Raw genomic sequence first — 70,241 nt, forward strand, 5'->3', positions numbered from 1 at the left:
CACCTGCACCACCCACTACTCTCTCCCCTTTCATTCTATTCCAGGCACACTCCTTCCTCAGGGCCTTTGCACTGGCTGTTCCCTCTGCCCGGAGTTCTCTTCCTGTTATCTGCATGAGTTGCTCTTTATTCAAAAGGTAACTTTTCTTCCAGTGAGGCCTTCCCTGACCACTCTACTCCATAATGCAAACCAGCAGCCTCCCACCCACACTGCCAACCATGGCATTCCCTATTTCTTGTCTCACCTTTATTTTCTTCCTCGGCACTTATCACCAGATGGTCTATGACACTTTTTAAATTTATTTGTTTTCTTTAAATGTCTGTCTCTCTTCACTTTCCAGAACATAAGTTTCTTGAGAATAGCAATTTTTGCCTGCTTTTGTTCACTGCTGTTTCCTCAGAATTAGAAAGAACCTGGCACATAATAAACATTCACCAAATGTTTGTTGAATGAATAAATGAATGCAATCCAGAGATGGCTCAAGCCAGAACCAAGTGGGTCCTCTTTGGGTGAGTGATTACTAGGTCCCTGAGGCCCACCCAGCTAAAAACGTGGGCCTTTTTTAGGTCACTAAAAAGTGGGGTGCTCACGTACCCCCTCCCCAACCAGAAGATGGGTCTCAGGCAAATGCTTGTTCTCTGGACAAACCACACATTCTTAACCACAAGCACTGCCCTTGGGGAGCCGACTGGTAGTAACTTACAGTAGATGGGAGCTGGACTCCCCTCACCAAATGAGAAATAGAAAGTTCTCCAGCAATACTGCCCTCTCTGCATTCCAGCCTAGCCCAGGTTGGACCCAAGCATCAAGTACGGGCTTTGATGGTTGATTTTATGTGATAACTTGCCTGGGCCACAGGGCTCGGACAGGTGGTCAAACATTATTCTAGATATTTCCGTGAGGGTATTTTGGATGTGATTAACATTTAAATTGGTGGACTTTGAATAAAGCAGGTTACTCTCCCTGTGGTAATGTAGGTGGACATCATCCAATCAGTTGAAGACCTGACTAGAACAGAAGACTGACTTACCCTGAGCGAGAGGGAATTTTGCACAGATGGCATTCAGATTTGAACTACTATTCGGCTCATGCCCGGGTCTCCAGCCAACCAGCCCACTCTGCATATTAAAAAACAAAACAACCCTCTCTCCCTTTCTCTCAGTCTCTCTCTCCATGTATATATATGGAGAGAACCCTGACTCATATACTGCCTGAGCTGTTCAGAGGCAGTTCTCCTGGGGATCAACCCTCCTGCAGGAAACCACACTCTTCCAGGTGCCAGCTGCTCTGGAAGTATGAACTGCTGTCCCTGACAGGAATCCTTCCCTCCATCCATGCACAAAAGCTAACACAGCCCCAAGGCATTCCAAACAACACTAGCTGGTCACATCCCTAGCCCAGAGGGCAGCAGAGAATCCCATATAACAAAGATTGCTGCTCCGCTGCTCTGCTAAGAACTGCAAAGACTATTTCTTTATTTATGGTATCATTGTTGTGAACAATCTTAATGCAATAATATTCACATTTCATGCAAACATTATGCTGAACTTTGAGAAAACACATAGCTGTAACCTAAGAAGCTGAACAGAGAGTAAAGCGGTTAAGAAAAGTGGGCCCTGGAGTCTGACTGCAAGACTCTAGTCCCTACTCTGCCAAGAGCTGGCTGAGTAAAATGTGTCTACTCCCTAGGCCTCAGTGCTCCCATCTTCAAAATGGGATGATAATAGCAATACCTATCTCACAAGGTTGTCATAAGACCATTGAAATAAGTGGGAAAAAATGCAAATAGCACACGCATTTCCATGCCTGGCCCGTGACCCATGCTTTGTGAATGTTACTGTTATTATTGCTCCGGCATGATCCCAACCCTCAGAGTCTTCTAGAAGCCCAGTGTGGCACTTTGTTGAATGGGATTAAATCAGTTATGACCTGTGAGTTGCAAGTGAAGAACAGAAAATACTTGGGGAAGACCTGGAGCCTCAAAGAGCTGCTCCTGGAAATGTAATGAGTGAAAAGATGTTGCACAAAAGTGTAGGAGCTGTGAACTAGAAGACCTCTTAGAGGTCATCCTGCCCCAGGAGGACTCTCTTCTGCGAGAGTCCCAGGGGTGATCACACCACCACATTGATTCGCTCCCACAACAAGACGCTGAGCTCACTGCATCACTAGGCTGACTGAATAGGAAAAAAAAACTCTACTCATATTCATGGAGCATGAGAATATATGATAAACAAGGAAACAAATGCATGTGTGCCACATATATACAATGCAATATTACTCAGCCATAAAAAGGAATGAAATTGAGTTATTTGCAGTGAGGTGGATGGACCTAGAGTCTGTCATAGAGAGTGAAGTAAGTCAGAAAGAGAAAAACAAATACCATATGCTAACACATATATATGGAATTTTAAAAAGCAGTACTGATGAACCTAGTGGCAGGGCAGGAATAAAGGGGAAGACATAGAGAACAGACTTGAGGTCCCTGGGGGGAAGGGGAAGATGGGATGAAGTGAGAGAGTAGCATCGACATATATATATATACTATCAAATGTAAAATGGATGGCTAGTGGGAAGCTGCTGCATAGCGCAAGATCCACTCAATGCTTTGTGACGACTTAGAGGGGTGGGATAGGGAGGGTGGGAGGGAGGCTCAAGAGGGAGGGGATATGGGGATAGCGTATACATATAGCTTTGTTGTACAGCAGAAACTAACACAACACTGTGAAGCATTTATACTCCAATAAAGATGTGAAAAAAAAATATGCATGTGCGCCAGAAAGGACACAAACAGGGTGCTTTAACAGTTCAAACGAAGTGGGTGTGAAGTGTCCAGAGTAGGCAAATCCATAGGGACAGTAGGTAGATTAGTGAATATGAGGGGCTGGGAGGAATGGGGGGTGAGGAGAGACTTCCTAATGGTGTGCGATTTCTTCTTCGGGTAATGGAAACGCTCTGAAGCTAGGTAGTTATGACAATTGTACAATCTTCTGAATAGACTAAAACCTGCTGGATTGTACACTTTAAATGGTGAATTCTACACTATGTAAACTGTTATGTGAATCATAATGCAATTCAAATTTTTCTAATAAAAAAAAAGCTGGGTGCGGAAGGACCTATTTTAGGGAGGGCAGACAAAGAAGAAAACCTCTCTGAGGAATTTATATGAAGCAAGGGACTGAGAAGTGGAAAGAAGCCAGCCATGGGAAGACGGGTGGATGGGCTCAATGAGCAGATAGAGCAGCAATTGAGGAGGACATTGAGTGTGGACCACTGAGCATGGTACATAAACTGTCCCAGATTCGGCCTGGACGTCAGGGAAGGAAGAGAGAGAGAAGGTTGACAAGTCGAAAGAGGCTATATCCTACAAGGCCTTGGTCAGCACAGTAAGAAGGGGGTCGGGGGTTCATTCCAAATGAGATCAAAAACCACTAAAGGGGGGCTTCCCTGGTGGCGCAGTGGTTGAGAGTCCGCCTGCCGATGCAGGGGACACGGGTTCGTGCCCCGGTCCGGGAAGATCCCACATGCCGCGGAGCAGCTGGGCCCGTGAGCCATGGCCGCGGAGCCTGCGCGTCCGGAGCCTGTGCTCCGCAACGGGAGAGGCCACAACAGTGAGAGGCCCGCGTACAGCAAAAAAAAAAAAAAAAAAAAAAAAAAAACCACTAAAGGTTTTTATGCAAAGAGTGTCCTGCTCCAGTTGCCATTTTTGGAAGATCACCTATAGTTCCCTGCACACACAGTATCAGTTATCCAGAGGTAGAACCAACACAAGGTATAATATATTAAATAGGAGAATTCTCACTGGGCAGGGCTGGTGCACTTTTAACAAAACTGTAACCAAAGGATACAAATTAGATGAGTTTATTCGCAAGAAGAAAGAAGTTAGAGAGGTAATATGAAAATTAAATGCACCTTATATCCTTTCCCATAAAATAATCTAGTAATAAAAGGTTACTCTCTTGCTGCTTCTAGCAGCAATGGCAGTGCTATTATTAAGACATGAGCGCCCTCTACAGTTATGAGCCTAGATTGCTTTTTACTATTGAACGGACTAAGCTTGGAAAAATGTCTACTTTTATTAATAGTGTGACTGAAAGATTACCATCTCCAACGCCCATACCACCCATGATAAGCTAGCTCATCCAACACTTTCCTGAAAGTGAAAAATATAAAAAGGAAGTGAAATTGGTAGCTTTCTTGGACAGTCATAGTGTAAACAGAGATTCGACTGCCCTTTGGGGTAATAAGCTCCCTCCACAGACCAAAAGGAAGGTTTGTGTGTGTGTGTGTGTGTGTGTGTGTGTGTGTGTGTGTACACATATACACATATATTCTCACTGCCAACATTCCATCTCATGTAATTGCAAGGACAGAACATGTGTTTGAATGATCGTCTCGTGTTCATCAAAATACTTGCTAGTGAGTCAATGAAAAGTACTTGCTATAAAACAACAGATCAAGGAGGTAAGGGACTGACTTCCCCTGGCCAGTGACAGTGGCAGGAGGCCAAGGGGAGAGCTGGCAACCACCAGCTGAACATGGTATGGACATGTTTGAAAATGCAATGGAAGTCTGAGAGGGTGGCCTTGAGTGGGAAATGGAGAGATGAGTGGAGAACGAAGATCTGTGTAAAGTGGTAAAAAATAATACCCAGGGAATTCCCTGGTGGTCCAGTGGTTAGGACTCGGCGCTTTCACTGCCGGGTTCGATCCCTGGTCGGGGAATTAAGATCCCACAAGCCGTGCGGCCATAAAAAATACATATAAATTTTTTTTTGAATTTTTTTACAAATAAGAATATCCAAGGAAGGGATTTAAAAAAAAAAAACACCCAGAGAGAGGCACCATGCAACAGCTGGAGAGAGCGTGAGGAGAGGCTCTCTGTCCAGATTAATGCTGTTCAACCGGGGCTGAGCAACATGGAAAGTGGGAAACCAGAATTTGTGAAATGCTTTGATTGCTCCCTCCACGGTCTACTCCTCACCCCCAATATTCTTAGGCAAAGTTTATTCGGGAAGGAGAAAGAACGGGGTGATGTACTGGGCATCTAAACAGGGCATGCGAGCTCAGAACCCAACTCAGTTTATAAAGCTTCCAGGACACGGTAAGTACCAATAAAGAAAGGGGGAGATGTCCCTAGGAGCAGGTAGAGACGTGGGCAAGGAGGCAGAAAAACAGACCCCTTCCCAGCGCTGCTTTCCGCTGACCAGCAGGGCCTTTAAAAAATGAAATCTGTTCCCTAGACAAAATAGAGTCAAACATTCCTGCGCGCTCCATCCTTTAAGCAGATTTAAATATTGGCCTGTCTTCTCCGTGTTTGTTTTGGTTCCCTCAGCCCACACTGGAGTCCACGGGCTCTTTCCCTCACTCATCATCTTGCCTCCCGCTGCTTTGGCAGAGAATGGAGTAATAATTCAGCAAGCTGTTCGGGGCTTCCCATCCCGGGTTTTCACAGCCCCACATTCCAGTGGCGCTCGGCTTCCCGGCCAGCAAGCCGCGGGAGGGACCTTGCTGCAGTGCGCTCTCCTGACGAAGTGAAAGCAACTTGGGAAGCAGAGTGAGGAAAGAGCTTAAAAAGGACATCCATTTCTCCTTATCGCCTCTCACCATGTCTTAGGAAGCTGGTCTGTCTGTAGCTTACAATTCCATTGCCCCAGTGGGTAGGGGGTCACAAGCAGCTTTTAAAAAAATATACAATCATATCTCAATTAAGCTGGGGGAAAAAAGAAAAAGCGAAGATCATGTAGAGGCTGGTTGATAGATGGTTTAAAAATAAATGACTGATTCTCTTTTCCTGAGAGCAACGTGCCATGGCCCTTGGAGTGCTTCTTTCCTGTCCTTGCGTTTGCTTCTGTTTGAGCTAAAAGAGCCTGCTGGAGTGCCACCTTTTGGTTTATCACCCAGCACATCCTTCTCCCTTGGAGGATGCAGGAATCTGATATTCATCGCCATTGGGGATGTGTTTGTACCCAGAACTCTCCAGAATAAAAAGGTTTCCAAGTGCTTCACTATAGTGATTTAGTCACAAATGAATTGTGACATGTGAGAAAAACATGAGGTTTTTTTTTGTTGTTGTTGTTTTGTTTTTTTTGCAGTACGCAGGCCTCTCACTGTTGTGGCCTCTCCCGTTGCGGAGCACAGGCTCCGGACACGCAGGCCCAGCGGCCATGGCTCACGGGCCCAGCCGCTCCGCGGCATGTGGGATCTTCCCGGACTGGGACACGAACCCATGTCCCCTGCATCGGCAGGCGGACTCTCAACCACTGCGCCACCAGGGAAGCCCAAACACGAGCATTTTGGAAGAAAAGGCGATCCTCCCCCCACCCTCCATTAAAACAGAAACAAGCAGCATCTGAGCTCTGTAATACACTATCCAAAATCAACGTAATACCATATTAACAAATAAGGGCCTAAATCAAGTTCAGCAGGGGCCTCAGGTCTGGTGATTTCCTAGAGAAGACTTAGTATCATTAAAAAAAGCTTTTTCCCAATGTAATGTGGATTTTTAAAAAATGGACTTTTTGTTTATGGTTTATTTGGTTTTGGTGATGGAAAACAGACCAGGGACTCAGCTCTTTTCACAGGGCTAAGTTTTGAACTTTTGCATAATGAATGCAATAAGAGAACCATGACTGCCTGAAAATCCTGAAGAACAGGAAGGTAGGATGATCAAGAGAAGGGCTGCACCAATGTTCATTGCAGCACTATTTACAATAGCCATGTCATGGAAGCAACCTAAACGCCCATCGACAGACGAATGGATAAAGAAGTTGTGGTACATATATACAATGGAATATTACTCAGTCATAAAAAGGAACGAAATTGAGTCATTTGTTGAGACGTGGATGGAGCTAGAGACTGTCACACAGAGTGAAGTAAGTCAGAAAGAGAAAAACAAATATCGTATATTAACACATGTATGTGGAACCTAGAAAAATGGTACAGATGAACCGGTTTTCAGGGCAGAAGTTGAGACACAGATGTAGAGAACAAACGTATGGACACCAAGGGGGGAAAGCAGCAGGGGGATGGGGGTGGGGGGGTGATGAATTGGGCGATTGGGATTGATATGTATACACTGATGTGTATGCAATGGATGACTAATAAGAACCTGCTGTATAAAAAAGTAAATAAAATAAAATTTAAAAAAAACTAATACTAAACTTTCTTTGGGTTATTTATATGGAAATATGTTAATATAAATGTTTCAGACATTACATGAAATTCCTAAAAATCTTATATGTTCTGATATAATGTTATAAGTCATAATTCTAGTTATTACTTTAAAATGTGTATCTCAGAAATAACTAAATTTCCTTGTCAATTGCATTATTATGAACTTTCATCAAATCTTTAACCGTGGTCATTTTCAAGTCTTTTGTCATTTACAGACAGTTCTGGGTGTACTCTGATGCCTTTGCAAAAATGTTCCTATAAAAGGGTCTCATCCTCAAGGAATTCATGGAAAAGACTCTGACAAGTACAGGTTTCTGGTAACTGACTATACTGCTGAACTGAATGAATAAGCATTTTCAGAACTCTAATGGAACACTGATGAGTTCATAAAAATGCTAACAAAAGATCAAGATAAAAAGAATTAATTACATGGGACTGAGTGAACTGATGAGGATGATTATAATTTTTGTGACTTTCTGTTTGAATAAGAAAAAAAGAGAGAAGGGCTGCAGCCAGTACTCAGGAAGGCGGCCAATTCTCTAAAAATCACTCCAACAATAATTAACTGGCTGAAAGCCAATAGTACAGGGTTACAGTAAACACTGATAGACACTAACCGTAACTACAGAATTGTGAAGGGTAAAAAAAATAATATGGTTAACAATCCTAAAAATGTTAGAATGGGCAAGATAAGAATGAATAAGGAAGCCACAGGGAAAACTATATCATATAATATTTTGGCTACTAATTCCTAGCAATAACACTTACAATGATACAGTATTATCAAATGGACCAATAAATCTTTGAAACTACTTAAAAAGGTTTACTGAACAGGAAAGGTGACTGAATAGGAAATATTTTTATGTGTAATATATATAGAGAGAGAAACAGAGAAAAAGTGAGGGGGGGGTTACAGGAAGACTACCCACTGTGGGTAAGTTGATAAAGTTAAGCCCACAAAGGCACAAAGTTGAAGGGGAGATCCAAGCAACCCTCCAAGTGCAAAGACCCATAAGCCGCGCCTGAAATACCAGCCAGCCTTGTGGTTGCCAGTTGTCTTAATTCACTTAGCAGGCAGTCAATATTTACTGATAATTCAGCTTTAGCAACAACAGTAGGAACTGTCAGAAGTTACATTGTTTCTTAAATTGAAAGCTCCAAACGGCAGGAACTCTGATTTCCTGGTTCACTTGTATGGTAGCACAGAACTGCAGCAGATGAGGTTTTCAAGCATTGTCTTTATTTTCCCATCACTTTCTGTTTTCAGCTTGTTTGCTTGAGGTATGTATTCATATGTACATATGTATGCATTTTGCAGATAATGAGAGCTAACATTTATTGTTCGCTGTGCGCCAGGCACCATCCTAAATGCTGTGCACACATCAATTCATTTAACACTCACGATAACCGTATAAAGGAGGGACTCTGAATGACCCCTCTCTTTGCCCGATGAAAAGACTGAGCTCCAGAGAGACTAATAAGTCTACTCCTCATATTCTCTATCTCAAGTTCCAATTCCACCTGCTGGCAGAAATTACACTCCTGGCTCCCAAGGACATTTAGCTATTTCAAGTTTAAAATCAGTCTGGAATTTCTCCGCCCCCTCCTTTTCCCTGGGTGGTTTTCAAGCTCCTGGGGCTCGTGCAGCATCATGACACCTGGAGAAGGCATCCGGTCCCTTGTTGCCATTATCTGCCGTACAACGGCTTCTGCTGAGATGTTCAGCCCCGTCTGGTCCTCGGCTCAGATGGATGACCCTGCAGGCCAGCGTTTGCTGAGGGGGCTGAAATCCCATCTGGTCCCCAGCCACACAGCACATACTCTCACCACGGTTGGTCTCCTGACCAAGAGACCCCTTCAGGCCCACCTGCTCTCGCTCTGCTTCTTGGCGATCTCCCAAGCCCTTCTAGAGAGATGTGAAACCGTGTCTGCTCTCCTAAGGCATGCTCGGCCAGGAAGCGAGGCAGGCAGGCTGTGGAGGCGCTCTCTGTGTTGACACATTCTGTTGCCTTATCTACATATCCTCAGGGACATCTCACCGGTGCAGTAGGAAAGCCTTGCTTTCTCAGACCCAACCCTGTACATGGTCACAAGTTCCCTCCTTCCTCATATCCCCTTACACATCTGAATGTCCTAGTATTGCTGACCCTCCCCCAGCACATAAAGCGAGTGGGAGGCAGCCGCTGCTCCTTTCTCTGGGAACCCAGTGGCATCTGATCCTCTCATTTCTGCCCCTAACTATCAGCTCATAGGGGAAAAAACCTGACTCCTTATATATGCTTCGCAAATCTTACTTATATCCATAAAATGGCTTTTGAAAATAAAGTGAAGGATCAGACACTTGTGTCCTCTGATTTCACACCAACAACCTAATATGTTGTGTGCCCAGGCTCTGGGCAGGGCCTCAGTGTAAAACTGAGGAAGTTCAATGAAGCAGAGGGAGACGGGTACACACAAGTTAGGACCCCAAAATATCATACCCCCAAAGAACCATTAGGAAAACAGTTTCATAAGTGATAGGGACTATTGAAGGTACCCCTACACTCTAAAAGCAAAGATCAAAACATCTCATTGAAATCAAAAGGCTACAGACTATATGATTTCATTTACATGACATTCTTGTAAAGGCAAAACTATAAGGACAAAGAAATGGATCATATCCATACAATGGAACATTATTCAGCCATAAAAAGGAATGGAGTATTGGTGCATGCTACAAAGGGCATCAACCTCCAAAACATTAGGTTAAGTGAAAGAAGCCAGACACAAAAGGTCACATACTGTATGATTCCATTTATATGAAATACCCAGAAGAGATAAATCCATAGAAACAGAATGCAGACTGGTAGTTGCCAGGGGATGGGGGAAGGAGCGAATGGGAGAGAACACTGCAAAGAGTTTTGCTTTGGAATAATGGAAATATTTTTGGAACTAAACAGAGATGGTGGTTGTACAGTATTATGAATATACTGTCACTACATTGTTCACTTTAAAATAGTTAATTTTATATATTTATATATAATATATAAAATAATAGTTATTTTATATATTATACGTATATCACAATAAATTGTTTTAAAAAAGCTCAGTGGTCAAGGGGGAGGCTTGACTACCAAGGAGCCCGGGGAAATTTGGGGGGGCGGGGGGGCTATGGAACTGTTCTGTATTGAGTGTTATGGTGGTTGCACAGCTGCCTACGTTTGTCAAAACTTGCAGAATTGTATACTAAAAATGGTGCATTTTACTGTCTATAAATTACAGCTTAATTTTTTTAATGGGGCAAGAGAACTATCTAACATATAAAAGCTAAATAAATATTGTTTACTGAAATCTGCCCTATATTATTTTGCTAAAGAATGACTCCTCTATAGAAAGGACCATAGAAAATCTTTTCTACAATTTCATTCTAATGAAATGAAAAATGCACTGGCTACTACAGGATGGAATTTATACTGGCAATTTTTCACCAGCACGTTATTCGCTGTGTAAGAATTTGATGTGTATGAGCCTGTCAGAAAACTTTACTAAGATTTTTTTATAAGTATGTAAATGTATCAGGAGTATGTAACTCTCCAAATGAAGGACACTGCACATTTAAAAACTCTCATTGAAGCACGAGGTCTAATAGGTTCTCTGTGAAATAATGTAGCACAGAACTCCAAGGTCAGTTGTAGCAAGTTGGGTTAAACTATCCTTAACATAATTATTTCAAGCAGAAGATTTTATTCACTTCTAAGAGGCTCTGGCTTTTCATCGTTGTACAACCACGGCAAAACTTAATTGGCTTATAACCTAATTGTATCTCACACAGATTGTGTGTTGAATGGGCTCAGCTGGGCAGTTCTCACTTGGGATGTCACACAGTTGCACTGCAAAGTTGGCTATGGCTTCCACCTGCAGGCTCTATTGGGCTAGGTGTCCAATATGCCCCACTCCCATGCTGGTGGTTGATGCTACCTGTTGGCTGGGAGCCCAGCAGGGGTCTATACATGGCCTCTTCATGTGACTTGAGGTCCACACAGCGCAGCAGCTGGGTCCCCAGAGAGAGTAAAAAAGAGCAAGAATTCCAAGAAACTCAGGCAGAAGCTGTAAGACCTCTTCTGACCCAGGCTTGGAAGTCATACAGTGTCCTTCCCACCTCATTCTACTGATCAGAAAGCAAGTCAAAGGGCCAACCCAGGCTCAAGCGGCGGGGTGGGGGGGAACCACACAAGGGCATGAATACTGGGAGGCATGTTCATTGGTGGCCATCTTTGGAGACTGACTTGCAGAAGAGGCATCAGTATTTATGAGGATTTTGGAATGATATTAAATTTTCCACTATAAAATAACTTTTTGGCACTTTTTGATAAGAATTAAAGTGAGTATCAATTTTAGAAAGTATACATCTTGGCAACTAACTACTGTCTAGTTTATTCACTCAACAAATTTTTATTAAGTGGCTACTCTGTGCCAATCACTGCAAGTCTTGAGGGTATATGGATAAATTAGACATGGAACCTATCCCTTTGGAGCTTAAAGTCTAGAGATTGTATCATGAAAACAAATTAAAAAATAAAAACAAAATTCCATAAATATTTTGTTTTAAAAATAAAACAAAATTCCAATAGGTTGGAGTGCAAAGGAAAGAGAGTTGGTTCTCCCTAAAACGGGGTGAAGGAATGTCAGGAAATGCTTCAAAGAGAAAGGACCTATAGGGGAGTCTTGACAAATAAGGAAGAATCCCAAATTCCTTAGCATTTCTTTGGGAGAAGAGTGTGGGTGGGATGGGAGGAGTGTGTGGAAGAAAGAGGGCATTCCAAACGGAGCAAGCCAGCAGAAACAAAGGCGAGGAGGTATAAGACACTTTTAGGGCACTGGAAGCAATTGCATGCAGCTGAGATACAGGATGCAGGGAGAGCTTACAGACACAGGCATCAATCATGCACCATCTTATACAGGTGTGTTTACTTTGGTCCACAGTTTGTTTTTCTTTTTCACTTTCATAGTGAACTACCACACGTTTTTTTAATTTTTAAAATTAGTTTCTAACATTTAATAAACAGAAAGCTGAACACACACACACACAAAAAGTTGATTTGATTTGGCTGTACTGTGCCCAAATTCCCACCTGGCAACAACTGGCTGGAGCCAGAGTGTCCCCTCAAAATGGGATTTGAACACTCTAATTCACAACACCCCCACCTGGTCCCCACTGTCCCCTCCACTGTAGGCCTCTGGGTCTGAGATTCCCCCAAGAAAGTTAAGATGCATAGTTTAGGCAAGGGAGCCAATTAACAATCTTTTACGCTGTGCTCAAGGGTGGAAAAACGCACAATGTAGGAGCTGTGAGTTCCATTTTATTGGGGGCTCACTGAGGACTATAGCATGGGAGACAGCCTCTCAGATGGGTCTGAGGAACTGCTCTGAAAAGGTTTGGGGGAGGTCAGTATATATATGATTTTGGTGAAGGGGGGATACGTGCCATCAAGCACACATTTCAGCAGAAGTTTGCTGCTAGTCATGAGGGAGCAGATGTCCCTGTTAATGATCTTAGTGCTTTTCTAGATATGAGAAGATGCAAGAAGTTGGTTCATAAAATTTTCTCCTGAAAACATCTAACTATCTGAAGGCCTGTTCTGCCAGTTTCTCCCAAAGCACATAGTGCCTCATTCCTGGTCTCCACCCTGAATTCCATTCAGGGTGTGTTGGAGGTCAGCAGCTGCAGTGGCTAATGACCTAATCTTTCTTGAGCTGGATGGCAAGTGACTTTCCTTAGTTGACAATCTCATGAGTGGGGAATAGTAAAGGGTATTCGGTAGGGAAGTGACATGATGAAGTTTGCATCTTAAAATGATCCCTCTGGTATCACCAAAAGATCCAGGTGGAGAATGCACTGGTGAAGTGTATGAGCAAGAGGAGGAAGGGAGGTGGGAAACTGTCCATGTTACAGGTGAGAAGTGATAAGGTCGGATCCGGGGCAGTGGCAGTGGGGATGGAGAGAAGGGGGCCAAAACGAAAGGTAGTAAGGAGTTGAAAAGGCAACACTTGGCCGCCAATTAAATATGGGGTGAGATGGGGAGAGATAGAATGACCCTCAGGTGTGTGGCTACAGTGAGATGGAGGAAAAGCAAGTTTGAGGAAGAGATCATAATTCCAGCCCTTGCATGCTGCGTTCCCACCAGGAAGGCGGGGTGCTCTAGCAGGAAGGGAGAGGGCCTTGAAGTAAAAGACCTGGCTTCAAGTCCTAGTTCTGCAGTGAGCTGTGTGACAGCTTTACTGCCTGAGGGCCATCAAGGTGGAAGGCAACTGTGCACATGAGTCTGAACCAGAAGAGGTAAGGGCCAGAGGTGGACATTAGGAATTCATGGGCTTATTGGCAGTGGAAGGACCACTAAGGCAGCCAGCGGTGAGTATGGGGAGTTAGAAGAAAGCCAAGGAAAGGACCCTGAGGAAGGCCGAGTTTCCAGGACAGAGGAGGAGGAATTGGAAAAGAGGAGCTAGGAGAACTGACAGTTGCAGAACTGAGGAAAGAGGGACTTTCACAAAGGGATGGGTCATCATAATCAAAGACCACAGACAAGTCACCTGCAATGTCCACTGCATGTGACCGGAGGATGTCATCAGGAGGGAACCTGCACAGAGCACATCAGAAGAACTCCAGAGGTACAGGCTGGCATTGAGTGTGGCTGACGGGAAGGTAATTCTCGAACGAGATACTGTGTTGTGTTTAGGATTCAGGGGAAAAAAACAGAAATTCCTTTATAAGGACTCTGTCGTGGGAGGAAGACAGCATTTAAAATTGTTCCCTTTAACCAGGAGGCGTTTACATGGCCTTTCTATACCCTTTTCAATAATGCTCGTTAAGAAAGATCAGCAAACATCCTGCTGGTTCACTCTATTCTTCATCAACTGGTTCAACTGAAGAACCATCATTTCTTTTCACCTAGTCAGTCCCTCAACCTGAAAACAAACTCCAGTACAAGGGCTCCAGATGTGTATTTCCTCTTGGGTTATAAACAAGTTTTACAATAAAACATCGTTCTTGTATTTTTCTCTTTTGTCGTCAAGGGATTTTGCCAATGGAAAGTTCTGTGATGACAAAATGCAAGGTGACTTGGGATTCATGCGCTTATCCTAAGAAATCTACCTAGCAAGGAAGAAAAATGTCTGGTTCCATTCTTTTTTTTTTGGTACCCGGGTCTCTCACTGTTGTGGCCTCTCCCTTTGCAGGGCACAGGCTCCGGACGCGCAGGCTTTACGGCCATGGCTCACGGGCCCAGCCGCTCCGTGGCATGTGGGATCTTCCCGGACCGGGGCACGAACCCATGTCCCCTGCATCGGCAGGCGGACTCTCACCCACTGCGCCACCAGGGAAGCCCGCCCTCTGGTTCCATTCTTAAAGGAGAGACATATTTTCTGATTTTGTATTTTCCTTCTGAAAGAACATTTTTTTCTTACTGAATTTTGCAAAGGATAATAGATTTAAAAGAAGTGAGAAGGTAGAATCTCTGAATACGGACCTTTCTATTGAAAAACTAGGCTCTAAGGGTAAAAGTGATATGGAGCAAATTTGGAGGGGTTGGGGAGGGGTATTTGTTTTGGGGTATGGGTGTGTGTGTGTGTGTTTGTGTGCTTGTGTGTGTGTGTGTGTGTTGTGTGTGTTTTAACACTGGAAAGACTTGAGCTCTCCTATGGGCTCTGCAGAAGTCAATAGTGAGGAGCTGGCAGAAGAGAGGAAATAACTGGTGCTACAAGATTCCACAGAAGGGAAGGAGTCTGTCTTACATAGAAGGGATTCAAACTAGGGGAAAAGAGGCGAGCATTGCTGTGGCCACATAATGTTACAGGTGCAGACAAAGGAAGGCCAGGCCATGTGCCGAGCCGGGAAGCAGGGCTACTTCTAGAGGAGAGGGGTGAAGGCTGGGCAAGGAAGGGAGGCAAGAGGGATGAGTGAAAAGATTGACAAGTGCCCACAAGGCCCCCTTCAAGGTGGCCATATTTGCTTTCAACTTGCCCCATTTGGTAGAGAAATGCCTTTAAATGCCTTCTGCGTAAACTAAATAAAAACAGAGTGAGAAAACAAAAGAGAGTAAGGAATGGACAAGATGATATTTACTGTGCAATTAAGAAGAGGGTGGGTGGACATCCCTGGTGGCACAGTGGTTAAGAATCCGCCTGCCAATGCAAGGGACACGGGTTCGAGCCCTGGTCCGGGAAGATCCCACATGCCGTGGAGGAGCTAAGCCCGTGCACCACAACTACTAAGCCTGCACTCTAGAGCCCATGAGCCACAACTACTGAGCCCGCACACCTAGACCCCGTGCTCCACAACAAGAGAAGCCACCGCAGTGAGAATCCCGTGCACCGCAACTAAGAGTAGCCCCCGCTCGCCACAACTAGAGAAAGCCTGCACACAGCAACGAAGACCCAACGCAGACAAAAATAAATTAATTAATTAAAAAAAGAAGAGGGTGGGCTTATAATTATTTATTCACTTATTTATTCATTCAACAAATATTTACTGGGTGGCTCTTTCGAGCCAGATGTTGGTCTAGATGCTGTTCAGTCATTGAGAGACAAAAATTCCTGCCTCAGAGAGCACACATTCTTGTCCTCTCCATATATGCCAAGGTAGTCCTAGATCAAATTCCTAAAAAGTGTTAAGTTTTTGCACCGGCTTCCACTGCTATACAGAACATGCCACGTGACAGCCTCTCTTCCTAATAAAGGGCTGCAGCACAAAGAACAAGTGTGAATCAGCTACAGTGGAGGACAGGTTGGTTAATACTCATACAAATTAAAGTGGAAGGAAATTTCAGAAAAAGAATGCCATGACTCAGTTCAGGATTTGGCCAGGACTCCAGATTTAACAGTCTCTGAACAAATTAGCGTTTTCTAATAATCCATCTGACACGTTATGTTCAGAATGTGATTTTCCGATTAAGGCGCTAGGCACGGAACTACTTCTTGATAAATCTGCAGACAGACGCTGTAAAGCACATGCAAGGTCCCCCAGGTGTTTGCTGCAGAAGCTGAAAGGGGCAAGGGATGTGGCCATATCCTTTCGAAAGGTCAGGTTTCAGGATAAATAGATTTAAAGGATAAAACTGTAACCAGGATTTGACCATCTTGGGAAGAAGCATGGTGTTTGAACAACATGCTTCCCAGACTGAAAGTTGTTCAGACATGGATCGTCATTCCAGGCGCTTGGCACACTGGTTTACACTAGCATCCAAGTGCATAATTGCCAGGAACTGGCCAAATCCACAGAGACACCAGTCACTTCTGAATGCTGAGAAATGTTTGTAATATACCGTAATGAATGTAAGCCTGACTCATTTAATCAGATCTGAGTCCCACACTGAGGATTTCTGCATGGGAGGAAGATGTTTTCTGAAATCCTACTTTTCTCGCCTGCTATCTCCTATTCCAGGAAGAACAGAACTATAACGAGGTTGGTCTTGCCAATTTCTGTTTTATATTTTAGATCATTAATATGGATGCTTATAACATACCTGTTTCCAACTCATTTTGAATTCACTTCGATGTGATGAAAATAAGGCTCTTTCTCCTTATTTTAGATTCTATTTTATTTTTGGACCCTTTTTTCTTTTTATTTTTAAATTTATTTATTTTTGGCTGTGTTGGGTCTTTGTTGCTGCACGCGGGCTTTCTCTGGTTGAGGCAAGCAGCGGTGTGTGGGCTTCTCATTGCAGTGGCTTCTCTTGTTGCACAGCACGGGCTCTAGGTGTGCAGGCTTCAGTAGTTGCAGCGCACGGGCTCTAGAGCGCAGGCTCAGTAGTTGTGGCACACAGACTTAGTAGCTCCGTGGCATGTGGGACCTTCCCAGACCAGGGATCGAACCCGTGTCCCCTGCATTGGCAGGCGGATTCCTAACCGCTGGGCCACCAGGGAGGTCCCTATTTTAGATTCTATTGAAAATGAACTAAGTATAACTGAAAGACAGAAATTTAAGACTCTCCTCCATTCCTGGCAAATTTCTCAAACTGGTTTCCAAATACCAATGAGAGAAGATGGGGGAAAGGTGCTAGTGACACTCCCATGTGAGAAGCTGTCTGATTCAAGCCCTCTCTGGGCTGAAAGCAATTGGGACAGGTGAATAGCCCAGCTTCAGGAGCTGGCCAAACTTTCTCCTAAGACCACAATGGAAAATCCAGCCAACTGTTCCAGGCTCTCTTCCCCAGCTTCTTTTTTTGCAGAGGCTTGATTCCTCAAGTTCAGAAATCTGACTTCCCAAGGATTATTCCAGCCCCAGATAACTGATTCATAACCAAACAAACTCACTAGGAAACTCTCTGAGCTCAGAAGTCAATTCATTCATTTTCAAGCATCGATTCCATTCCACATGCTACAGATGAGGTGATTGCAGTTCAGGTCAGCTGATTAGGTGATTAGTCCAAGGTCACACAGCTCATTGCAGAACTAGGACTTGAAGCCAGGTCTTTTGACTTCAAGGCCCTCTCCCTTCCTGCTAGAGCACCCTGCCTTCCTGGTGGGAACCCAGCATGCAAGGGCAACCAGAGGTTACAAAACGTCTTCCAAAGAGCAGAGGACACAGATGGGGTGCAAGCAGGCAACAGGGTAGGACAGGCCGTGTTGAGAAAGCTGGCCGTGGACAGCAGAACCCATGTGACTGAGGGTCAGGAGCCAGAATTCAGGTCCAGGGCAGGCCAGGGACAGGGGAAATGGCAAGAGATCATCAGGGCTCCATTCAGAACTAAGATATGATTGAAAATAGAAACTGTCCCAGGAAGACAGCAAAAGCCAGATTAGCAAAATTGGGCCCAGGCCACGCCAGGTAGGCCCCCCACCGCAAGTATTAACCTCCAACTGAGTTTCAGAGCATTTTACTCCTTCTCCTTCTATCTCCCTGTGTAAAACCAGAGCAGAAACCAGGCTGTAGGTGGAGCCAAGTGGCTGCCAGCCCTGGGGCTGGGAGGAAAAGCAGGGGCAGCAAATGAGGCCGTAGCTGCAATGCCACACCCAGCCTTCGGGGTTCAAAACCCTTTCCTATATATTCTATTTCTTGACTGTTCTGAAATGTGCTGTTGATTCTGTTTTACCTCTGGAAAACTTTCCTAAAGATGGCTGAAGAGAGAATGTCCATATAATTTACTACCCCACCCTGGACACTTTGGAAAGTAAAAGAGAGAGCTGTTAATAATTACGCTAGGGCAACCAACAGTCATAAACCAGGACTAAGATTTAAACCGGACATGAGGTCACCCCAGCTTGAGACTAAGCACTCGGGACTCAGACATACTTGAGCACAGCTAGCAGAGGGTGAGATAATCTTGTCAGGATTGTTTCCCAGAAGAGGCCAGAGTTCTCCTGGGAAGAAACTCACCCTAAAGGAAGAGAAAGTCAAAGTACACAAATTGGGTTCCATGACATCAAGACAGAGCCAGAAGGGAGGAAGAATTCTCAGTACTGCCCAGTGTTGGCCACCCTCAACATCCTGCGACCCAAGTTCCATGGCTGTAAACAGCCAGTGAAACTAAAAAGAGCTATTTCATTAAAATCTCCAGGGGACATCGAAGATGCAAGTGTTAGCAAAATCCTGTGCCAGCAATTTCAGCAGCGACAGAGAAGGTACAGTTGGCACCGCAGATGGGGGGACGTCAGTGGTCAGCGGTGGTCCCAGCACCTTCGGCGGGTGTCAGCATGGTTGCTGCTCCAGGTTTGGGCAGTGACCCGACAAGCAAGGGAGAGCAGGAGAGCCAAAGACAGCAGGTGCCTTGCTCTTGCCTTTCTGAGCATATGGGATGTCATCCATGAGTATGCACTGAACTAGCATGAGGAATAAACAGGGGCTGCAATTTCATAGAGTAGACAGACTAGGAACCAAAGAAATATTATTTCATAAAGGATGGTTATTGTGACTTTAATTTTAGCCCCAAGCTGGGGATGCCTGGGAAACTTAAATAATATTTCTCCCATCACAGTGCGAGGTGCTCACTGATGAGGCCTAAATTTGGGACGCTTCCTAAATTGAGGACCACTCTGTTCATATCAGTAGTTTTACGGTCTAAAGTAGGCATGTACCCTCAAAATATAGACACTGCAATGACACGGACATTTATAAAATAATGCATAAAATATTTACACATGATAACATAGTACAAAAACGTTTTCCAAAAATTCCTAAAAGTTATGGAACTTTTGCTCCCTCTTAAAGAATGGCATCTACGGATTCTCTCTGATATCCAACTGATTAGCGTTAGTCTCTTGACAATTTGAAATTAGCACCCACTGAATGGATAAAATGAAAAAGACAGGCAATACTACATGTTAGCCAAAATGTTGACCTAGAATTCTAACACAGCCCGTGGGAGTGTGAATTGGTACCACCTCTCTGGAAAACTGGCCATACTGATGAAGGATGAACATATGCACTTCCACTCTTAGTATATACTCAACAGCATTATGTCCATATGTTTACCAAAAGACGTGGACAAGGATATTTTTAGCAGCACTATTCATAATAGCCCAGCCCTGGAAACTAACCCAGTGCCTATCAACAGTAGATGAGATGAATAAATTATAGCACATTCATACAACAGAAGACTGCCATGAGAATGAACAAGTACAACCCCACACAACAGCATGAATGAATCTCACGAAGTGGGCAACAGAAGCCAGACACCAAAGATACCATTTATATACAACTTGTAAGCAAGCAAAATTAAGCAATGGTTTCAGAAATCAAACCAGAGCTAACCTCTGGGGTGGCTAGTGGACGAAGGAGACTTCTGGGGGCTGGTAATGTTCCATTACTTCATCTGGGTGCTGGATACATGAGGATGCAATTTTATCAAGCTTATCATTGATTGCTTTGGTATATTCTCAGTCAAACTAGTCACTAAGGCCAGCGCATATTTAAGAGGAGTATTATACTCCACCTCGTGACAGAGCGTGACAAAGTCACAGAACAGAAGAGTCTGTGGAATGAGCAAAGTTGTTACATCCATTCCCACTATAAAATACAATAGCATTTTAAAATTTAAATAATATTTTAAATATATTTTACAATCTACTTCAGTTATCCAGTGCAAATTAGAACTCCTCATCATTCTGGGGTAAAACAGAGACCTTAGGAATGTAAAGAAGAAAATAAGGATACCAGCAACCAAAGCACACAAGACAAGGAAGGATGCTCCAGTTGGGGTCACATGCATTCCCTGGACCATTAACTGTGACCAGAGGAATAGGGTACATTTATGGATCAGTCCCAGTCACATGCCCAACAAGACTACGTGAAATGAGACAGGAGCAACTCACCAAAGGAAGAAGCAATTGGAAAACAACATATGCCTACTGCAGATGTTATATACTGTAACTGATGGTCAGCACAAGAGAAATTTTTAAACTTGGCATGTCACGAATGGGGAGGTATGATCTCTCCAAGTTGCAGTCAACTCTAAGATTCCAGTGTTCTCTCCCTAACACACATGTCAAATCCATTAGCATTCATATTAAAATATTTTTAAAATATGGATCTATTTGTAAAACATACATCCAAGTACAACCTCTGATGGCAATCATGTTTCATTTCTCTTTGAGCATCTCTAAAGATACTCATCTGTCTGTGAACATATGTTAACACTTTCCCCTCTGATGGTTTGGATAAATCCTCCACATTGTTTTGACCACACACATTTCTGTTAACAGCCGTGAGTCACACACCAAAAAATTAACTGAAGACTACAGGTGTGGCAGGCTGAACTTCAGCCCCCACTCCTCCTCTCCAGGGAGAATCTTGGGGATTAGAAACTAGGTTACTATGATGCCATTTAACCAGATAGTTCAGCCATAGCCCTTGTCAGTTTATGTGGGACCCCCATAATGAAGGGACCAAGCCAAGCAGAGGAGAATGTTTTAGCATAATAAGGCCAGGATTCTTCCTCTGCAAGAAACAGAGTTAAAATCATGTTACTAGAAGAAATATACATTTCTCTCACAGACTATATCACAGGGGTGGGCAAACATTTTCTGTAAAGGACCAGAGAGTAAATTAATTTTAGGTTTTGCAGTCCATACAGTCCCTGCTGCAACTACTCAACTCTACCACTGTAACGCAAAAGTAGCCACAGATAATACTTAAACAATCAGGGGACTTCCCTGGTGGCACAGTGGTTAAGAATCCTCCTGCCAATGCAGGGGACACGGGTTCAAGCCCTGGTCCGGAAGATCCCACGTGCCGCGGAGCAACTAAACCCCTGTACCCCAACTACTGAGCCTGCACTCTAGGGCCCACGAGCCACAAGTACTGAGCCCTCCTGCCACAACTACTGAAGCCTGCGTGCCTAAAGCCCGTGCTCCGCAACAAGAGAAGCCACCGCAATGAGAAGCCCGTGCACAGCAACGAAGACCAAACGCAGCCAAAAATTAATTAATAAATTTTCCAGTCTTTCCTTGGACCCTCTCTCAATGCTTCAGAAAAGAGGCTCTTAAGCCTCCCACAAGGCCCTGCTTCATTGCCTACCTCTCTCAGCCTCACTCAATCAGCTTCTCCCATACTGGCCTCTCTGCTGTTCCTTGAACACACCTAGCACATTCCCACCCCAGGGGCTTTGCACCTCCTTACTCTTCAGGCAGACTGAAAACTCTTCCTCTAACTATTCAAATGGTTCACTCTCTCTCTTCATTTGGGTGTTTCTCAAGTGACAGCTCAAAGATGCCTTCCCTGACTTTTCTATCTAGAATAGCATCCTCATCAGACTCCACTTGTTTTAATTTTTCTTCACAGCACATATCACTACCTGACAGTCTCCCCCAGCAGCATGTGAGCCCCATAAAGGCAGGGACTTTGTTTAGTTCACTCAGATATTCCTTGCACCTTGAATAGTACCTAGGACACAGATGAAGCTCATAAATATTTTCTGAATAAATTAATGAATCAAGTTCAATGATAATTGGACCTGTCTGATGGCTAATTTTATGTGCAAACTTAGCTGGGCTATGGTGCCCAGATATTTGCTCAAAATGTACTCTAGATGTTTCTGTGAGGGTGTTTTTGGATGAGATTAACATTTCAGTTGGTGGACTTTGAGGAAAGCAGACTCCCCTCTATAATGTGGGTGGTCCTGATTGAATCAATTGAAGGCCTGAACAAAAAGGCAAGCGGACATTTTGGAGCAGATGGCCTTTGGACTTCACCTGCAATATCAGGTATTCCTGGTTCTAGAGCAGATTGCCTTTGAACTCCAACTACAACTTTTTCCTGAGTCTCCAGCCCCCCCTAGTCTCCCCTATCAGCTTTTGACTTGCCAAGCTTAAAATAAATCTCTTCGTGTACATATCCTATTGGTTCTTTTCTCTGGAGAACCCTGACTAATACAGTCTCTAAGTCAAACTGTGCTATCTTCTTTGCTAAAGAATTCTTCCCATTAGCTCTCTACCCACTGGTTTCCACAACATGAGTCAGGGAGCTGAAAGCTCTGCATATTTTTGTCAGATCAGCAGGTAATATTGCTCCAGGTGACCTTCTTCCCCATGGCCAACTAAATGGGGACTGGAGAATGGGGGAGAGAATAATCAAACATATTTTTTTAAGATAATAGCCAATTACTTAGAAACTGGCACTTAAAACCATCTGGAGACTTTATCTCCTCTTCATAACATACTATTTCATTGATATTTTGTTAACAGGAAGGTTGATCTACATCCCAACCTGTATATATCCTGAAATGGTAAGGAATATAAGATATCAAACATACTAGGTATGCTTATATTCTGGATTTTTGGCGGTTCCCATAGTATCTATATGACTAGATATGACCACAATTATAAAGTCTACAGGATGTGGTGTTTTTTCACAAGATGCTCCAGGTCAATACTTCCCATCATGCCCTTAAAAAATAATTTAAAAGAACAAACAAAATTCCCTACCCTGGTACCACTTCGGATCCTGCCTCGAGAAAAGTACCGCTTTCCAACATCCCCACAGCGTTGTGGCGGCCTTTAGAAGATATCGCTCCGCCCCTCTCCCCGCCCCACCCCGCTCCCAACCGGGGGGAGGAGGGCGCCCTCCCAGCCAATCAACACTCAGCAGGGTCCTCCTCCGGCGCGTGTTTCAAAGGCCCCGTAGGAACCAATGAGCGGTTAGAGGTCGAGCCTGGGCACCGGGGGCGGAGTAAGAAACAGGGGGAGTGTCCGATTGGTTCCAAGAAGAAGCCTCGCCCCACCTCACAGAAGGATGAACCAATGAGCTGAGCTGAGGGGCAGAGGGCGCGGGGCGGAGGTTGAGACACTGGTGCTGCCCGAGGTAGCAGGAGGCCGGTCTGGTTGTCTGGCGGCCAGCTATGAAGCCGGTGAGTGGGGACGGGGATTGGAGGAACCGAGCCGCAGGGATGGGAGCGGCCCCGATGCGATTTATTGAGCCCGGGGACAGCCCCAGCCTGGTCGCGACACGACTCGCGCAGTAACCGTCCAGGGAATGGGAGGTGGCGCTTCCCGGAACCTGCAAGAAGGATGGCAGCGAAGGAATAGGGTCGGAGGCGGGCGAGGGGAAGACAGACATTCGCTGTGCGCCTGTTATGGGCTGTGAGCTGTCGCATGCAGGGTCTCCTAAGCCTCACGACAGCCCTGCCAGAGAGGGCTGAGCCCCGTTTTACGAAGGAACTGAGGCATAGAGAGCTTAAGTGTCTCCGTGCATCATTCAGCCTGATACCCCAGCCCCAAAGCATATCCTGGGATGCCCTGGGCCCCCTGGGGAGCATTCCTCTCCGCGGACGGGGAAAACTTCCTGGAAGATGATTAACAGCCCCCGCCCCAGCTTGTGGGCGTGTCACCACGGCCACCATTACACGGGGCCACCTGGCACTGCGTCCTTTTCCCTGGAGTTAAGAATCTCTGGGCTTGGGGAAGCGGAAACATCCAACTCTGTTAGGATTTGTAAAGCTGGCTGGGAGAGCCTGAGTGAATGGGCCACGCAAACTGAAACTCTTGAATCATCAAAACTGCCTTAAAGAAAGAAAAAACAGGCTTAAGGATCTGAAGCCCCACCTGACTCACATCACCTACCAACAGAGCTGACAACCTGTTGAAGGGGCTCCATTTGAGTTGAGTTGATAATAATGATACGGATAGATCCAAAGCAACTCAAATCCATGGCCTAAATTGGCTCTGTAAAGTGATCTGGTAGTTACAAATAAGACCATTATAGAATAGAATATAGCTTCAGAGCTAGAAAAGACATTAGGCAGTTACACTTGCTAATCCCCATGTTTCCATGTGGAGGGACATCAGCTGTCCTTCACTCCTGGCCTCTTTCTACACTTGTCCCCAGAAGGGGAAGAGTGAGTGATCTGATCCGTGAGTTTGGGAGGAACTGAACACAAGTAGCTGTGTTCCTTCCCTTCTCTTTGCAGAGAGTACTATCTGGGGTGCTCTCTGCCACAGGGGAGCCATGGGTTGTCCATCACTGCCTGTGCCTGGGTGGATAAGTCCAATTCTGGAGTGAAGAATTGACAAGCCCACTTGACCTCAGCTTTAAAGCCACATCCTCCATCCTCCACCTGACAGTCAGTAATAAAACTGATATATTGATCTCCATTTTTCTCTCCAGTGTCTCATCCCTCAGTTGGTTCCAACTAGGAAGTAGAAGAAAGGTGTGTTTTTTATTGGTCCTATAACACATCTTCCATGTAGAAATGCTTCCCACGTGATTTTCAACTCCTTAGATCATCACACAAAGTTCATCTCAGTCTCTCTAGTCCAGTGATTCACAAAGTTAGGGACATGTTATTCCACCTGTACTCCCACCCACCCACCAACCAAATTGCTAGGCTGTTATTTATTGAGAAATGGGGTAGAGAAAACTACTTCTTTAGCTTCTTCTTCTCTGCTCTGATGTCACAGTTCCTGGATACAGTCAGCTCTCGGTGTCCGTGGATGCAGAGGACCAACTGTCCCATGTTGGTCCGTTTTATGTAAGGGAGTTGAGCATCTGGGAATTTTGGAACCCACGGTCGGGGGAGAGGTCCTGGAACCAACCAATCCCCCCCCACCCCCTGCGGACACCAAGGGACTATACTGTACAAAGCCCTTTCTCTTTTTGCCTTAATTGCCTTAACTTCTCTATCTGCTTAAAAACCTCCTGCTCATCCATCAAAACCCAACTAATGGATCTCTCCTCTGTGAAGCTTTCTCCAGCTCCCTAAGCAGTCAGTCACTCCCTTGTCTGCTCTGAAGGGCATAGTGCCATTTTAGCACTTCTAACTTTTTTGAATCTATTTACACATTGTCTCTCCAATTATACTGAAGGCAGGCTGTTTATTTTATGGATCTTTGCATCTCCAGAGCTTGGCAAATGAAGGTGTCCAAGAAATGTTTGTGAATGAATGAATGAATAAATCTCACTTTATAGTTTTGGAAAACTGAGATCCAGTAGAAACTGACATCGCTTGTCCAAGTTTATACAGTAAGTGGCAGAGCCAGGACCAGAAGACAGGTTTCTTGGTTCCCAATCCAACACTCTTTCCACTACATGGGGCTGTAATTATTAATAGGACAGTAAACAGCAATAGTTTATTATTGATATCGCTGATCTCTCTGATATTCCAGGTTTGAGTAAATTGCAAATATGCATCAGTTTGTCTTTAAGCAAGGATCAGCTATACTAAAACTATATGTAAATATTCTTTAAAGTTATTTAACATAACTGATTTCTTTTGAAGCCTAGTTCAGTGCAAACAAGTGAGTTTGACTCATCAGACGAAGAGCCTATTGAAGACGAACAGACTCCAATTCAGATATCATGGTACGTTAACCTTTCTGATCAATGATGAGCTAAAATATTTGATGTGTACATAATAATCTTTGTAGAATTTAGTCTGCATATTGAAAATGATTCTCTTCTGCTGATTATAGAATTCTTATCTTTCTTATCTATGGTAGAACAAAGCTTTTTTGGGGGGGTAAGGGGAGTGGTGAGAGTTCCTTCCTTATACATTGAGTAAAACCATAGTAGAAACAAGGAGTTAAGATTTGAATGAGCTCCCATTTAGTACCAAAACCTTCTTATTCTTTTACGACAAAAGAATAGTGTACCAAACATAGGATGAGATATCCTATGTTATCATTTATTCCAGTCCTAGAACTACTTGCCACAATAATGCATCTATCAGCAGACCCTGTTTAAGATAAAAGCCACATCACCATAGATACAAGAACAAAAACAAATGTTTTTATATAAAATCAACTTCTGAATTTTGGCAGTGACTTACGGTTACAGCAGATTCTCTACAGTCCCTGTAAGTGTAATAATCTTTCTCTTTAAGCACTGACCCTGCTGTAGGAAGAGAAAAAAAGTGTTGTCCCTATAGTTCTTTTGTTCTGCCATCAAATAGCAATTAACTTTCATTTCCCCTTCTAAGCCACCTTCAAACTCAAAAACTCATCTAATTTTCAAAGTCAGGTGGTATTTATACAATGCCCCATATTTTCCTCTAAATTCATCTTCTGTTTTGCAGACAAGGTGAGCCTCTGCCCGCTTTGTTCCCAGGCACTGCAAACTGGGAATAGGATTTCTTGAAATTATTTCATTTTAACCAAAATCCATTACAACAAAGAATAGGTAGCCTGTGGTTTTTATTCTATGAAATTGTATCTGTTTAAGGAAGTCCTATAAAGAAATCTTAAAATAGTAATTTTGAATGAATGCTGGAGATGAAATCGTCAGATGGTCATTTTCCAGCTTATTTCCTAAGGTTACTAACACAAAATATCTCAGGTAACAAACCACAGGATAACTTAAGTACACTTTATACTAGCTGTAAGCAACCTAGGCATTACTATCTTTAAGTTAGTTTAAATTAGCTTGCCACTTTTAAGACTTAAATTGCAACAAAGCAAATGGTAAGTTCCTATTTTAAAACTCCTAGTCTTTCTAAGCCTTTTTGTGACCAATACATTAATATTTAACTATGAATTTTTGTTTTGTGACTGCTGTAAAACTTTAAAACACCTTCATTTAGTGGCAGGCACACACGTTTGTGTAAATGTCCATCTATAACTTTAAATTGAACTAAACTTGATAAAGTTTTATTCCTTTCAGGCTACCCCTGTCACGAGTGAACTGTTCTCAATTTCTTGGTTTATGTGCTCTTCCAGGTAGGTGACACTATTGATGTATTAGAAATTATTTTTTATATAATTCTCTGTACTGAGCAGTAAGAGAATTTCACAGACTATCAGCATAGGAACTCAGTTCTGGAAACCCTCTTGGTGGGCTACAGATAAAGGAACATAGACCCACTCTTCAACCCTTCCACATCCACATTCACGGTTCTACATTTCTGATTTACCTATCTTATAAAATGTAACACAGGGGTACAATGTGAGGCTAAGGACTACAGCCACGTACTTGTTACAGAAAGGACACAGAATAAAGAACCCTTGGATCAAGAGTTTCTTCAGCTGGGATCTATGAATCCCTGGAATTATATTCCTAAGAATACAAGAAATTTAAATTCCCATTCAAAATGGAATTGAAGCATATAAATGATCATGTGTAATGACTTTCTACAGTAGCTATATATGTGTGTAATATACTTGTTATTTATGACCAGAAACTGACTCTTGCACTTGCCTTGTTACTACTTACAGGTTGTAAATTTAAAGGTGTTAGAAGAAATATCCAAAAAGATACAGGTAGGTGTAATAAGACAGAACCATCTTAATAGGTTCTTAAAAAATAATACTAAAAATCTTTGTCATAAAGAACAAACTGTAGTCTCTTCTGAATTTTCCAAAAAAAATTTTTGGTATTTCATAAAGTTTCAAGCTATAGACTTATTCTGATATGTGAAGAGGTATTTGTGAAGGGCAAAAAAGACTCATCATTTACTAAACATAGTGTTGCTTTTCACTGGTTTTTGTAGTTCTATACATAAAAACTGCATTTGAGTTATAATGTATAAGTTGGAGGGGGAAAAGTATGTAAATAGAAAGCTGACATTGCACTGCCCAGATCTTTGAACATACTGTTCTTTGCAGACTTGACTGTGATACTGGAAATTAAGCCTGAGCTGGGAACCCAGAGGTAGTATTGAAATTGTCCATCCCACATAGAAAATTTACAGAACCAGTGTCTAGGTGGAAAAGATGGAATAGGGTCTGATCTCTACATGCCCAAGGATGCTTTTAGCCTCAAGTCTAATAATCCTACAAATATCCCGATAATCTGTCCCAATTTGGAATTTATATATTGTACGATACTAACAAATTTAGACTTCCAAAATATTTTATTCTGGTTGGCCTGGAATATCTCAAGCCTGATAGTCCTACCAATGTCCTTATAATAAACCAATACAAAAATGTATATATTGTCTGATTCTGACCACTATAGATTTTATAAACCTAAAATTCTGTCCTAGTTATCCTAGAATATCAATTTGCTAATATACTTTCTTTAATTTACCTACCAGAAAAGACTAATAGATTAGTTGACCCTTGCAGTATTTGTAAAGATTTTCTGCTCTAGAGATACCCACCATGGTAGGAAATTTCCATTTGGAGAACATTCAGTTATAAGCAAAATATCATTTAAATCATTGGTTCAAGAACCAATCTTGCACATTTTGGAAAGCCCTATTCATTTAGTCTCTTCTGTAAAAGGAGTTTCCAATTTTTTACCAAACCTTTTTTTCTTCCAATGAAATCTTAAATGGAATCCAATATACAAAACAGATGACAGTGTCTGAAGGGGGAGACCTAAACTCTCCTGGCAGCACTTCCTGTGTCCGTCCTCAGAGTCCTTTCTGGGAAAGTTGAAATCTACTGTATAATAGAAATTATTCAATGCGTGCAAGAGGCAAATAGGAAATTTACCTACTCTCTTAAAAATGGTTACGGATGTCAACTACAAGTTAAACCCTTTTACAAGTACAAAAGCTTAATAGTATTATCTAGAGGAGCACTGTCCAACAGAAACATATTGGGAGCCACAAATAGAGGCCATATATGTACTTTTGACGTTTTCTAGGGGCCACATTAAAAAAGTAAAAATGGGTAAAATTAATTTTAGTAATATACTTGATTTAACCTCATATAGGCTAAATAGTATCGTTTCGATGGGTTTTAAGTATAAAACAAATTATTGAGATAGGAGTTTTTTGGTACTTGGTCTTTGAAATCAGATACGTATTTTACATTTACAATACATCTCAATTTGGAGTAGCCATATTTCAAGTACAGGTTTAGAGTTTCATGATAAAAAGTACTTTGTACTTAAATAGCTAAATGTCCTAGGATTTCGTGGGTGGGGAGAGAAAAAGGGGAACCAGATGAGTCAGAATTATTCATTATGAACCAAATGCTCTGTAGTGAATATTGCCCTAAGGAAGCTCCAGTGAACAGAATGGCCTGCAGTACTCTCGCTTGGTTCATATCATTATACTGAAATTCGCTAAGTCACATAATTTTCATACAGCTAATGCTTTATTTCCTAGAAACCTAGTCCCTAAAAGTAAATACATGATGGTGTGGTACACTGCAAATACAGGTGAGAATACAAGCGCTCTGGCACCGTGGCTATGCTGGAGATTTTATACTGTGCTTAGGGTAAAACAAAATAACCGAGACTTGTACACAGCAAACACCATTGATTTGGTGAGAAGAAAATGGGAAAAAATGTGCTATCATTCCTTCTTGTTTTGAAATATTAGGTGTTTTACAATTTATTTTAAAGCAGTATTTATTGTAAAAAAATTTTTTTTCAAAACAGCAATATAATGGATGTCTTACAATCCAGTAAAAAAACATTTTGACTTATAAAGTCAGGTTTCATTTTAATAACCTTTTGGTTCAGATGTTTCTAATTACTATTTTGTGCTTAGTGACTTCGTTTTTACCCTAGTTTGAAGACAGATCAGTATTGTTTTAGATTATCAATGAGCATTTCAAAGGTTATCATTTGTTATTTACTTAGTTTGTTTGGCTTAAGGAACTTAACTCCATATTTTCCCTCCCGACTGTATTTAAATTTGTAATGTTTTGTCCATGTGTGTCCTTGTGTATCTTGGTCTATTGGCAGAAGAACTAAAGAGCTATGGTATACAAGACATATTTGTTTTCTGCACCAGAGGGGAACTGTCAAAATATAGAGTTCCAAACCTTGTGGGCCTCTACCATCAGTATGGAATTATCACTCATCATCATCCGATTCCAGATGGAGGGACTCCTGACATAGCCAGCTGCTGTGACATAATGGAGGAGCTTGAAATCTGCCTTAAAAATAACCGAAAAACCTTAATACAGTATGTTTTCCTTTTCTCCATATATTACGTGAAAAATGTCCCAGTCAAAATGATTTCTCAAATTATTGCATCCTTATGCAGTTATTACCTACCTTATAGTTTGTTGCAAGGATCAAAAGGAGATAATACATGAAAAGTACTAGCACCATGCCTGGCACAGAGCAAGCACTCAGATATTTGCCATTATTACTTTTGAAGAGTAAGGACAATAAATGAGTAGATTAGGAAATTTTTAGGATAGTGTAACAGGCTTTTTTTTTTTTTTGCTTTCTTTCCTTTTGTCTTAGACCTTTACTCTTGATTTTGGGACCCTCTCCTTCCCAAAAAGGTGAGGGCATCATTCCTGTTATGTAACACCATACCTACTGGTCGGCCTTTCAGTTGTTTAGTTTCTTCCAACAGCAAGAAAGTCCATTTTTAAAAAATTAGCAAAGGAATTATCCCTAAACAATGAGCAATCCTAAAAACAGGACTTGAAAATTGTATTTGATGATATGAATTTGCTACCTGAATGAAAGAGGGACTCTCATTTTTTGTCAGTGGCTGTAAATAAGCTGCTGGTATGAAAGTTTAAAACAAAAGAAAATGGATTAAGGGGAAAAAATGAGAAGAAAAGAAAAAAGTAGCTTGGAGAAAGGAAGAAGAAAGTGACAATCAGCAGTAGACAGTAGCAGTAGCATTGGAAAGACTCTAAGTGGTGCCATGGAAAGGAACATTAGTTATACCAGAAGTGAGACCCACAGAGCAGAGGGGAGCCAGCCACAAGGAGAAAACTATAGATTTATTCTAATATGTGAGGAGGTATTTGTGAAGAGCAAAGAGAACTCATCATTTACTAAACATAGGTCTTTGTGCTTATTGGGTTTTTTTGTTTTTTCAGTTTTGGGGATGTTTCTTTGTTTTTTTGCATCCTAATCTTCTTAATCCTTTCTGGAGCAAGATAGAGCATTAAGTAGTGTAATACCTCAAAAGCTCTAAGGTCATTGCTTTGAGCTAGAAAGTATACAGACTATACCAAATAACTCAGTAGTCTCAGGCACCTAGGAGAAGGGCAAGCCCAGCCAGCTTCTCTCTCCTTAGACAAAGAGCCCCAGGGCTTCATGCCAGTAGCTCATGTTCTGAAAGCAAACCAACCAGTACAAGGGGACACATATCTGTTTGTGACCAAACTAAACTCTGATATAGAGAACTATCACCTGCAAAGTAGGGGAAAAAGAACTAGAAGCCATCCTACATCCTACAGTTTCCAAACTTTACAGAAACACATCATCTCTCATCTAGTACTAATTGGAGAAGCAAAATTTTAGAGTAAATAGTTGCCTGTGCTACATTTTCTGATAACTCTAAGTAAAACAGCATTAGGTGGTTAGATGAAGCCAGTGAAAAATACTTTACAGGTTTTGAACCCATTTTCAAACCAATTCTGAGATTTTTTTTTTCAAACAAGTCTTTGAAAGCAGCCTCTACTGAAAGATTACCAGAGATCAAACTAGCTCAGTTTAGAAAAACTTAACAAAATCTACTCTAGCAAGTTCTAGCAAACCAAATGCTCTGGTCTTTGAATACAAACAGGATGGGCAATTAGTTGCTCCGCGCCATGTGGGAGGGTGGATGGGCAATCTTGCATATGTCAAATGCTTCAGGCTCCCATAAAATAAAGCATCTGATGACTGGAAATTTTCATTGTCCTAGAGCTTTCAAAGGTGTCCCTACAGTGACTAATGTTTGTTTGGACAAAGATGATTTTCTATCCTTTCTACTATCTTTGGGTGCCCACACTGCTAAACAGCTCTAGAGTTTATCCCTCTAGAAACAGGGTCTGGTACATTTTTTTCCCTGTTCTGTTGTCTGTCCTCCCTGGACATTTTTGTTCCTTTATAAAGTCAGTGAACACTGCTCGCCTATTTTGTTACATCATTTCCTGCGGCTGTTGTAACAAATGACCACAGACCGGGTCGCTTAAAACAGAAGTTTATTCCCACCCAATTCTAGTGGCTAGAAGTCCAAAATCAAGGTGTTAGCAGGGCTATCTTCAGTCAGAAACCGTGGATAGAGTCCTTCGTCACTTCTTCCTAGCTTCTGGTGGTGGCCGGCAATCCTTGGCATTCTTTGGCTCATGGCTGCATCACTCCCCTCTGCCTCTATCATCACATGATTCTCCCTGTGTGTCTGTGTTTTCATATGGTGTTTCCTATTATAAGGACACCAGTCGTATTGGATTAGGACCCACCCTAATGACCTCATCTTAACTTGATTATATCTGCAAAGACCCTATTTTCAAATAAGGTCCCATGCACAGTACCAGCGATTAGGTACAACATATCTTTTGCGGGGGACACAGTTCAACCCATAGCACCTACTGTGTATGAAACATTGTGAATATAAAACACACACTCTAGACACAGTCCCCACCCTCAAGGAACCCACAGCCAACGACACTCTCATGTAAGTGTAATAATACTCCAAACAGGTGTATATGAGGCAGTACACAGAATGGCAGTGGTTTCTATGGGGGCACAGAGGCATTTCAGAAGTTGAAATTTGAGCTAGGTTTTGAAGGATGAGTAGGAATCAATCAAACGGGAGTAAAGATAAAGCTAGCAAGATATAAAGTAATTTTTTTTTTTTTTTTTGGCTGCGTTGGGTCTTCGTTGCTGCGCGTGGGCTTTCTCTAGTTTTGGTGAGCGGGGGCTACTCTTCGTTGCGGTGCGTGGCTTCTCATTGCAGTGGCTTCTCTTGTTGCGGAGTATGGGCTCTAAGCGCGCGGGCTTCAGTAGTTGTGGCCCGTGGGCTCTAGAGCGCAGGCTCAGTAGTTGTGCTGCACGGGCTTAGTCGCTCCACGCCATGTGGGATCTTCCCGGGCCAGGGCTCAAACCTGTGTCCCCTGCATTGGCAGGCGGATTCTCAACCACTGCACCACCAGGGAGGTCCCAAAAGTGATACATCTTAATCTTGCAGAAAGCCACTAAAATGTTCTACCTTTATACAGTAGAGCCTCGTCTCTGAAACAGGCCTACAGCTGGGACACTTTGTAGAAAGCAAGTTCATCAGTTATACAGGGGTCAGTACCTGTTTGGTCCTCTGTTTCACATCCTATCACAAGACATGTTTCTACAGCTCCATCTACAAATACACCATAGTAACTGATGCTCATGATGGGTTGTCAGCACTGAATTAGGATCAGTACACCCTCTGAGAAAGTTAGGAAGTATGGAATGCACTTTTTAGAATCTTTGAAACTGATTAAAGTGAATGGTTTTATTGCTTAAGAATCAGTCCTTGTTTTTCTAGAAAATCCAGTTATACAGAACTGCTCATTTCTTCACAATGCTACGTAGTAGCAGCTAACGTTCATTTACCTCTTACTCTGTGCCAGGCTCTGTTGTGAGCTTTACAAATGTTATCTCACTCAGTCCTCACTGTGACATAGGTACTGTTGCCGGCCCCATCTTATAGGTGAAAAGGCTGAGGCCCAGAGAGGTTAAATAACTTAGGTTCACACATCTAATAAGTGACAGATTCAGGATTCAACCCCAGGCGGTGGGGCTCCAGAGCCCAGGCTTTAAACCTCTAGGATACACTGCCTCTTTACTCTTTCTAGATGAATGAAGAGTTACCATACGGACCTGTCCCATAACCACTAAGGTTTTGTTTAGAGAAAAATTAAGTGGCAGTTGGTAAAAGTAGTCTGATTTCTATCAGTTTAGTAACACCTTCCACTCCTCAGATGTTTAAAGAGGTCAATAAAAAGGCCCTGCCTTCTTTGTCCCTTATAGGTGTACGGAATACCTCCCAACAAACAAATAAGCACACTTTGCTCTTGATTGATTTATTCAAAAATATTTATTAATCTCTGGGTACAAGGCACTGTGCTAGGCATTAGAGTAGAAATAGAAGGCAGAAAGAGCAAGTCTCTGGTTGTAATTATTGGGATGGAATGAAAATGTACAAACTTCAAAACTGTACTTCCCTTTCAGCTGTTATGGAGGACTTGGGAGATCCTGTCTTGGTAAGAAATATATTTCTATTATTCAGTTGTTGTTTTTTACCTCGAAGTACGAAAACTCGTGTTTCTGGGCCATATGCTCACTTTGTATGAAAATGAGACGAAACACAATATATATCTGCTAAGACCCAAAGGATCATTTAAGGCCCTAAATTTGGTGTTCCCTAGAAAGCCTGGGTGGGAGAGGTATTTTCAGCATTGTTTGGGAGGATTCTACAAAACATAATTTACAGGTCTTAGCACCTGCATTCTTGTGTTTTTTTTGTTTTCTAATGTTCTCCCTTTGCAGGTGTTAAGATATTGACAGTAACTTTTAAATAATATCCATGGGTAATATAAGCATAAAAAGTTATATATGTTAACTTTAAACTTTTAAAAAATGTATTGGGGGGGGAAACAGCTAATGAAATACCACAGTGGGAGTAAGAGTTATTCCTTTTAGTGTTGGACAGTATCAAAATTACAAAGTTTTGTGTTTCAAAGACATTATCAAAATGAAAAGACAACCCACAGAATGGGAAAAAAATATTTGCAAAACCATGTATCTGATAAAGGACTTACCCAGACTATATAAAGAACTCTTACAACTCAATAGTAAAAAGACAATTAAAAAATTTAAAAATGGGCAAAGGATATGAATAGACATTTCTCCAAACAAAGTATACAAATGACCAACAAGCGCATGGAAAAATGCTCAACATCTTAGTCCTCAGAGAAATGCAAATCAAAACCACAGTGAGATACCACCTAACACCCATTAGGATGGCTGTTATCCAAAAAATGGAGAACAAGCTTTGGAGAGGATGTAGAGAAACTGGAACCTAAATACACTGCTGGAGGGAATGAAAAAGGTGCAGCTGCTTTGGAAAACAGCCAGGCAGTACTTCCTCAAACAGTTACACACAGAGTGACCATACGACCCAGCAATTTCACTCCTAGGCATATACCCCAAACAAATGAAAACAGGTCCAGACAAAACCTGTGCACTAACACTTATAGCCATATTATTCATAATAGCCAAAAAATGGAAACAACCTAAATGTCCATCAGCTGACAAATGGATAAACAAAATGTATAGCCATGCAATGGAATATTATTCACCCATAAAAAGGAATGAAGTACTGATATGTGCCACAATATGTACGAATCTTGAACACATTATGCTAAGTGAAAGAAGCTAGTCGCGAAAGACCACGTATGATTCCATATATATGAAATGTCTAGAACAGGCAAATCCATAAAGACAAAGTAAATTAGTGGTTGCTTAGGGGAGGGGTGATGGGTGATTGAGGGATGATAACAAAAGTATACAGTGTTTCTTTCTGAGGTGATGAAAATGTTCTAAAACTGACTGTGGTGGTGGCTGCATTTAACTGCGAATACACTAAAATCCACTAAATTGTGCACTTTAAATGAATGAATTGTATGGGATGTGAATTATAATTATTATAATTATAATAACTCAATAAAGCTGTTTAAAAAAAGAATGAAGCCAGTGTTAAATTTAATTCAAGTGGGCCTGGCCAGAGAGGGTGGGGCTTATTAAAGTGCGTGTCAGAGCCAAAAAAAAATTTTTAATTCAACCACAGTCATTTAAAATCATAATTTGTCAAAAACAGTCTTCTGCACAAACAGAAGTCTGAATTAAGTATAAGCATATCATTAATTTATAATATAAGAATATATATTACATGTAGTATACAATTTTTTTTTTTTTTTTACATGTAGTATACAATTTTTGTCTCGTGTTCTATTTAGTAGCCGCTTGTCTCCTCCTATACCTGTCTGACACAATATCACCGCAGCAAGCCATCGACAGCCTGAGGGACCTGAGAGGGTCTGGAGCAATACAGACCATAAAGGTAAGGAGGGTGACCGTTCTCGTGAGGCTGTGGTCAGGGGCAGACCGCCACAGTGTAACATCTCATCAAAAGGGTAATGAAGATCCAAAGCATTCTATTATTCATGTATCACCTGTTTATATTTTGACTTTTTAAAAATTTACATTTAAATATAACCTGGACGTCTGAAAAAGTTCAGTTTTTCAAACAAAATAATGACAAATTTGAACTTTCCAGTTTACTCTTTCAAGATCCACTACTGTTCAGTTTTTGCCCATTCTGTTCTGGGAATGGATCCTCTCACCTGGAAAAATGAGGCAGTTACCATAAACTTGGTAGTTTCCTGGGTATATTTTTGACCAAAAAGATCTCATGAAGATCCTATTACTGTATCACCAAAACATTTAACAAAGATAGATGAATGACTGTAATAGAAAAAAATGTAAAACCATGCTAATTACCCTTTGCTGTGGATAACCTAAGTGACATCTTTCACATTAACTTTCTATTTAACACCAAAACACTGCAGTGGCAAAGCCCCAAGGATATTATTGATTTGTAGATCTGTAAAGCTAACTTGTCTTCCTTTCCCAATTACCCAGTCTCAACTTTAGGATGAAGTCTGAGGAGCAGGTTCTGAAAACAGAGAAGCAGCTCCCTTTATTATCTGTTTTTAACAAATGATGCTTCATATTCAACATGTTCCCAAGTGTCTCTTTGACACAAAACAAAATACATGGTCAAACATGTATATGCATGTTTTACATCTTTAATCGTAAGAGAGAATTAAGCCCACATTAATAGGGGCTGTCAATTTATCACCTCAGCATTCTGGGGCAAACGTGCTTTTTCCATCTCTGTGCTGATGTAAGTTAGCAGTATGCAATTTCAATTTCTGAACGGTAATACAAAATGAGATTACTGGCAGAGTGAGAATATCCTCTGGGCAGCTATTAAAACTCCAAATGAATTATTTAAAGATTTTATTTTGCTTATCTGTTAAGATCAGTGATTTTACTTTAATATTATCTACTATGAAAATTGTTCCAAATGGATTTTATCATCACCAAAAGCAGAAAACTAAGGCTCTGTAAATTAAGAAATAGATTTTCTTGAATACGCTGCTGTTAACTGCTGCAGAAAGCACCCTCTCTCCCCTGTACTTACTCCCCAGGGGAAAATGCATTAGCAAAAAGAATATCTTCGTGTGTTTTTAATCTTACTTCCTCCTGCCAGTAAAGGGAGAAAGGATTTTAAAGATTTATAAAACACTGCCGTTATTTCATGCTACCTCCTAATTTATAGAGATTTTTAAAACAACTTTTTCACACTATATGTAGCTTTATTGAAAGATAAAACTTCCTCAAGATAGAAATACCTCCTTACACAAAAGGATGTAGAACTGTTTTTATCAAGTATTTTTTTGATTCCCGATTCTGACTAGTATTACTACTCTGGTAATCAGCTTTCTACAATGTATTTCAATATATCTTTACTTTTTTCAGCAATATAATTATCTTCATGAGTTCCGGGACAAACTAGCTGCGCACCTATCATCAAGAGATTCACTATCAAGATCTGTATCTAGATAAAAGAATTTCAAATAGCATATATATATGACCATGGCAGAGATCTGAGTTCTCTAACATTCGTATTGAATGAAACTACTGTTGTTATCAAACGGAATGTAATGAATGTAGATGTGCAGATATTCTTAAAGCTTTTATTGACAAATTTCATTGTGTCTCTTTCATCTCTTATAGGAGATAGAAAAACTGGTATACAATATTCCTTTTAAAAATGCACTAGCTGCTCTGATTTATTTTACCTGGAGGCAATGCTGAAAAAAGCATTTGGAAAAATATATTTTTTACCACACTCTTACCTCATATTATCGGTAACTACTGGGTAGCATGTGACATAGTAATACATATGAAAATTGGTATGAGTAGCCATGCTAAAATTATTTAAATAACTCTTACCCTCTATTCCTCTGAAAATTTCTCCCACTGTTTTCTTTACTTCATAGACATACAGAATTGTGAGGGATCCTATGAACCACCTCGTCACCTCCCTCCCAATACCAGATCATCCCAACAGGTGTTTATCCAGCATTTGCTGGAATCTTCCAATTGGTTCAGACAGCTGCTCTGTTTTTACAGCATTCATTTTTCCACCCTAGGAACTACACAGAATGAATTTAATCCCTCCTCCACATTTATTTTATAAAAGCACTTATCTACAGGTTAAGTCTCCAGTTCTCTCACTCCTTCACTTCACTCTATGCTACTGAACATGTCTTTTTGTCTTTAAATTCCATGTTGAGCTACCAAAAGTAGTCATTTGTAGACAAGGATCATACAGTGAGTCAAAGTTGAGAGACCTCAGTGGTTTCACTGCTGCGGAGTGCCATGGCTCTCGGCTACTGGTAGTCACAAACGTGACCAACAGTCAGAGGCACTTCCACACAAGACAAAGCAAATTTCACTACATCAACCCTTAATTTTAAATAATCATATAATTACCCAAAGTCTTACTCTGTCATTCTTCTTGCTCTGATGGACTCCTTTGATTTCATTAGAGAATAAAACAATTACTGGTGCTGTTTGGGAACTTCAGACCAGAGAGCCAGCAGGTACCATAATATAAAATCAATGTTTTAATACTTTTATATACACAGTGCTTCTAGAACTTAAGGTTTTATAAGACTATTAAGGAAGGTGGGAGAATTACATATCCCTAGGGATTTCTTACCCAAGGTAATAAAATGCCAAAAGTTATAGCTAGAAAGTTATTTATTTTTTTTAAAGTACAGGCTGCAATAATAGACTGACCTTCCTCATGATTTTGGTATGATAACCAAATACAGTTTAAAAATCACAATATTCGATTAAACTTTAAACAGTCATTGAAATTGACATTACCAAATCTTATATTAGCTTTCTCCCAATATAAACATATAGCTTACTCATGAATACATAAGAAAATGGAAGGTAAGTATTGGCATGGACTAATCAAATCCTTTAATAATCAACTGAATTTTCAAAGTGCACGCATCTCGATTTCCACTGCAAGTGCTTGTTAAGCGTTCCGCATTTAAAATGCTTGACTGAACTATTTTAATACTAGGTATAAGGAAAAACATCAATTATTCCAAAACGAAGAAACATGGGATGTCACTATTCAAATATAATTATCCAATTAAGTTTAATAACATGTAATTCCAACATTCTTGGAAAAGCATTTTCTCTGGTTAATCTGCAGGACAACCCTCAAAACAATGGGGGCGGGGAGACAGAGAGACCAGCTAGAATCCTGGTCATACACAAGCCAGTTAGTTGCTGAAATAGAATCAACACAAACTCCACTGTTATCCACAAACTACACAAGGAAACATTTGAGACAGTTTTTATTAAATATACAAAAGCAAAATAAAGCAAGCAAGCTCTAAGAAGGCAGGACGACGTAAGGGCTGTACATGGTGTACAGGTCTTTGGATGGTGTACAGCACCATTGAGGTTAACTTAGATTTTAAATCTAACAAACCATGAGCACAGATGGCTAACTATATTCTGTGTTTCCCTTAGTAGTTTTAAGATCTACCTAGCCATCAATTTATTATTTAAGACATTTTTCTTCTCCAGAATATAAGAACATAACCAAAGAAATTTAGGAAAGCACTGTACAATGAACGTTAACTTATTCATTCTTTTCCATGTCAAGATGTTCTCTACATCTTCCACAATGTGCATCAATGAAACTAAAGTAGGGTAAAACCTTCACTCCGATCCCCCAGATCACCTTAGGTGGTTAATACTATTTTCCAAAAACAAGCAGAACAAGCAGCAGAGCTGTTTACTCCTTTTAGACATTTAGCTTTAAAACCATTAATTTTAATCAAAGTAAAATTGTTCTAAGAAAGCTATTCAACATATCCAGAAACAGAACCCCATGTTCTCTCTTAGCACCGCCCCAGAGTATTAGTTCAGAACCATCTGCTAAGCTATAATACTAGTGCCAGAGACTCATTAGCTGCTGGTCTGACCAGATCAATGACTGGTTTGAACAAAAGAGCTTAAATTATTCGACATTACTATCTTTCCCCTTTGAAAAGAGTGTTGTTTTAAAATATTTCGGCTGTCAGAACTTCTGATTTCCAATTATACTGTACAACTGATTATTAAGAGATGCACATTTTAAATAAGTAACTTAGATGAAAACTTTTAAATAGATTATTTTAATGGGCTTGATGCTGCTATGCTATAGCCATACCTGAAATGAAAGCCCACCCTCCTCCAGGGTGTAAGAAGAAATCCACAGAAGTCATTCTTTGTACTATGGCAATAATATTCCATGAACACTGTTCATAAATATATATAATTGGAGGAAAAGAGAAGTGTTGTATCAAGGAAAATAATTTGCTAGTTTCAAAGTGTATCTATATCTCTTATTTCCTTTCTATGCAATTATCTGAAATATTTTCAAAATATGTTGTTGATCTGCAGAGAAGATGAGAGCTATTAACATAAGTGGTCCTCAAGCTGGAAAATACTGAACAGGCTTTAAAAGACACATACTACAAACTGCCATGCACTCTGTTGCTTTGTGTAAGACCATTACCTGGGTATCTAAACTTGACTGGTAGGTCTCGCAATTCATGGTGTAATCCATGAGGCTTCTCAAATGCTTCAGTAATACCTGGTATGTCTCAAAAGTGGATCATCTTGTCATTTCCCATCACTACCCCCTTCCCATGAAAAGTAATTCAAACTTCAAACAAATTAGCAGTTTATGTACAGCCTGTGACCCAACTCTCCTCTATCCTGGGATAGGGAGTGGGTACTATCAGTTAAATATTGTGAAAATCATCAAACATTATTAATAAAATTCAGATTCAGGCATTCAAGTTAAGTTTCTACCCCATACCTCCTTAACACTAACAGGACATGTTGGCATGATACAGTATTATTACTAAGCAGAATAACTGCTAAACAGACTACATTTGTTATGTAAGATTTTTAATGCAGGAGAATCTGTACCAACAGCAAGCAGTTGCTGATACAGATAAAAACCACAGTGTGTTACACTAATGGTTTCAGAGAGTTGGAACACTCTTAGGGATAAATCAAATCACACGATAGCAAAAGTAATTGTAACAAGGGAAAAAAGAATTCCTAAATAAACAGCTGTGGCTACACAGGGTGCAGTCTGACTAAAGCTGGAAAGGATTACAAACCCAGGCTAACTACATTTCAGCTGGGCATGCAGGAAAAATAGAAATATGGCTAGGGCCACCCAAACCAGATTAATGGGGGGAACAAAGCAAACTCAGAGCAAGGGAAAGAACAAGTGGGATACTGTCAAATGCAAATATTATATTTCTGCTTTCTCTTGGTAAGTGACTTAATTTCATAAAACAGTGGAAAAGGTAAAGATGAGTGGATACTGTGAGAGCATCCAGGTACCCAATCACATGCCTAGGAACTAACAATCTACCACTGAGATGGGTGAACCTCAATCGTCAGTCATCTTTGAGGAATCAGCTAAGGACTACATATCTAATTTTTGAAGCATGAGAAGGTGGCTTTCACAAATTACAACCAGTAAACCTTGCGTTAATCCTGGAGAGTACTGTGGAACACATTATTAAAGGTATGTTAATTTATAAAGGAAAGTGGTGTTTGCTGAGAGACAGCAAGGGCTCATGAAAATGCTTTGATAGGAATACAAAAGTAACTGCCCCAGGAAACCTATGTGAAGTACAGAAGACTTGGCCAAGTCTCTCGTGATCAAAAGTTTTTGTGAACAAGAAAGAAAAATGAGTGCAAGCTGGTACAACTGGGTGGATTAGAAACTGAATTATTGCTTATACTCAGATCATGAGTCTTCAGTGCCTGGTAAGGGCTCAGGAAACAATTTACCACATGAACTGATGATCCCTCGAAGCGTGCTCCAGACTACAAAAGACAAGGTCTTTAAAGCATCTCTCATTATGAAATGGTTGGACTCTCCTCACTCTTCTGGTTCTACATCCTCTTCTTCAACATATTCACCCTCATTACCCAATCTCAAAACAGTAACAGCCACTCTCCCAAAGGTGGAGAGGCATTTTTTTCACTAGTAGAGAATAAAACAGTACAGCATCTAATTCAAGGGGTAAGAGTAAGACTTCCACAAACACATCCATAAACTCCCTTGATCATTAATGTGGAATTTCTGCCTATGGTTTTCTTTCTTTGATCCTTGAAGAAACTTTGAACCACTTAAGACTATTTTCAATTGCCTTAACTTCCTCATCCCAAATAAAGCACAAGAATGCTTACGGAAACATGCGAGCCATAATTATTTTACAAAAAAAACCAAACTTATAAGTCATTTTACCTTAAAATGTGCTGTTTCAAAAAGGAAAAAAATATTTTAAACATTTTAACTTTCACAATAATTGTTTTTAATTGGTAAGAAAAATGATGATGCTGTGCCATCAGTGTTTATGAGTCTTGTCAAGTGACAAAAGAAGGTAATGTGCTTAAACCATTTAAAAATCTTCCTTTTTAGATCCAAGCATGGTATTAAAAAAAAAATGTAATACTCTACTGTCTTTTTAAAAAATTGACAGTGATATGTCTTTATTTGGAATAAGCAAGTTTAAGAATAGCTATTTGTAATCTTTAAAACAATGCACTGAAAATAAGTCTTAATTTCAGAGTTTTATTGTATTGCACTAAAGGAACAGCAGGACGGTTATACAATGTTCTCTCTCATTCAGTTTTGAAAATCTAAAGTACTTGCAAACTCTTAAGAATATCTTCACCACCAGATTAGAGCACTAAGTATAATAACCAATTTCTTAATAAGTAATGTCTCACAAATTAAAACACATTTAAAATAGCTTTAAATGCATTCTTCACAAGTCAGCATATATTTTTGTATCATGTTCACTTATGCTTAAGAATTAAAGCAAGTATATTACTCTGGTGGAAATATGGGAAATCTCTCATTCATGCAATATACAGGGATAATATTTCAAGTCAAAGGGAAAAAAATCCCACTCATTTTTTTTAATGCATCCATATATAATCACCTATGTGATAGATGAGGAAACCCATGAAGTTTCCACAGGTCAGATATATATTTTCAATTCATCAGAAGCACCTGATATCTACAGCTAATTTATAATTAAATGGCATTTCAATAAAACCAAAATGAGGCCTACAACTTCTATAAACAAAAGCTTCCAATGGACTAAGGATAGTCAATAATTAATGCAGTCATTCAAGGGATTATGGCTGTTCCTTAAGGAGTGCAAGTTCAAACCTGTCAACACCAGAGGTATCATTTTATATTAATTTATATGTAATTCCATTTAAATTCTTTATCCGAGTATAACATATGAAAACAGTCTTTCCACAAGCAAAAAATGTGGAAACATTTAAAAAATAAGGAGTCATTTTTTAAAGTAACTGATCAGATTCCATAGGCTACTCTTGGAAACAGGATCTTGCTGGATAGAATCCCTTCATTTGGTGGCTTTTTGCATGCACTTAACTGGACCAGTTCTTCTGAGTGTTGTCCTAAGAGCTCACCAAAACATAGATCATGCTGAAAAGAAGAAAAAGGCTATTATTAACTCAAACATTCCTAATTATAAAAACTAAGAGCACCAAAAAGTTGAGTCTGCTTTATATAGCAAACTCGTTTGTGATATCACACCATCACAGAAAACGGAAAGACCGATGAATGACAAGTTCACAGTATGATTTTAATCTGCATTTATGGACTTCTGCCTAAGGTAGGATTGGCTCAGTGCATGTGCTGTAGTTGTCCCCTATTTCCTTTCCAATTTTAGCAAGTAGAACAGCACAGCTGAAAGCTTAATAGGGATCAGAGCTTAGAGAAGCAATCCAAACAGCACACTGCTCCAGAGCTATGTCTAAGAATAGGAGTGAGCATCTCCAAGGGCTCACTTCATGCCAGGCCTTCTGTTAGGTCCTAGGAGGTAGGGTAGGTACCATTATCCCCATTTTACAGACAGGAATGATCAATCAAGGAACTTTCCCATTAGAGAAAGGTTCTGGGCAATAGCAGCAAGGTTAAAAAGGAAAAGGGGACCAACAAGCAAAATAAAAAGCAACAACCATTTGATCCTACATGAAGGGCAAGGTGGGAGAGGCACGGTTCAAAAGCATGTGTGTCTAAACGGAAATACAAAGCAAGGAGGTGAGCAAACTTGATAGACTATTTTTTGTTATCATTATTTAATTAATAGACTTTTTTTTTTTTTTTTTTTTTTGCGGTATGCGGGCCTCTCACTGTTGTGTTACTCTCCCGTTGCGGAACATAGGCTCTGGACGCGCAGGCTCAACGGCCATGGCTCACGGGCCTTAGCCGCTCCGCGGCATGTGGGATCTTCCCGGACCGGAGCACGAACCTGTGTCCCCTGCATCGGCAGGCGGACTCTCAACCACTGCGCCACCAGGGAAGCCCTAATTAATAGACTTTTTAAAAGAGCAGTGTTAGGTTTACAGAAAAATTGAGCTCCAAGTAAAGAGACCTCTCATGGACCTCCCGATCCCAGCACACAGACATACATACAGACACACACAGTTTCCCTTATTACTGGCATCTTACGTTAGTGTGGTATGCTTGTTACAACTGAACCAATATTGATACATCATTAACTAGAGTCCAGTGTTTACATTAAGGTTCACTGGCTGTTGTACATTCTACAGGTTTTGACAAACGTATATTTGCTTGGCAAACGTACCCACCCTTACAGTATCATACAGAATAGTTTCACTGCCCTAAAAATTATCTGTGCTCTGTCTATTCATCCCTCTCTCCCTGCTAACCCCTGGTGACCACTGATATTTTTACTGTCTCCATAGTGTTGCCTTTTCCAGAATATCATATATTTGGAATCAGACAATCTGTAGCCTTTTCAGATTGGCTTCTTTCACTTAGCAACATGCATTTAAGTTTCTTCCATGTATTTTCATGACTTGATATATCATTTCTTTTAATCTCTGAATAATATTCCATTGCCTGGATGGACCACAGATTAAATATGTTTATCCATTACTATTGCTTTTTTTTTTTCTGGCCCCGTTGCCTGGCATGTGGGATCTTAGTTCCCCGACCAGGGATCAAACCTGTGCTCCCTGCAGTGGAAGCGCAAGCTTAACCACTGGACTGCCAGGGAAGTCCCTACTATTGCTTTTTAAAGACAGACAATGGGCTTCATTGTAAGGGCTGGGCTCACAGAGGTTCACAGACAGCCTGGGAGGGGGCCCAATGGGTCAATGGTCTTGGTGCTCGGCCTGAGGACAGATGATGGAGACAGAGTGGACTTGTGGGCTCTCGCAATCTGGGCGATTGTTTCCATTCTCCTCCTGCCGACAGCTGGCTGTCCCTGGCTCTTCTCAGAAAGGCCTTTCAGGTGGGGGTGATACCCTACTCCATCGATAGGCCTGGGACTTAGTTTGCTGCTCTTATGGGGGCTCGTGGCTGATATGACCCCCAGACTGGGTGTCTGCCCTTCTCTTTCTCCTCAATCAAGGCACTGTGTTGGCTGGGCCTCCCGCCTGGATTCGGGTGTGTATGCATGTGTGTTGATAGACAATTTAAAACAAATGAATGATGTAGTGCCACCATCTCCTGGTGAACATTTTCCCACAACTCTACATCTCCAATTTTATCATTTATTCAAGCATTCATTTATTTTCCTTCTTTCAACAAATATGTTTTAAGTGCCTACTATATGCCAGCACTGTTCCAGACACTTATTATAGAAACTAAAAACTGAAAATTAACAGAAATTAAAAGGACACATGGAATTTCACTTTTCAGAACTTTTTCACTATCTTTGTTTCAGATATGAACGTCTCTAGGTGTACTAACGGACACTCATTTTCACAAATATAATGTGTAAAATCATAAAAATACATTTTCCATAAATTTCAGTCTAGCACTTCACCCTTTTCCATAATGGAAACTAGTATGATGTAAACAAGAAATAAGCAAGTTTTCAAGTAACAAAAAGGAGAGGGAAGAGAAACTTAATTACTGCCAAAATTTCATCTAATAAAACTAGTTTTCTTCATATTTTGACAATCAGGTAGAAATTCCTCTCCAGTTGAATATTTATCAATAAAAAATGGGGGAAATGTATTTATAAAGCTTAAAGAAAAATTATAACTCCACACTCACCCGTGTCCATTTCCAGTTTTAATAAGCAGCCGTTTTCCTCCACCTACAGTACACCTAGAACAGTGCCTCTCAACCAGGGCTGATTTTGCCCCACAGAGGGCATCTGGCAAACATCTAGAGACATTTCTGGTTATTATGACTGGGGCAGGGGGAAGCTACTGGCATCTAGTGGGCAGAGGCCAGGGATGCTGCTAAACATCCTACAATGCACAGGACAGCTCCTCACAACAAAGATTTATCCTGCCCAAAATATCACAGTGCCAAGGTCAAGAAACCCTGACCTAGAGGAATGATGATATGAGTCCATCACAGTATAAAGGGAGGAAAATCAATAACTGCAGCATCGGGACTTCCCTGGTGGTCCAGTGGTTAAGAATCTGCCTTCCAATGCAGGGGATGAGGGTTCAATCCCTGGTCTGGGAACTAAGATCCCACATGCCTTGGGGCAACTAAGCCCGCGCGCCACAACTACTAAGCCTGCGTGCCTCAAATAGAGAGCCCGCGCGCCACAAACTACAGAGCCCTTGCACTTTGGAGCCCACGCACCACAGCTAGAGAGAAGCCCACGTGCCATAACGAAGATCCTGTGTGCCACAACTAAGACCCGATGCAGCCCAAAAAAATAAATAAATAATTAAAAAAATAAATAACTACAGCATCCTATATGATAGAATTTTTCTTTCCTCCATCCCATTCGGATCATGCAAACCAGAAAATAAAGGGTAGAGCATACAGTTTATGAAGAATGATAAAGAAAAAATTAAACATAATCTTGAGACAGACACTGAAGCCAAGGAGAAACTTTTTTGCAAACGCACACAGCCATATCCTCTTGCTCTGCCATGGAGAATGAGGACTGTCCTTCACTGACTGTCTGAGACTTTGGAAGCAGCATCCCTGACCCAACTTTCTGCCTCTGACTGCACATCAGTTGGCTGCCTTGACAAGTACCAGTTGATTCAATGTGTGTGAATTTGCTGATGTGCACTGTGCCGTTTTCAGTACCACCGTTCAAGACATGAGTTATTCTTCAAGTGGATTTTAAGGTGTTCAGACCATAATGCCTGCAAATGTTTCCGGCAGCAAAGTGAAATCATATTTTCGTTTTGTTTTTTAAACTTACCCATATAGGTAGTAAAAAAATGCTAGAAGATAAAAAGCTAATTTGCACCATCCTTCTTTCTGACAATATGCTAGAATATCTGCATTCATGATGGTTGTAGGGTCATAGAGTCCTGGTCCACTCATCACTGGTCTACTCATATACCTGTAATAAACACAGTTGATTAGCCACTCAGAATGGAAGCTAACCTTCAGGATGGAAAGGAGCATTCTTCTTCTCAAATAATATTTGTTACAATGAGAGGTGGTCCACATTGGGAAGCATACTTTTAGCTCTAGGTGGAGTTCTTTCCTTTTATCATCTTAATTTTAAAACTGGAGCCCCTACAGAGAACAAGGTGGTTAAACAAGTCATATCTGGTCTCCTCTACACTTTCAGAAATCCAAGAAAATTAAGAAGAACTGTAAAAAGGAAATACAATTTTTTCTTTCAACTTTTTATTTTAACATAAAGAACACTTCACCAAGATATTCCAAATGTTCACATTTACCACACAGCTTTGTCCTTCTCTTTTCTGTTCTCTCTCTAAATACACGTACATTTTTTTCTGAGCCATTTCAGAGCCAGTTACAGATGTGAAACCACTTTACTCCTAAATACTTCTTCCATATGTATTTCCTAAAATCAAGGGCAATGAGATTTTGACATGCCTATCTAAAACAAAACACTCTAATGCTATATAGATCAGATATAACATTTAGAAGTTATGGAATATGAATCTTTTATAAATAACCAAATTTAAAGTCATAAAGTAAACGTGGAGAAAAGTTAGACACACACTGTACAATCTGATTTATATGAAGTTCAAAGATGGACAAAACTAATCTAAGCTGCAAGAGATCACTGGTTCTCCTATGAAAGTACAGGGCTAACTGATTGGAATGGGGCACAAGGGACTCTTCTGGGGGCTGGAAGTGCTGTATATCTTGATCTGGGCGGTAGTTTCACAAGTGTATCCATATGTAAAAATCCACTGAGCTGTACACTTTAGACGAGCACACATTATTGTATGTAAGTTATACCTCACTTTTAAAAAAAACCCTTTAAAGAATAATAACATAAGCTCCATAAGAGGTATTAACACAGTTATTTGTGCATCCATGTGGTTTTAAAAACAAATGCTAACTAGTTTCATTTAGCATGTAAGATAACCACATCAACCATAGTATAATTAAAATTTAATTAGGAAAAGTATTAGAAGTGTATCTAAATATTACCTCCAAATATGATATGCCAAGAGGGGCATATTGAGACCCAGTGTAAGCCACTCTGCTGCACAAAGAAACATGACACAGAAGAAAGCATGGATGAGGTACTCTGGAAGGACAAGCTGGAAGAAAAACACAAGCCAGTTATCAAAATGCCTTGGCATTAAATCAACTGCTAATTTGGAAAGCAGGTGGCAACTAAGTTTCAATAATGAAAAATCAGTTTTCCTAGAATCAGAAATGAAAGATGCTACTGAGTTTTATTTCCATAGTAAGCTTTTGAACAAAAGCAGGATTATATGCCAACTGACCAGAGGATACAGCTTGCACTAAAAGAATAAGATATAACTTAAAATTTAAAACCCAAACTTATAGAGCAACAGGTTAAATTATACAAAGTTACCACCCAGATTGTTCAAACACAGTTATTTGCTAATCACTCAGAATACTTTTTCTTTCCACCATTCAAGAATGATGAAAATACAAAAATGAAATATCTGATCACATGCAACATGATATAAAAAAATCCACAAAAACAAAACTCCCCTTTAGAAGTTCACACATTAGTGTTTTTAAGCCTTTAAACAGAAACCAGGGATGCTACATATACAATATTTAGCAAACCACATCACATTACCACAAAAGTAATTTTTCAATGGAAAGCCAACAGCCAATAATCTCAGCACAGTCGGGGGGAAAGAACATTAATACGCACAGATGCAAACGATGTGCTTTCTGCAATGTAGGAGGGAAAAGACTAAGATCTGAACCATGAAACTGGAACTCTCCCGGTTCCTGAGCTCCCATTCCTACAAGGCCTTCCTATTTCTTTCAGCCTGCTTTCTCCAATGAAGGGCTACAAACACAGCAGACCAGTAGGAGCTCAGAACTCAAAATGCATCTTTTGATAGCAGGTAGTATTAAGTGAGGAAAAATTAGTTCAAGCAAAATGCTTTTTATAAAATGACCAAGAGTTCATGCTTTACTTTAAATTATCTTTCTCATCCTACAGATTTCAGCCTAATGACTCTGTTAAACATAAATACTAAAACCTTCCATTTCAAGTTTCAGCCAAAGAGCTTCCTACAAGTCACAGCTGCAAAGCCAGTTTCTCAAATGTGCTGCACTGTCCCATCAGATCTTTCCTGAGGGGAAACTATAGCTGTAGAAATAATATATTACTTATTCAAGTCCATTTTCTAGTACTCCCAAATTACTTTTCCCATTCAAAGCTGTAAAGCAAAGTTTTTAATTAATACTATTTGAAATAAAATTCCAGTAAAACCAATTAATCTATACCACTAACCAGATATTTTCTACAAATTTAAGTAATATAATAACAAGATAAACTCTGCACATATATATAAACATGTAAATAACATGGACCATTAAGCCAGCATTTAATTAAGATCAAAGTTAAACATCTGCAAGAAAATATCCATAGGAAAATCTTTGGAACACAAAGACTACAACCAGGACAAACCAAGAAAAATATATAATACATTTTATTAGGAGTTCCACTAAAGCTGCTGTTTATAATACTAGTTTAAATTACAAGAGTTTTCTTTAAAATATAATGAGCCTATTTGGGCCCTCTAAAACCAAGTGATCTAACAATACAAATCATCATCCAAGTTTTCCAGACTAGGGTATGGGGAGAAAATGATTTTGAAAGCATGATCCTTACTGCTCTTGAGCAATATTCTTTAATAAGAGTGATAATAAAGATAATCTGCAACTCTACCAGTCTTTTGTTTTGTCTTGTCTTGTTTTGTTTTTGCGGTACGGGCGCCCCTCACTGCCGCGGCCTCTCCCGTTGCAGAGCACAGGCTCTGGACGCGCAGGCCCAGCGGCCATGGCCCACGGGCCCAGCCGCTCCACAGCATGTGGGATCTTCCCGGACCGGGGCACGAACCCGCGTCCCCTGCATCGGCAGGCGGACTCCCAACCACTGCGCCACCAGGGAAGCCCTCTACCAGTTTTAATATGAAACAAATGCCACACTCCCTCCCTTCTCCTCAAAACAGTCCAGATACTTTTACTATGCATCTCTCATGAAGACCAGTCCTCTTCAATCATTCTTTAATGACGAAATTTCCCCATTAGTGGCACAAAATGATTCCATTTAGGAACCCACATTTACACAAAAACTGGTATCCATAAACAGCACATGCAAATATGGCTGAAATGATAGTACTTAAACATGCAAATCCTAATATTCTGTAGTTAAGGTTCACATTTTTAAATATAATGGTATTTGTCTTCCCCCATACTTTGGCAGAATTGTCAAAACAAATTTTCAATAGGGAAAACTGTCAGATGCACTGCTATTAAGCCAATTATCGGCACCCTATCCAAAACACAACTTGTGCTGGTGTAGAAACTTCCTTCCAATCCACTGCAGCATTAGGATGTCCCAAGCACAAAGTGAGAATTTCTTTCCATTAAAAAAAAGCCAAAAATCACACTCTATATTTTAAAATGAAATTAGTCCCTCTTAAGTTTATGGTAAATTAGGAAAATACAAGACTCTAAACCTAAAAAAATCAGGCTGTCTGGGTTTGAATTCTGACTCTATGTTAGCTGTGTGACCCTGGGCAAAGTGCCTGAACCTCACTAAGCCTCAGTTTACTCTCCTATTCATGAGTATAATATACTCACCTCTTAGGATTGTCATGAAAACTGAATGAAAAAACCCAGGTAAAGATGCTTAGCACAGAGCCTGGCACCCAGGAAAGCCCTCATCTGATTTCAGCTATTATCATCTTCATCATCATTTGGTTATTTGAAGTAATGAAAAGCCAAAGAAGATAGAATACTATTAATACATAGCTATCAAAAGGAGAAATTTCAGTTTCTTAATTTCTTGGTAACAATTAGTTTAAACAGTAAGTTAAGATGTTTTACAATGAACATTATTACTTCCCAGTGAAAAAGCAGATTCAGCTCACATTTTGCTTCATAAGAGTAGAGAAACAGCAAGTTAATACTTTTAATTGTACCTACATCAAGTCTTACTGCAGCAGTTCTTTAAAGACAAACCAGGAATCTATTCCATCATGGCTATTTATCTAGGAAACAATGATAAAAGTAGCAAACCAACTTTATAGACCCTTTCTAAATAAAATCCCTCTAGCATGCTAGGGCTTTACAGTTTTACACAACTAAAGTCTATACATGTTTTCATCTTCATTAAGTAATGTTTAAAGATGAATTATTTCATTCTATTTCTTGAAGACATACTCACTGCTTTCTTACAAAAAACCTTTCAGTTTCTGACCAGTTAGGCAAAAATCAAACCTACAGGCTAAAGGAGAATCCTCCTGTAAACTAAATGAAGTCAAATATATATATAAAACCCCTAAGCACAATGGGGGCCACATTATAACTAAATCCAGAAGAGCTCAGAACTTAGTGTTAGACAGGTCTGCTTTAGAAACTTAGAGTGGATATATACCAGAAATAACTATGTAGACATTTGTATACAAATTGTTATCCACAAAATTCTGACACCATGAATCCAAAGGTAAGCCTTACTGCAAAATTCCAGAGCCTAAGAACAGAGCTATCTACCTAAAAGGCTCTGAATAAACAGCTGCTGAAAGAATAAATAAATTCCAGAATAGACAAAACCGAAGATAAAAATAGATATGGTACTAAAGACTCCACCTACAGATTACCTCAGAGTAAGTTACCACAAAAGAATAATCTCACCTATTAAAGTCATTTCATATTAACCAACTTTCAAACACTGCACCTAATAATTTAATATCGAAGTGCCTATGGCTATAACATTTTTTTAAATGCATGAGCATTTAACAGCTTTCCCTACTTGACTGGGCCAGCAAGCAAACATTTGCATAAAATATGAAATTTCATGAAATCATAAACCTCAACAGGCATATGAACAAGCACACTGAACAGAACAGTTTACAAATACAAATGCCCTAACCCTCCCCATGAAATGAATGTAGCATTAAAACATTAAACTAAAAAGCAGTACACACCTTTAATGCAATTTTGACTCTTTTAATCTTTTTGACCTTTTCAACTGTCTTTGGCCGACAATGTAAAAAGCAGATTGGAAGAATGTTAGTATGACAGCTGACAAGATCACCAGCAGATTAATAATAGAATAGTCAAGCAGGACAGGAAAAAGAATATTTTTTAAAATTCTGCCTACTTCAAAAAGTACAAATTTATCATGCCACTGAGAATATTGGCCATTTTCAAATGATATCAAGTTAAAAGCAAAAACAGTTTAAAAATCTAGAGAAATAGCCTATATTATAACTTACAGGATTCAGGGTATTACACTGGTCTATAGGATTCTTGTAATCAGTCTTCAGCTCATCAAATGCTATAATCTAAAATAAAAATAAAATAGTTAGGATCTCTCACTTTAATAAAAAGCAGCAATAAACCTGCCCCATCAAACAATAACTGAATAAAGTTAATAGGACAAAAGCACAGGTGTAGCAACTTTATATGTACCAGTTTACAGTAAGCTCAATATATGGTAATTAATAAATAACTAGAATCACATTCAAAGAACTGAAAACACTTGTATATTGTTATCATTAAAATGATCTGATATCACTGTGATAAATACCTTCAATTTTCAATTTTTTTCACTGCCTCCACTAAAGTTATTTTCTCTGCTTGAAATAGTCTTTCCCCCAGCCATTAACTATTTACAGAAGCTCCTCTTTATCCTAAACAAACATTCTCCCTATGTCAACTCCTCCCTGTAGGTCTCCCTAACTCCCTTGGGCAGAAATAATTGCACGCCTGTCTAATCTCCACATAGAACAAGGCTTTATAACGCTATCAGGCTGGCATTTCTCATACTGGAGGAGAGGATTTAAGTTCAGGTTTGTGTCCCCCCACTAGACTGTGTGCCCCTCAGGGTGAAGTGTTTTTAATCATCTGTGCATGCCCCTCCCTTGTCACAGTGTTCAGCGGGACACTAGAAATGGACTTGTATGCTTCAATTTGTTCCCATTTGTACCTAAACACATACATTTCACAGTCCTACTTCGATTTGGAAATTCAAGAAATAGCCTCAGAATAGAGGAACACTAAGAGAATATTAAACTTCACAGCCAGGACCACCACATACAGTACTGCAGTTTCTGCACAGAACAAAAGGCCAGGTGAGGGCACAATGCCATGCACGCTTCTGCTGCCAAGCACCCTGGCATGGGCTCTGCACCAGGGGCTATTCAGGAGGGAGGACTTTTCTAATCCTCTGCCTCAAGAGGCATCTTATTCTAATTCACCTTAAGGCACCACATAGGCAAGAGCAGGCCTGTTTAAGGGCACTGCAAAAATGATCAATCTGACCTCCTTTCATGTCCTCTGTATATTCCTACCACATGCAGGTCCTTTCATTTGATCACCAAACTAAAGACTGAAGAAGGGTAAAGCCCAGGTAAGGCCAGCTTCTCATGGTGTGATGAGTGAAACAGTTATAAATATGATAAGGGAAGAAAGATCTCATCCACTTAAAATGCATTGCAAGGACTTTCCTGGCGGTCCAGGGGTTAAGACTCCGTGCTTCCACTGCAGGGGACACAGTTCCATCCCTGGTCGGAGAACTAAGATCCCACATGCCGTGTGGCGTGACCAATAAATAATAAACAAATAAAATGCATGGCAAGAGTAAATCAACTATACTTTAATATAAATAAATAAAAATTTTATATCATACCATTAAAAAAAAACAGCAAGAATCAAGAATATTTTTGTCCACACTCTGAGAAGAAATGTGGCTTTAACATTTAAGGTCACTGAACACAGAACTTCAAAGTCAAAATGCACTAAAAATCAAATAAGGGTGACACACCACTTTGTGTCAAAGTAAGAAGCCAAAGGCCCCGAATTTATGGGGGAGCTATTTTAGTTGCTGCCGCCAGTCGCCCAGGGGACAAAGAATTTAATCTGCCCTTGCTCTGGTGGGCTAGGACTAGTATTTTTATATGTGAGACAGTGCTACTCAATATTACCAGTAATCACTGAAGTCATATATTTCTAGCTTTTAATATACTGGCTTACCCTGTTAAAATTGTTAGCTTCATAAAAAGATGAGTTTTTTAACTTCTAGAATTTTATAAAATTACCAACCTGGCCTAATAAAAATTTTAATGAAAGCAGAAATAGAAGGAAAATAATTACACATTAAAATGTAAGCTCCATGAGAGCAAAGATTTTTGCTGTGTTCACTGCTATGTCGCAGGGCTTAAAATAGTGCCTGGCACCTATATAAGTGTTCAATCAATATTTACTGAATGGGACTACCCCGGTGGTCCAGTGGTTAAGAATCCACCTTCCAATGCAGGGGATGCGGGTTCGATCCCTGGTCAGAGAACTAAGATCCCACGTGCCCCGGGCTTCAACTACTGAGCCTGCATGCTCTGGAGCCCATGTGCCACAACTACTGAGCCCGCACGCTTCAACGAAAGACCCCGCAAGCCGAAACGAAGATCCCGCCTGCCGCAACTAAGACCTGATGCAGCCAAATAAATATTAAAAACAAATATTTACTGAATGAAAGGGGGGAAAAAGGGAAAACTAGCCCTATGCTTAAAAAAAAAGTACAGAACTCGCCAAAAGGCATTTTCCTTTGCTAATGACCCCTAAAACATATAAATGTTAAAAATATAAATGTACAAATAGAAGATACTAATTTCTGATTATTTATGGATATAATCAGTCAATTACCTGACATTAGCTGTGATATATTCCCAATGCATTTTAGACATTTAAGACAAGGACTGTGATCGCAAATACAATTACTTCCCTATAACAAGATCCAATTTACTAGCAGAGTATGAAACTTGTGCTTTAACTTTTTTCCCACTGCACAGTTTCTTCAGGTGATTTCAAAGGATCTTTTAATGCATATGTTGCTGAATGGGTTTCTGTTTGAGTGCTATAAGCTAGAGTTGTCAAAACTCTTCTGAAAAGATTCTTAAACTAGTGGTTTTCAAATCTTCTGTGACTGTGGGTCTGGACAAGGACGTTCACAAAGTTTTCCAAAAAAGTGCAAAAACAAAACAAACAAACAAACAAAAATCCCTAAATATAGCAAACTACACAATTCAGGATACCTCCAAATTCGATGCACATCTTTGCGGAATGACTTCTGCATTTTTAGCTTTCAAACAAATCTATGCTCCCAACTCTATTCTCCAAAAAGCATCAATCACATGAATTAGGACTAAACTGACACACGTATACATCAGCATAAAAAAATCCTCCGTACAACAATTAACATAAACTGGATTTTCTGAATTTATACTTGAAATTTCCAGATGCGTCTTCTGACAGATACTTAAAATGACCTAAGAAAATAAATTGGGGACCTCCCTGGTGGGGCAGTGGTTAAGAATCCACCTGCCTAATGCAGGAGACACAGGTTCAAGCCCTGTTCTGGGAATATCCCATATGTTGCGGAGCAACTAAGCCTGTGCTCCATGACTACTGGGCCCGCGTGCCTAGAACCCATGCTCTGCAACAAGAGAAGCCACCGTAATGAGAAGCCCGCGCACCACAACGGAGAGTAGCCCCCGCTCGCTGCAACTAGAGAAAGCCTGCGTGCAGCAACGAAGACCCAATGCAGCCAAAAATAAATTATTTTTAAAAAGAAAAGTTAGAAAAAAAGAAACTGAAGGTTACATAGTTAACAGAAAAATTAAAACTATATCTTTATTTAGAATTTTCTATTTTTTTCCCAAAGGATGCACAACCCGCTGAACTACTAGAAATCCCCAAGGGTATAAGCTCTCCACTAATCTGTGGAGTACAAACAAATTTTTAAGTCTGTAACAGGACTTAAAATCATCTACTTCACCCAAACACATATTCACTTAAATTACCCCAATACATATGGATTTAAATTACCCATTTTTTTCTTTAAAGTGCAGTTCAGGTTTTCTTAGCAAAACACAATCTAGTTCAAAATGTAAGCCATTCACAGCTCTCTTCTAAGAATCCTCATCAGCTCAGAAAACAGAGTGCCCATCAAGCAGGAAGTGATTAAATCCTCATCTACAAATGGCAGGGAATCACACATTTCAGTTTCATCAGAGGCTTACTAAGGCAGAGCTAGTTTGCATCCCAAATTATCTTTACTTATTGTCTTTATTCCACCAAAGAAGAGCCCAAAATGCTCTTCAAGTTATGGGTTCCTACTGACAAAGCATTCTGAGGGAGCAGCCTACATAAGCATTCCCCCACTACACAAGCAGTTGGGTTTCAAATAATTATAAATGTAATTACACTCCTTAGCAAAAGGGAATGGATTTGAGATTTTTTTTTTTTTTTTTTTTTTTTTGCACAAGACACTGCTACCACGTAAATCACTCTGCCTCTGTATGTTCCATAACAAATCCCTGCTATGGGCATGATGAAACCTGACTGAAAATTTACATGAGAGTGAACATGCCCAATCATTCAAACTAAGACCAATATTCCAGAAGGTACTAGAATATGGAGGGCAGAGCAAAAAATAAGATAAATTTTTAATGAATGCTGATGTCCAAAAGGCTGCTTCTAATTTTGTGTTAGAGAAACAGGATTCCTTTAAAATCTCTTGTATTTCACAGGGAACTTAACTTGTTCCTTACAGGGGCCAGTAAGGATGTGCTTCTGTCCTGCAACATGATGTGAGTAAAAGAGAAAAAAAAAAAAATTATCCTAGAGAAGCGTAAGGTTTCTGAGCATTTTCAAAATCGAATTAAAACCACCTCTACTAAATCAAGCTACTCCGAACACAGAGGTGGCTAGGAAGTCTCTCGAGAAACCTGTCGGCCAAAGTATGATTTAGGGGGAAAGTTCGGAGATAACGGTCAACAAAGTAATCAATTCAACCGGCATCAAAGTTCACCAGGAGACAATGCCGGGAGCGGGGGTGGGGCGGTGGTTCTACTTGAAGAGCACCCAACAAGTGCCTGAAAAGTACAGCTGGAAATTTATCTCAAGTAGGTTATAACTACCTCATTTGAGCCACACTCCTGTGGACACCAGAAAACAAAGGCAATCTGCATTAAATAATATTTCGGCAAACCTCATTCCAGCTCAGCACGTAGCACGCCCCTCTGCGCCCTTGACATCCTCCCGAGGGACGAGGGAACGCGGGGATGCGGCGCCGGCCAGCGAAGCGCTGTCCCGCAGGGCCCGCTAGGACCGCGGCCGCCCCACCCGGCGAGGGAGGAGTAGCAGCGCGCGCGGCCTGCGCCGGGACACAGCGGGCGCAGCCAGCCAGCCACCGGACGCCTCGCCTCCTCCTGGACCTGCAGCCCCCGGTTCGCGGACCGAGGGCGCGCAGGGCCCTGGCCGCGCGGCCGGCACCGCCCCGGCCTGGCCCCATTCCCGGGCGTGCGGACCTCCGAGGGCCGTGGCCGCCCAGACCACGGGCCCGGGGCGAAAAGAGGCTACGCCGCCACCTCGCCCTTCTATCCACGGGCCCGGGGCGAAAAGAGGCTACGCCTTCACCTCGCCCTTCTATCCCCGGCCCCGGCTACTCACATGCCAAATGGCGAAGAAGATGAGTGCGGCGGTGAGCAGCAGCGCCAGCATGTAGCAGAAGGCCGCGAACGTGAACGCCATGGCCGGGGAGGAGGAGCAGGGAGCAGCGCCGGTGCCAGCGGAGAAAGGCGGCGCAGGGCCCTCTGGGTAAAACCATTCACTTCCCGCGACCACAACCCACACCGCCGCCGCTGCCGCCGCGGGGGCGCCAGCCCTCCCAGCACGCCTGCGCACCAGCCCCGGTGCAAGGCGCCCTCCGGTGGCCGGAGTCCGCCATGCATTTGTATTGTCTGCATAGAGGATTAATTTATCTTGCCTACTTCGCTCGTTTATTCTTTGAACAAATATTCATTGACTGAGTGCCAGTATGTTCCAGGTTTTTGTGCTCCTCCTTTGAGATACAAAGGTGAGTAAAATAGTACTAGCACGGAAAGAAGTTAGTATAGTGCTGGAAATGAATACGTAAATAAATCATTACAGTATTATTACCCTGTTAACGGAAGTCTGCAGCATGACAGGTCAGAGCAGGGCGCCGAGCCCACACTGGGGCGTTCAGGGAAGGATTCCTGGAATAGATGTTTTGTTTTTGTTTTTGTTTTTTTGCGATACGCGGGCCTCTCACTGCTGTGGCTTCTCCCGTTGCGGAGCACAGGCTCCGGACGCACAGGCTCAACGGCCATGGCTCAGGGGCCCAGCCGCTCCGCGGCATGTGGGATCTTCCCGGACCAGGGCACGAACCCGTGTCCCCTGCATCGGCAGGCAGACTCTCAACCACTGCGCCACCAGGGAAGCCCTGGAATATGTTTTTTAAACTGAGGCTTACATGAGTAGAAGTTGTCCAGGCAAAGAGACGGTAGGATCAGCCGTCCAGTCAGAGGGTTAAATGTGAGCAAAGGCACAGAGATGAAAGAAAGAAAAAAATTTCGGTGTCTTAGGTGAAACCACCTAAACAGTTCTAAATTAGTGGACAAGACAGTGCTGAGAGTTAGGGGTAATCAAGGGTTTAGATCATAGAGGGCCTTATATGCCTGGCTAAGGAGCTCAGACTTCATATCCCATAAGCCCATGTTTTTCAACCTCTTTTGCCCACCACACACAATTAGACTTTTTCATTGCAACACAGCAGAACATCATACACACATGGAATTATAGAGACATGGACATCTGGATACAGAGACAAAGAAATACATATATAACAAACAAAAATTTCACAAAACTAAATATCCACGAGTACTTGCCCTTCTATTCTATTTTGCTGTCTTGTTTCTGGAGGGTTTTTTTGTTTGTTTCTTTTCTTTTATTCTTAGGTTGTTTTTATTGTTTTTTTAACATCTTTATTGGAGTATAATTGCTTTACAATGGGGTGTTAGTTTCTGCTGTGTAACAAAGTGTATCAGCTATACATATACATATATCCCCATATCTCCTCCCTCTTGCATCTCCCTCCGACCCTCCCTATCCCACCCCTCTAGGTGGACACAAAGCACCAAGCTGATCTCCCTGTGCTATGCTGCTGCTTCCCACTAGCTATCTGTTTTACATTTGGTAGTGTATATATGTGCATGCCGATCTCTCACTTGGTCCCAGCTTACCCTTCCCCCTCCGGGTGTCCTAAAATCCATTCTCTACATCAGTGTCGTTATTCCTGTCCTGACTCTAGGTTCTTCAGAAACTTTTTTTTTTCCTTAGATTCCATATATATGTGTTAGCGTACGGTATTTGTTTTTCTCTTTCTGACTTACTTCACTCTGTAAGACAGACTCTAGGTCCATCCACCTCACTACAAATAACTCAATTTCATTTCTTTTTATGGCTGAGTAATAGTCCATTTTATATATGTGCCACATCTTATTGATCCATTCATCTGTCGATGGACACTTAGGTTGCTTCCATGTCCTGGCTATTGTAAACAGAGCTTCAATGAACATTGTGGTACATGACTCTTTTTGAATTATGGTTTTCTCAGGGTATATGCCCAGTAGTGGGATTGCTGGGTCATATGGTAGTTCTATTTTTAGTTTCTTAAGGAACCTCCATACTGTTCTCCATAGTGGCTGTATCAATTTACATTCCCACCAGCAGTGCAAGAGGGTTCCCTTTTCTCCACACCCTCTCCAGCATTTACGGTTTGTAGATTTTTTGATGATGGCCATTCTGACCGGTGTGAGGTGATATCTCATTGTAGTTTTGATTTGCATTTCTCTAATGATTAATGATGTTGAGCATTCTTTCATGTGTTTGTTGGCAATCTGTATATCTTCTTTGGAGAAATGTCTATTTAGGTCTTCTGCCCATTTTTGGATTGGGTTGTTTGGTTTTTTGATATTGAGCTGCATGAGCTGCTTGTAAATTTTGGAGATTAATCCTTTGTCAGTTTCTTCATTTGCAAACATTTTCTCCAATTCTGAGAGTTGCCTTTTCATCTTGTTTATGGTTCCCTTTGCTGGGCAAAAGCTTTTAAGTTTCATTAGGTCTCATTTGTTTATTTTTGTTTTTATTTCCATTTCTCTAGGAGGTGGGTCAAAAAGGATCTTGCTGTGATTTATGTCATAGAGTGTTCTGCCTATGTTTTCCTCTAAGAGTTTTATAGTGTCTGGCCTTAAATTTTGTCTTTAATCCATTTTGAGTTTATTTTTGTGTATGGTGTTAGGGAGTGTTCTAATTTCATTCTGTTATATGTAGCTGTCCAGTTTTCCCAGCACCACTTATTGAAGAGGTTGTCTTTTCTCCATTGTATATTTGCCTTCTTTATCAAAGATAAAGTGACCATATGTGCATGGGTTTATCTCTGGGCTTTCTATCCTGTTCCATTGATCTATATTTCTGTTTTTGGGTTAGTATCATACTGCCTTGATTACTGTAGTGTTGCAGTATTGTCTGAAGTCAGGGAGCCTAATTCCTCCAGTCCATTTTCCTTTCTCAAGATTGCTTTGGCTATTCGGGGTCTTTTGTGTTTCCATAAAAATTGTGAAAATTTTTGTTCTAGTTCTGTGAAAAATGCCTTTGGTAGTTTGATAGGGATTGCATTGAATCTGTAGATTGCTTTGGGTAGTAGAGTCATTTTCAAAATATTGATTCTCCCAATCCAAGAACATGATATATCTCTCCATCTGTTCATATCATCTTTAATTTCTTTCATCAGTGTCTTAAAGTTTTCTGCATACAGGTCTTTTGTCTCCTTAGGTAGGTTTATTCCTAGGTACTTTATTCTTTTGGTTGCAGTGGTAAATGGGAGTGTTTCCTTAATTTCTGTTTCAGATTTTTCATCATTAGTGTATAGGAATGCAAGAGATTTCTATGCATTAATTTTTTATCCTGCTACTTTACAAAATTCATTGATTATCTCTAATAGTTTTCTGGTAGCATCTTTAGGATTCTCTATGTATAATATCATGTCATCTGCAAACAGTGACAGTTTTACTTCTTCTTTTCCAATTTGGATTCCTTTTATTTCTTTTTATTCTCTGATTGCTGTGTCTAAAACTTCCAAAACTATGTTTAATAATAGTGGTGAGAGTGGACAACCTTGTCTTGTTCCTGATCTTAGTGGAAATGGTTTCCATTTTCACCATTGGGAACGATGTTGGCTGTGGGTTTGTCATATATGGCCTTTATTATGTTGAGGTAAGTTCCCTCTATGCCTACTTTCTGGAGGGTTTTTATCATAAATGGGTGTTGAATTTTGTCAAAAGCTTTCTCTGCATCTACTGAGATGATCATATGGTTTTTCTCCTTCAATTTGTTAATGTGGTGTATCACATTGATTGATTTGTGTATATTGAGTAATCCTTGCATTCCTGGGATAAACCTCACTTGATCATGGTGTATGATCCTTTTAATGTGCTGTTGGATTCTGTTTGCTAGTATTTTGTTGAGGATTTTTGCATCTATGTTCATCAGCGATACAGTGAAACTGGTAGTTTCCTTTCTTTGTGACATCTTTGTCTGGTTTTGGTATCACGGTGATTGTGTAGAATGAGTTTGGGAGTGTTCCTTCCTCTGCTATATTTTGGAAGAGTTTGAGAAGGATAGGTGTTAGCTCTTCTCTAAATGTTTGATAGAATTTGCCTGTGAAGCCATATGGTCCTGGGCTTTTGTTTGTTGGAAGATTTTAATCACAGTTTCAATTTCAGTGCTTGTGATTGATCTGTTTTTATTTTCTATTTCATCCTGGTTCAGCCTCGGAAAGTTGTGCTTTTCTAAGAATTTGTCCATTTCTTCCAGGTTGTCCATTTTATTGACATATAGTTGTTTGTAGTAATCTCTCGTGATCCTTTGTATTTCTGCAGTGTCCATTGTTACTTCTCCTTTTTAATTTCTAATTCTATTGATTTGAGTCTGCTCCCTTGTTTTCCTGATGAGTCTGGCTAATGGTTTATCAATTTTGTTTATCTTCTGAAAGAACCAGCTTTTAGTTTTATTGATCTTTGCTATTGTTTCCTTCATTTCTTTTTCATTTATTTCTGACATGATCTTTATGATTTCTTTCCTTCTGCTAACTTTGGGGGATTTTTGTTCTTCTTTCTCTAGTTGCTTTAGGTGTAAGGTTAGGTTGTTTATTTGAGATGTTTCTTGTTTCTTGAGGTAGGATTGTATTGCTATAAACTTCCCTCTTAGAACTGCTTTTGCTGCATTCCATAGGTTTTAGGTCATCGTGTTTTCATTGTCATTTGTTTCTAGGTATTTTTTGATTTCCTCTTTGGTTTCTTCAGTGATCTCTTGGATATTTAGTAGTGTATTGTTTAACCTCCATGTATTTGTATTTTTTACAGATTCTTTCCTGTAATCGATATCTAGTCTCATAGCGTTGTGGTCAGAAAAGATACTTGATACAATTTCAATTTTCTTAAATTTACCAAAGCTTGATTTGTGTCCCAAGATATGATCTATCCTGCAGAATGTTCCATGAGCACTTGAGAAGAAAGTGTATTCTGTTGTTTTTGGATGCAATGTGCTAGAAATATCAATTAAGTCCATCTTGTTTAATGTATCATTTAAAGCGTTTGTCCTTATTTAACTTCACTTTGGATGATCTGTCCATTGGTGAAAGTGTGGTGTTAAAGTCCCCTACTATGATTGTGTTACTGTCGATTTCCCCTTTTATGGCTGTTAGCATTTGCCTTATGTATTGAGGTTCTCCTATGTTGGGTGCATAAATATTTACAATTGTTATACCTTCATCTTGGATTGATCCCTTGATCATTATGTAGTGTCCTTCTTTGTCTCTTGTAATAGTCTTTATTTTAAAGTCTATTTTGTCTGATATGAGAATTGCTACTCCAGCTTTCTGTTGATTTCCATTTGCCAGGAATCTCTTTTTCCATCCCCTCATTTTCAGTTTGTATGTGTCCCTAGGTCTGAAGTGGTCTCTTGTAGACAGCATATATACGGGTCTTATTTTTGTATGCATTCAGCCAGTTTATGTCTTTTGGTTGGAGCATTTAATCCATTTACATTTAAGGTAGTTATCAATATGTATGATCCTATTACCATTTTCTTAATTGTTTTGAGTTTGTTATAGTAGGTTTTTTCCTTCTCTTGTGTTTCCTGCCTAGAGAAGTTCCTTTAGCAGTTGTTGTAAAGCTGGTTTGGTGGTGCTGAATTCTCTTAGCTTTCGCTTGTCTCTAAAGGTTTTAATTCCTCCATGAAATCTGAATGAGATCCTTGCTGGGTACAGTAATCTTGGTTGTAGGTTTTTCCCTTTCATCACTTTAAATATGTCCTGCCACTCCCTCTGGCTTGCAGAGTTTCTGCTGAAAGATCAGGTGTTAACCTTATGGTGATTCCCTTGTATGTTATTTGTTGCTTTTCCCTGCTATCTTGTTTTTTTTTTTTTTTTTTTTTTTTTTTTTTTTTTACGGTACGCGGGCCTCTCACTGTTGTGGCATCTCCCGTTGCAGAGCACAGGCTCCGGACGCGCAGGCTCAGCGGCCATGGCTCACGGGCCCAGCCGCTCCGCAGCATGTGGGATCTTCCCAGACCGCGGCACGAGCCCGTGTCCCCTGCATCGGCAGGCGGACTCTCAACCACTGCGCCACCAGGGAAGCCCTGCTGTCTTGTTTTTAATGTTGGTTGTCACCCACAAAATTGGTTCACCACCTGCTAAATGATCGCTGCTGATGGAAATGGATATCACTGAAGGCTTTTAAGCAAGAGAGGGACATGTTTAGCTTTGTGCTAAAGATCGCTCACACCAGCAAACTGTATAGAGAATGGTTTAGAAGCAGTCTATCCAGTGCTGTCAGACAGAACTTTCTGCAATGGTGGAAATTTTCTTTATCAGCACTGTTCAATGTAGTAGCCAATAGCCACTTGTGCCTATTGAGCACTTGCAATGTGGCTAGTATGACTGAGAAATTGAACTTTAAATTCTACTTATTTTAATTAATTAAAATTTAAAGAGCCAGGGCTTCCCTGGTGGCGCAGTGATTAAGAATCTGCCTGCTAATGCAGGGGACACGGGTTCGAGCCCTGGCCCGGGAAGATCCCACAAGCCGCGGAGCAACTAAGCCCGTGCGCCACAACTACTGATCCTGTGCTCTAAGGCCCGCATGCCACAACTACTGAGCCCACTTGCCACAACTACTGAAGCCCGCGTACCTAGAGCCCGTGCTCCGCAACAAGAGAAGCCACTGCAATGAGAAGCCCATGCACCGCAACAAAGAGTAGACCCGCTCACCACAACCAGAGAAAGCCCGCACACAGCACAAAGACCCGATGCAGCCAAAAATTAAAATAAATAAATTTATTTTAAAAAAATTTAAAGAGCCACATGTGGCTAGTGGCTACCATATTGGATAGCCATGAGGATTATGTGGCACCTTTGTGCAAATTACAAAGGTACTCTCTCCAGATAAACAGAGCTCCTGTACCCGTGCACAAGGATGCAGGCGATACTTCAGCCCCACTAACCTCCTTGGCCAGCCACCTTTTGCAGTATACAAACTGCTCAACTGGATGCGATGACCCCCATTAGAGAAGCATGAGACTGGAAGCAAGGAGCCCATAGCAATGATCCAGGCAAAAGTTGCTGTGGCTCTGACTAAAGCTTTGGAAGCTGGGAGAAAAAGGAGTGAATATATTTGATAATATTTAGGAGATAAGCTCAGTAGGACTTGGTTGACTGTATGCAGTGGTGACAGAAAGGAAGGCATCAAAGAAGACATATACAGTACTACAGGCCACAGAAGCATGGCAAAATACAGCATTGGGCAATATTTGTCCAGGGGAACTCATGATCTAATGAGGGGAGAGGCAGTTTCCTGATGTCGGGGGAAACAAGAGTTTACGTGGAATTGTCCAAGCCAGACCATGAGATCCAGCCACCTTCTTATGAATGAATCCCATCTACACTTTGGAAAATAATGTTTCATCACCATATACCTCGAGGTCCTACCTTTTGGCAACAAACTCCTCTCCAGCTTCATTTGTGTAAAAAATTAATAAACAGAAACCTGAATTAAATAGGGTTGGGAGACCAGCAAGGGAGCTCTCCTGCCCTGTGATAACAGCAGAGCCCAAAAGGAAGATGAAAGACTCCTCCTCTTTCCTGGCAAGGACTCAAACAATTAAAAGCCGTGGGCTCTGGGGCTTACCTGGTGGCGCAGTGGTTGAGAGTCCGCCTGCTGATGCAGGGGACATGGGTTCATGCCCCGGTCCGGGAAGATCCCACATGTCGCAGAGCGGCTGGGCCCGTGAGCCATGGCCACTGAGCCTGCGCGTCCGGAGCCTGTGCTCCACAACGGGAGAGGCCACAACAGTGAGAGGCCCGCGTACCGCAAAAAAAATAAATAAATTAAAAAAAAAAAAAAAAAAGCCGTGGGTTCTTTGTTTGCCATAGTCCTCCCAACTTCCTTTTCCCCTCTATAAAAGTGTTCTTCTTTCTCCCTTGCCATTTTGGGGACATGCGTGTGGATGCAGATCCCGAATTGCAGTCCTCTACTGATCTGGAATAAACCCATCTTTGCTGGAGAAACATCTGGCAATCTATTTCAGGTCAATACTTGGAATATATCTTCCCCTTGCCTGGTAACTATGCCCAGCACCTTATCACACAAAGGGGAACTGCCTCCCGAGGACCCACCCTCAGCTCTAGAAGGGACGACTCACCTGAGAAAGTAGAAAAAATGGGCGAGAGAAATTTTGAACTTCATTCGAGGGTAGCATTTTAGGTGTCTCGACAAGGTTTACTCTACGTCAGATAGAATGCTGACTGATTCGCTCAGAGGCTGGGGCAGTGTGAAGCCCCCTTTACGTTTTACCGGAGCACGCCGGTAAATTTTAGACCTGTGTAGTCTGATACAGGAGCCGTTAGTCACGTGTGGCTGTTTAAATTGATTAAAATTAAATACAATTAAAAATTTGGTTCCTCAGCTCCACTAGCCATATTTCAAGTGCTCAGTAGCCTCATGTGGCTTCTGGCTACCCTATTGGACAACGTAAAGACGATTTCCATCATCGCGGAAAGTTCTGTTGGACAGCACTGCTTCAGACAATATTACACAACTGTAATCAGTTACAAAATACACCTATTTTAATGAGGGCAAATGGCTAATTAGATGAACCAACCATAGACAAGGCAGTCGTCGAGGAAAAGAATGGGTTTACTTGACATTTTGGAGGACCATTATGAGCAGAAAGGGCAAACAATTCTCAGTAAATTTAAGAAGTTGCATTAACCCTTTTTAGCCCATGGGAGTAATCTTGTAGTCGATGGTGAATTAAGTTCCTGCTTCTAGTTACATGTATGGATGGGGCTGGATGAAAGAATATTTATTAATATTAATCTTATGCTTGCTCACTCACTCCCTCTCCCCCCCCTTCTCTTCTTCCCCCACTCAAATTTCCTTTGTTCAAGTTGTCTTTCCATCAGTTTGCCTCTACTCCCATGCCCTCAGCCCAGACAGGCGGAGGTCAGCCACCAGAGAGCTGGAAAACAAAGCCCACAAATACAAAGCATGTAGTCTAAGAATTGGATCCAAAAAGTTCAGATACACACCTGAGAGAACTTTCCAGCCCCTTAGACTAGATGAAGAAAGCCAGTGCTGAGGAAGACGGAAGAGGAGGTGCTGAGCAGTCAGGAGAACGTGAGCTCAAGCAGGCTGCAAGATTCCCTGGGAACCAGCACCGCCTTGCCAAACTCCAGCGAGCGCCTGGCAGCTGAGCTCAATTTTCCTTTCCGTTGGTGTCTGTTGAGAACTGCCATTCGACAGCACGTCGTCTTCACACATCCATCTTCCAAGTGGGAGTGATGCTCACCACTCCGCTCAGCACCACATTCAGTCCCTGCCGAGGAGACGTTCCTCTTTCTTTGGCCCAGGAGGCTGGTAAACCACGCACCCTCTCTGTGGAGAGGGAATGAATAGGCTCCTCAAAGACACCATGGAAGGGCTTCCGTGGTGGCACAGTGGTTGAGAGTCCGCCTGCCGATGCAGAGGACACGGGCTCGTGCCCCGGTCCGGGAGGAGCCCACGTGCCGCGGAGCGGCTGCGCCCGTGAGCCATGGCTGCTGAGCCTGCGTGTCCGGAGCCTGTGCTCCGTAACGGGAGACGCCACAACAGTGAGAGGCCCGCGTACCGCAAAAAAAAAAAAAAGACACCGTAGTAACATAAAGTGAGAGTCCCAACACTACTGTGAATTTGTCCTCAACCAACTCAAGGTCTCCCACAGGCATGGAGCAAGAGGAGAACATGTCATCCAGATGACATACACCATAAGGAACCTATGATGTTTTGGGAGGACCTGGGACCTTACGTTGAGTAATGAGCACAGAAAATGGTAGGCCAGCGGTTCCCAATGTTCCAGAAGAGGTTTGCATATTCGGGGGGAAATCAATTTCACCAGGTGATTGTGGGTGGCCCCTGGATCTGGACATGTGTCTGAGATGTAAGCCTTGGAAAGAATAGCCATGGAGCTGAGAAGAATGGGAGGTATAGCAGAAAGTATTGGTTGCCACTCCCACTCCTTTCTTGTTGGAGGAGTTCAGAGTTTGTTCAAGAGTTCATGACCTTCATCCCATGTGCTTCAAGGAGGAGCCCTTCCCCAGCCCAAGGTTTTAGGGAAAGGCAGCTCCTGCCCTCCAGAGTGATGTCTGACTCCCAGCTGCTCTGTATGGGGCAGAGCTGATGGCTGTTCGTGTTATTTTCTGTTTACCACATACATTTCTAAATCATTGGGTTAAGGCTGCATACAATCTTTTTTTTTTTTTTTTGACTGCTCCACATGTTAGTTCCCCGACCAGGGATCGAACCCACACCCCCTGCAGTGGAGGCCCGGAGTCTTAACCACTGGACCGCCAGGGAAGTCCCTATATACAAATAGACAGCATCAGGCTGTCCAGCAGGATGTGGTTTCTCACATCAGGTGGCTGTGTTATCCACCTTGCCCTTTGCCCTAGGAGTGCCTGTTATACAACCATTATGAGGGGAATCAATGTACAAAAATGACTCAACAATCTCACGTGTGCAAAATCTCTCTTTACTGGTATTCTTTTTCTAATGTGTGCCTTTTTTTTATAAAGCCACATGAAGGTAAAATTTTTAAATGGTGAAAAACACAGATCTTAAGTGTATAAGGAGTTTCAGTACATGCACGCACGCATGTAACGACCACCCGCAAACAAGATAGAGAACTTGGCCATCACCTCACAAAGTTCCCTCATAGCCCACCCCCATAGGCAACAACCGTCCTGCTTCCTAGTAACATAGATTAGCTTCATCTGTTCTTGAACTTCATTAAATGGAATCCTGTGATATGTATTCTTTGTGTCTGGCTGTTTGGGCTCAGCACAATATTTGGGGGTTTTCTTTGAGACTCTTCCACAGGAGTTCCTTTTTTTTTGGCTGCATTGGGTCTTTGTTGCTGTGCGCGGGCTTTCTCTAGCTGTGGCGAGCGGGGGCTACTCTTTGTTGTGGTGCACGGGCTTCTCATTGCAGTGGCTTCTCTTGTTGCAGAGCACGTGCTCTAGATGCGTGGGCTTCAGAAGTTGTTGCACATGGGCTCAGTAGTTGTGGCGTGCAGGCTCAGTAGTTGTGGCACACGGGCGTCGTTGCTCCGCGGCATGTGGGATCTTCCCAGACCAGAAATCAAACCCGTATCCCCTGCATTGGCAGGCAGATTCTTAACAACTGCACCACCAGGGAAGTCCCTCATTCATTTTTAAAATCAACTTTATTAAAGTATGATTTACATAAAATAAAATATCCCCATTTTAAGTGCACAGTCAATGAATTTAGACAAAATTATACACTCAGGTAACCACCCATAATCAGTGCGTTCCACATTTACAAGACCCCAAAAAAGTTCCACTGTGCCCCTTCCCAATGCCTAGCCCAAGGCCACCACTGATCTGTTTTCTGTCTACAGATTAGGTTTGTCTTACCTAGAGCACCTTATCATTAAAATTATACAGTATGTATTCTTTTTTTTTTTAACATCTTTATTGGGGTATAATTGCTTTACAACGGTGTGTTAGTTTCTGCTTTATAACAAAGTGAATCAGTTATACATATACATATGTTCCCATATCTCTTCCCTCTTGCGTCTCCCTCCCTCCCACCCTCCCTATCCCACCCCTTCAGGCGGTCACAAAGCACCGAGCCGATATCCCTGTGCCATGCGGCTGCTTCCCACTAGCTATCTACCTTACGTTTGGTAGTGTATATATGTCCATGCCTCTCTCTCGCCCTGTCACAGCTCACCCTTCCCCCTCCCCATATCCTCAAGTCCGTCCTCCAGTACAGTATGTATTCTTATGTCTGGATTCTTTCAGCATGCTTCTGAGATTCATCCATGTTGTTGCTGTATTAGTAGTCCATTCCTTTTTTTATTGCTCTGTAATATTCCATCATGTGAATACATCACAATTTGTTTATCCATCCTCTTATTGAAG

General features: G+C 41.2%; 2 protein-coding genes across 5 annotated transcripts; one reads left to right on the forward strand and one right to left on the reverse strand.

Moving 5' to 3' along the window:
* The first annotated feature begins 23,403 nt into the window (after positions 1-23,403).
* CDKN3 (cyclin dependent kinase inhibitor 3) lies at positions 23,404-38,017 on the forward strand. 4 transcript variants are annotated; one of them, XM_032622436.1, is made up of 8 exons: positions 23,404-23,488; positions 25,856-25,938; positions 27,235-27,290; positions 27,786-27,830; positions 30,214-30,436; positions 34,414-34,445; positions 36,201-36,304; positions 37,789-38,017. In XM_032622436.1, the coding sequence occupies exons 1-8, from the start codon at positions 23,480-23,482 to the stop codon at positions 37,873-37,875; spliced, it is 639 nt and encodes a 212-aa protein (XP_032478327.1). In that variant the 5' UTR covers positions 23,404-23,479; the 3' UTR covers positions 37,876-38,017. The 4 variants fall into 4 exon arrangements, with proteins under 4 accessions (XP_032478327.1, XP_032478329.1, XP_032478326.1 ...); XM_032622438.1 differs by having other exon boundaries at positions 30,349-30,436; XM_032622435.1 differs by lacking the exon at positions 37,789-38,017 and having other exon boundaries at positions 36,201-37,781.
* A 1,046-nt stretch (positions 38,018-39,063) lies between these two features.
* On the reverse strand, positions 39,064-58,575 carry CNIH1 (cornichon family AMPA receptor auxiliary protein 1). Its single transcript, XM_032622439.1, has 5 exons — positions 58,352-58,575; positions 53,119-53,187; positions 48,830-48,942; positions 47,613-47,756; positions 39,064-43,882 (listed from the first exon to the last, which is right to left on the reverse strand). The coding sequence occupies exons 1-5, from the start codon at positions 58,430-58,432 to the stop codon at positions 43,855-43,857; spliced, it is 435 nt and encodes a 144-aa protein (XP_032478330.1). The 5' UTR covers positions 58,433-58,575; the 3' UTR covers positions 39,064-43,854.
* Positions 58,576-70,241: the final 11,666 nt, after the last annotated feature.

Source organism: Phocoena sinus, chromosome 2 (assembly GCF_008692025.1).
Source record: "Phocoena sinus isolate mPhoSin1 chromosome 2, mPhoSin1.pri, whole genome shotgun sequence".
NCBI lineage: Eukaryota > Metazoa > Chordata > Mammalia > Artiodactyla > Phocoenidae > Phocoena > Phocoena sinus.

Excerpts from the sequence above, each read along its gene's own strand:
- CNIH1 (XM_032622439.1), bottom strand. The coding sequence starts at position 58,432 with ATGGCGTTCACGTTCGCGGCCTTCTGCTACATGCTGGCGCTGCTGCTC. Across the intron at positions 48,943-53,118 it reads AGTGTAATACCCTGAATCCT|CTTGTCCTTCCAGAGTACCT; the intron begins GTAAGTTATAAT and ends TTTTTCTTCCAG. Across the intron at positions 43,883-47,612 it reads TTTTTTTACTACCTATATGG|CATGATCTATGTTTTGGTGA; the intron begins GTAAGTTTAAAA and ends TCTTCTTTTCAG.
- CDKN3 (XM_032622435.1), top strand. Across the intron at positions 27,831-30,213 it reads AAATATCCAAAAAGATACAG|AAGAACTAAAGAGCTATGGT; the intron begins GTAGGTGTAATA and ends GTCTATTGGCAG. Across the intron at positions 30,437-34,413 it reads AACCGAAAAACCTTAATACA|CTGTTATGGAGGACTTGGGA; the intron begins GTATGTTTTCCT and ends CTTCCCTTTCAG.